General features: G+C 39.7%; 1 protein-coding gene, 1 long non-coding RNA gene and 1 pseudogene across 2 annotated transcripts; 1 reads left to right on the forward strand and 2 right to left on the reverse strand.

Annotated features, from left to right (window-relative positions):
- The first annotated feature begins 4,453 nt into the window (after nt 1–4,453).
- LOC134204193 (tubulin polymerization-promoting protein homolog) lies at nt 4,454–36,975 on the forward strand. Its single transcript, XM_062679024.1, has 4 exons — nt 4,454–4,762; nt 18,820–19,117; nt 36,080–36,265; nt 36,335–36,975. Exons 2-4 carry the CDS (start codon nt 18,830–18,832, stop codon nt 36,515–36,517), a joined length of 657 nt encoding a protein of 218 aa, XP_062535008.1. The 5' UTR covers nt 4,454–4,762; nt 18,820–18,829; the 3' UTR covers nt 36,518–36,975.
- A 9,204-nt stretch (nt 36,976–46,179) lies between these two features.
- LOC134204196 (protein cueball-like) lies at nt 46,180–52,676 on the reverse strand (annotated as a pseudogene).
- Nucleotides 52,677–53,553: 877 nt separating this feature from the next.
- Nucleotides 53,554–54,626, reverse strand: LOC134204197 (uncharacterized). The gene is made up of 3 exons (XR_009977804.1): nt 53,863–54,626; nt 53,667–53,797; nt 53,554–53,581 (listed from the first exon to the last, which is right to left on the reverse strand). It is a non-coding gene; the product is annotated as an uncharacterized LOC134204197 (long non-coding RNA).
- Nucleotides 54,627–70,591: the final 15,965 nt, after the last annotated feature.

Genomic DNA, 70,591 nt, shown 5'->3' on the forward strand with positions numbered 1-70,591 from the left:
TTATGCGACTGTAAATGGCGTGTGGAGGAAAACAGCGCCATCTCCCGTCATGTGCAACGACCAGGAAAGGAATATGCTTACAGATTAAACTGAAGTGGCTGCCAGGTGGAAGCAACACTGCGAGATTTGTTGAATAGTGGAAGTGACGGTGCATCGGTGAACAGAATAAATATTAGTAACGATGGACAAGCTGTGGAGTCGCCAACACTAGATATGGTTAGAAAAACTCTTAAAGAGCTGACAAACAATAAGGCAGCGGGAAGGACCAGATCCCGGCTGAACTTCTCAAACATGGGAGTGAGCAGCTTTATGAAGTTCTGCACCATATTATGTCGAGAATATGGGAAGACGAGGAATTAATTATCTGCTAGCTGATTAGACGGCCTCATTTACTCTCTCTTTAAGAAAGGGCACAGACTGGAGTGCGCCAATTACCGAGGAACAACCCTCATTAATTCAGCGTACCGTATTCTGTTCAACAGATTGAGACCGCTTGAAGAGTTCGTCGGTGAATACCAAGCAGATTTTCGTGAGGGCCGATCAACGACGGATCAAATGTTTACCCTGGAGACAAATCCTTGGTAACTCCTGGGAGTACAACTTGCAGACACATCATCTATTTATTGATTTCAAGGCGGCATACGATTTAGTGAAACGGAATGAATTATGGCAAATTATACTTGAACATTGTTTTTCGGCGAAACTGATACGTCGAAATCAAGTGTAAGGGTTGCGGATGAAATATCGACATCATTTGTTACCTTAGGTGTATTAAAGCAGGTGATGCTCTCTCGAATCTATTGTTCAATTTAACGCTTGAGTGAGCGATTAGGAGAGCTGGTATGCAGAGAAGCGGTACCATTATCACAAGATCGCATATGCTCCTGGGATTTACGGACGATATCGATTATCGGGATTGATCGCCGTGCCGTGGAAGAGGCTTTTGTACCTTTTAAGAGGGAGACAGCGAAAATTGGACTCACGACTAAAACCAGCAAAACGAAGTACATGGTCGTTAGCAATCAACGTGGGTTAATTAGTGGTGGTGGTAGGGAAATGGTGCTGGATAGTGAAAATTTTGAAGTGTTAGAAGAATTTGTGTATCTTAGAACATTAGCGACGTGCGATAATGATGTTACCCGCGAGGTGAAAAGGCGTATTGCAGCTGCAAATAGGACTTATTACGGACTTCGCGGGCTGGACACATTGCTCGTATGCCGGAAGAACGTTAAGATAATATTTAGTAGAGAACTCGGAAAAGGCCGCAGGCTTTGTGGAAGGCCGCGTACACGATGGCTTTTTGCAGTTGAAGAGGACCTGAGGGCGCTCCATGTTCAGGGCGACTGGAAGCGATTGGCCCAGGATCGAGTCCAGTGGAGAAGGATACTCCATTCGGCGTAGGTTCATCGAAGAGCTGTAGCTCATCAAGTATCAAGTAAGTAAGCATCATCAACGTGCACTGCCCACACGAAGGGAGGCCCGACGACGAGAAAGAAGCGTTCGGCTTCGCCGCATGTTGCATACCGTCGAGAGTTTTGAGCGCATGCATATCGCAAGGAGGTAGTGGTCGGATTCAATATTTACACTGCGGTAAGCAAGGCGGTGAGTGCGGACGTTCGTGATGTCGGAGAAGAATTTGCCGTCGATTAGAACGTGGCCGATTTGGTTTTCCGTTTCTTAGTTAAATGATCTCCATGTAGCCTTGTGGATATTCTTGCGGCGAAGAGTGCTTCGGGCTACCATTCCACGGAAGGCTGCAAAGTTTATGCATCGTTGGCCATTGTCGTTCGATACGGCATGCAGACTATCCGATCCGATGACCGGTCTATACATTTTATCCCTGCCTACCTGAGCATTAGTGACGCCGATGACGATTTTGACGTCTCGCAGTGGGCATCCATCCGCCCCCGGAGCAGATAAAAGACTGATATTACGGAATGTGAGCAGTTAGTGGAGGAGACGAATGCAGCATGGGCAAGATTTCTGCAATACCGCACGAGGGCCAACGAGGTACGATACAAACGGGTGCGCCAGCAGGAAGATTATTACCGTGAAGAGACGGAGCAACGAGCAACTGTAGCACTGCGATAATAACACACGAAAGTTCTATGAAAAACTGAACTGTTCACGAAAGGGTCACGTGCCACAGCCTGATATGTGTAAGGACATAAACGGGAACCTTCTTACGAACGAGCGTGAGGCGATCCAAAGGTGGCGGCAGTACTACGAAGAGAACCTGAATGGTGATGTCGCAGGAAACAAAGGCGATATGGCGACGAGCTTGGAAGCACGCACGCAGGATATCCAGTAGTTTGCGCTCGATAATGGCGGCGTGAGTTCCCTTCAATTTGACATCCAAGAGGTAGAAAACATTGGAACTCATCTAGTCTGCCTTGATTAAATGATTTCTTTCAAGTAAATAAACAAACGTCAACATCATGGACACTGAATCGTAGCCAGAATAATAAAAGAAGTCCCTTTTAAATTATATTATCATAAATAATTCTTCTGGTGAAAGCAATGATTTAACATGGAGGAAATATAACAAAAAAGGACAACTTGTTTTCTAATCTTGGAATTTCAACTATACTTGAATAGCCAAATGTGTTTGGGAAGCATCCTCGTTCCCCATTACTCCCTCAGTAAAGTTTCTACCAAATACATCATTTGAAATTTATGTGTATGAAATAATGTGTACTGGAAACAAGTAATTCTGTTGAAATGAAGCTGAGTAATAAACTTTGGAAAACAAGAAAGGCTTTAATATCCCATCTCAGGAGCGTCCACTGGAATAACCAATTCATTATCCCCCGTTCTTTTGATATGAATCTTCATACGAAACGTCATATATTTTCCAGTACAAAACTAAAAAACGAACTTTGGTATCATGATACTTATTTAAAATAGCTCATAGTCTGACCTAGCAGCCAGCTGTTAATAAACACCTGCAGCTGTTGAGTGTTCTCCACTGATACACACCATGTTTCGCTAGCGTATAACAGCACAGATTTCACGTTAGAGTTGAAAATTCGTATTTTGGTGCGTTCACTTATCTGCCTGTTTTTTCCAGATATTTCACCGTGTTTACATCCAACGATTTGGTTTTGTTGACGTTGATGACTAAACCTGCCGAGGAGGAGCGCTCGGCAAGTCAGTTGAGCTTACTCTGCATATCAGAGCGCCGTTCCGCGAGGAGTGCAACGTCATCAGCCAATTCGAAGTCGTTTAGGTGCTCCATGGTTATAGGCTGCCATAACAGCCCGCGGTTTGGTTCACGGTCAATCATTAAATGATTAAAGTGCCACGAAAGTTAATTTGTTCATCTCATTTCTTTCATCTTTTTCGTGCCATCACCAATTGCAGAAAGAGTAATCTATACGGAACAAATCATCTAACTCCTATATGCTATAGTAACCGAACCCCATCGCCATTTTTGTTGATGTTCTAGGTTCGAATCCCGTTGCGGTCATATATATTTTTTTGTATTTGCTTACCGAAAATTTTCACGAAAAGTGAGTAAGGCGTACAAAATTTAATGGTGAAACAAAAAAATCATCTAGTAGGCTAGATTTTCGTTTATCTTCTAGTTCCAGGTTTGCTGTAGAGAAAAAAGGAGTGAGTGAAAGATGTTTTCACCACAAACTGCGAAAAAAGGTTCCCCTTTCACACGAAAATCGCCTTATCGAAACGAAAAGAACGAATCCTGAGAAGAAGCTTTATTTTATCAAGCACCAAGAAAGTAACGAATAATGTCGATATCAGAGAGTTTTGGGCGCAATTTTACTATCATGAGATAGTGATAAGAACAGTTGTTAGAGTCACAATAAGTGATGAATTCATCCAAAGCTAGTATTAATTTCGAATAATATTTTAAAAATATAGGTAGTTAATAAGAAGTAATGGAAATTAGATCCAAATTCCGTATATCATGTTTGATGATGATATGAGGGTGTGTAAAAATATATCTATCATTGTATTTTTGACACAGTTTTTCCTCTGTTCTTAGAATAGGGGAAAATGATTAGCAGAACGATTAAAACGGATGCAAACTCCGGAAGTGTTAAGCCGTACAGAGATGGATACACTTTAACACACCCATTGGTCGTCATTATCGATAATGGAAATTAATTCATTATGTTAACAATAGTTTTAAACATATGACAAAATTGAATCGATTTAAAATATGTTTTGCGGATTTACTCAACTTGATATAGTATTGTAAGCATATAAGTTTTTTCGCTAATACATACGTCTGTAACATTCACTAAAATACAATTTGGATTTGCTAGCTTCGCTACCTATGACCTAATAGAAGATTTAAAGCTTTAAAAAAACGATTATTTTCTCCCCTGATGCTTGAGTTTTCATTGCGTCTATATCTGTAGTGTGACTAATATCTAGCTATACCAGTAACACAGTCCCCACAGTAAACCTAGGTACGGCAAACATTTGCTTCTACATCCCCATTCAGTACGATTTGAGGCGAGTTCCAGTGCGCGCGCGACATTTTCCAAGCACCCTTCCGTTGTGTATAGCTATTCAAATATAGCTTGCCGCCCAGTGGGGACCATAGTGTGGTGCTGATCTCATCCCGCGAGTTTACTATCAGAATTGACGAGTATCGAGTTGAACGATATCGTCGAATCTAGGAACACATTTCCCCCACAGCCGAGCCCGAAAGGTTAACTTGTACGCGGAAAGACAGTAATCATATTAAAACGGATTGGTTCTTCATATAATTGACCACCAAAGTGCAACTGAGGTAATGTTCTATTTATGGCTAACGAAAAGCTATACCAAGGAAAAAAATCTTTTCGGATTGTGTATAACGATATCAGTACCAAACCAGTGAAAATAAATTACTCATAAATCATTTGATAACATTCTGAAACACAGTTTATCTTATGAGATGAAATCTTAGAAAAACAGCGTCATCCATGGAAATGAAGATGACAAAGATGAATATTATTCTCCAATGTGTGAAGATCAATAATAGTTCATGCGCATTCCGACCATTCCGGAGGGGAAATTTATTATGCTGTCTCCCCCATTCCAAAACATAACACGTTCCATGATATATGTTGACTACACAGACCACAGGTCAGCAAAAATGCCATAACAGCCCGAGCGTGGTTCTGTTCTATACATAACGAAGGTATGCTCAGGGAAAGTGATTTGTGTAATTTTCACGACTCTTTGTCACGCAGTATGCAATCGTGTGCCACACTAATAGCGCACTTAATTTGGTTAGCTAAGGCTCACCACCAGCCAAATGTGCATTTGGTTCTTACCCCCCTACAAAAAGGGTGTGTTACTCCTTCGCAAAGTCTCGACCTCATTTTTGCGCCTTGCTTTGTTTACCAACGGGCTCCATGCTCAATCATATTTCCTTTGCTGTTGATATCCTTCCTGCAGATAAAGCATGAGCATCATTAAACGGTGAACCAAATCAAGGGCGTTAAATGTTGATTAGTTTTGGTCAATTTACAAAGAGTTATTGACATTTTCCATGATAACTAATATTTTAATAATTAAATAACCCAAAATATTTTTTTATTTTACTATTTGCTTTCCTTATAACACGAAAAAAACGGAAACATACATCCCTAATCGTTTGTTTGCGAGTACGACTAATATAGCAAGGTTCCTACTAATAAAGGAAGCATATACTGTTGATGGTCATATATGTTTTCTTAATAGCAAATCATAGACCATCCTACTATCAAAAACTATGTGGCAAGTGGACGTAAAGTTTTGCTGATGGAATTTATTGTACCGCTCATTGAAAAAACTACTTCTCCACTTATTTTTAATCGCAAAAAACATACCTCCAGAAAAAAAACCCCGTTGATATTTTTGAAAATTCACGTGGTACGTGGTAGATTGTGGCGATGAATGCTTTGATAGCACGTACTATAATTGTACTGTGGATAAATTTTTCTCATCTATGATCACGAAAATTGCCATTTTGTTGCAAGGCACAATACAAATTTCATAGTAGAGGCTCGCGGGTAAAATTATTCTTTGTTCGATGCAGAAAGTTGATAGCATTGTCGCTTATCAAAATGCCCCAATTAGCGAATGAGCTTGGACAAAAGATATTTTAGTTACTAGATAAAGATTGTCGCTGTCGTCGCTGTCCGGAACATCTTTTGCTGGCGAGGATAGGGGAGCTAAATGTCAAAGAAGGAAAATCCATACGATTTGGGGGTATGTACCACACATGTTTCGGACAGCAGAACAAAGGGAACCGAAGCGACAATCTTTATCTAGTAACTAAAATATCTTTTGCTTGGACTGACTGAACATGTTAATATCCTCAGATTGCTATACCGTGATTAACCAGAACTGGTGTATCATATTTCAATTCAAGTGGGATAGAGATTGACCAAAGTTGGTATAGAACCTTTTCTCCTTACAACTATGTGTAACACGTTTGTAACATCGTTTGAATCTTTGTTTACAAAAGCAGATAAGTCGTTTTGAAAATTTTGTCTTGTGTTCATGTTGACTAAAATTAAGGTGATTATACAACAAAGCCACAAATTAGCCCAAGATGGCTTACCAGATCAGGTGCTTTATTCAGCCAACCAGACCATGTGCTGTTTTACAGTTATTTTCTAAAAGCACGAGCTGAGACAACCATAACGCACATAAGTGTGAATCATATGTTGATCATTTGCTCACTTATGCTGAGCAATCGACTATAATTTCAGCACCTCACAGAATCATTACACTATTTATTCCTCGGTTTCGACTATTGATGTCGAAGGGAAGAGCACCGGAATAAATTATTTGCTCATCGGTTTCGACTTGTGATGTCGAAGACGCTCTGGGAAAGCATCGGAATGAATGAGTTGCTGGAAGAGCATCGGATTGAATGATTTGTCCATAGGTTATTTACTTCTGACTTACCTGATTTACCACCAGGGTGTCAAAAAGCTTTGTTTGCAACCTTCTAGCAGACATATTGTCACTATGAATGGGGTTCCAATTAATTGGTCTAGCGAAGCTAAATATTTAGGACTTCTGCTAGATTAAAAATTAACATTTAAAAATCACATTGAAGGCCTAAGAAAATTATTTTGAACTTTTTAGTGGAATGTCTTCACTTGTTATAAGACGAGTTTGTACAATCCCATTTAATTCCACCACTTAATTGTACCTTGACAGATACGTATACGACTTAGTCAAATCGAGTCGAGTCAAGTGCGAGACACTGAAGACGACCTTACTGTTGAGGTCGGAATACGTATCTGTCAAGGTACAATTAAGTGGTGGAATTAAATGGGATTGTACAAATTTGTGTAACGAACATATTAAGTGTCTATATCCACTTATAAAAAGAAAATCAAAACTTTGTCTTAAGAACAAACTTTTGATTTACAAACAAATTTTTAAACCAGCCATGTTGCATGCTGTGCCAATATGGAATAGTTTCTGCAATGCCAGAAAGATGGTACTTCAGAGGATTCAAAATAAAGTTTTGAAAATGATTCTGTAGCTGCCTCCGTGGTAAATAGTACCTGAACTTCATAGAATTTCTAATATTGAGACATTACAATACATGTCCAACAAAATAATTTCCAATTTTAGACAATCGTTACAATCCTTAGTATAAATTAGGTCAAGTTTTGTTTAAGTTTAAGTTTAAGTTTAAGTTTCAACATGGTTCAATTCAACCAGAGAAAAAATTCTAACTGCCAGAGGCAATATATTAATATGTAATAACTAAAAATGTGACATAGCAAATAAGGATGATAGGGTTAAGAAACACGGAACACCTACTTAATCTAATAAATGAATGCATGTATTAGATAATTAGCAAAAAAAAAATAGTAAAAAAAATTATTTAGTCATCGGTTTTGACGCTCTGGAAGACTCATCGGTTTTGGTTTGTGACGTCGAAGACGCTCTTGATGAGCGCCGAAATAAGTTATTTGTTTTCTCATCGGTTTGAATTAAACGAGTTAGAATATCGAAAGAACTCGGACAAATTGACTTAAGCTTGAAGGAACAATATGGAGTATGTTTGGAGAGCCACCGATATTGCTTTGGCTATCCCGTTGGAAGGCCATCAAATTGTATTCGATATGGTCTGCCGGATCGAGTTCTATTGATTTTGGATTGCAATGCTGGATATATTGGCAAAAAAATAAGAAGGAATACAGCTGGAGGATCATGAGCATGAAATAGTTGACAGTACAGAAGGCTCAGAAAAAAGGCTGGATTAATTTGTTTAGTAAATATGCATTTACGTATTTGTATGTGGATTTGTATGTATGATGAACTAATAGAACCGGCAGACGTTGTCCTGCATAGTAGGCGAAAATCCACTTTGAGATCTGCCTATGCGAAATTTCCATACGAATCTTAATTTTAGTTTTTCACAATTTATTCAACCCTACTCGTAATTTTTGCATGAGAAAATATCATATAAACCCGTCGGAAATGATAACGAACATATCTGCTGAAGAAATGGAGAAAATTCATCCAGCCGTTTTCGAGTTATGCGGAAACGAACACAGACCATTTCATTTTTATTATATAGAAGATTAGAAAAAAATTGAAATTAATATTAGATTAGAATCAGCTTTTGGTTATAAGCTAAAGATTATATTTGAAAGATGGACTTGGATTAGAATATTAGTATAAAATTATATATGAACATAAAAGAAAAAATACTGATACAAGATACATAATAATACAAAGGCAGGCACAAATAAAACTTTCAATTAATTACTGTGGAAATACTATAGAACACGTAAATAGTAGATCAAGAACCAGTTGCAATGCAGAGCCATTGAAGATGAAGAGATTGAAGAAAAAACTTGAATATTTTAAATGAATGTTTGGTTTTGGTATTCCATTACGAAAACGTTCCAATGTTGGTTTGTGATAGAAGCTTTGTTCATAAAATAGGAATATTGGCTTTGCATTTCGGGTTCATACACTGGAATTGAATATCGGACTGGAAAATCGTATTAAACGCAGGATTGAAATATTTGGATTAAAATTTGAATTAGGATGATTTTGAATATAGAAACTAAGTACGGATGTTGGAAACTGGAATGGATGGAGACTTCACAGTAATTAAAAAAAAAGCGATGTAAATAGTTGTTCATGAAAATCCCAAGCCCCAATCCCAAATCACAATGGTTTTTTTTTTCTTTTTAGTGAGAGAAGAAGGGGAATGTGAGGGTGAGGTATATTAGAAAATAAGCAATCCACTTCCAGCGTGCATTGTTGACGTATATGCAAATATCATCCGTATAACGGTTCGGTTGCCAACATTGACTAGTGAATAGCAGGCCATGACTTTGCCTCTTTCTTCGTTGGACAATGAGCGGAGCTAGGCATTTTAGAAAGGCGCGGCAATACTTCTAGATCTGTACAGCTCCGAATCCGAGTTTCTGTTGCTTCGGCCTCTATTGACAAAGACGATGGAGCTCGTTGGTTGAAATCCAGTTGTAAGGCTACGATGATGAATAATAACGGCGATAGAATACATCCTTGTCTCACACCAGCGGATAGGGTTGGACAAGATCCCATTGTGCAGCACTCTACACGAGAAACTCTGTCCTGTGCCTCGATGAGGCCGATGATTTTCTCAGGAACCACGTTGCGTGTCAGGGCGCCCCACATATTCTCGTGATTGAGGCAGTCGAAAATTTTTTTTCGTAGTCAGTGAATACCTAATAAAGGGCTCTTGGAATTCCTTGACCTTCTCCAGAATGATGCGGAGCGTGACAATATGGTCAACACAGGATCTTCCGGCACGGAGTCCAGCTTTCTGCCACCGGAGAGTCGCATCGATCTTCTCCTGAATCCGGGCAAGGATAACTTTGCATAGAACTTTGAGAACGGTGCACAACAACATAATGCCTTGCCAGTTATCGCATACAGTCAGGTCGCCGTTTTTGGGTACCTTCACTAAGATACCTTGCATCCAGCCAACCGGGAAAGTTGCGGTATTCCAGATATTACGAAACAAACGATGGAGTAGTTGAGCGGATGTCATGGGGTCAGCTTTGATTATCTCGCCTGATATGCGATCGACCAGCTCAAGGTTCGATTTCATGCTTTTGATGACTGTTTGAATCTCTAGCAGTGATGAAGCTTCGGTATTGACGCGTGTTATGCATCGGATCCTAGGCTGATTATGCTGAGGTGGTGGTGGCCTGGCTGGCCCTTGAAAAGGTTGATCGAAGTGCTCGAACCAGCGTTTCAGCTGGTCGGTTGGGTCGGTCAATAACTGACCATTCGCGTCTTTCACAGGCATCGTTGCGGTAAGACGCGCGGCTACAAAGCCAGACCATGCTGAGGGTGGCTGGGTTCGATTCCCGGTGCCGGTCTACTCAATTTTCGGATTGGAAATTGTCTCGCTTCCCTGGGCATAAAAGTATCATCGTGCTAGCCTCATGATATAGGGGAAGGTGGGGAGACTTGATCCCCGGGGAGACCTGATCACCCCCTGTTTTATCGAGAACTAAAGTTGTTTTGTTCTAGCGTATTTTTTAGTATATATCTTCTAGACAAATGAACTTTATGTGGTGAGTTATTTTTTGGATTGACAACCTTATTTATTCTGCAGGGCGGTTTGTATGTTTTGACCTTCCTAAAGATTATTTTATTGGCCACGCCAAATTTGAACAACTTTTCATAACAATGACCAAATGCTTTCGTTTTTTCACAGCACAAATCCATAAATATGCTTAATGATCTGTACTGATGAAAACGTAAACATTCCATCAAAGTGTTAGGGTATTTGGATTTGAAGTTATTGCCTCAGTATGGGGACAATTGATCCCCCATTAGTCACCCATTCAAAAATTTGCTGAAAAAATAAAAAAAATAATATAAATCTTCTCTGAGGCTTATATTTTTTTTGTAGATTTGACAGATTTCATGAAGGGTTGCCAGGAAAAAAATATTTATTGCGTAGATATCATAGAAAGGGGATCAAGTCTCCCCAAATTTTAAAATTGCATTTGCTGTCGAATTCAATAACAAAAATCGTTCATGTATACGCAGAGCGATTCGAAAATTCCGCGTATTTTAAAGAAATTTTTTTTAAATAAATCTGAGGGCACCTTTCTAATTTTATCAAAGCAAGTTCTTCGACAGGGATCAATTTCCCCCGAATATTTTAAAAGTCGATTTTTGACAGCACTCCAAAAATTCGATTGTGTATCAATAAGAACAAGAATTTTAGGACTCTCATACATCAGTGAAGTTAAATACTGCATTTCTTAGGCTGTGAATCATTCCACCGATTCGTTTAACTTTTAGTTAAAATTTGACAGTTCGATGGTTATTTCGCCGTGGTTAAAAATAACCCCGCTCCGGAGCATAGTTAGATTTGACAGTTCGATAGTTAAACTTTGTTCGCGAGAAAAGTGGCGCCAAATCTATTTCGTTCCGAATAACTATCAAACTGTCAAAAATCAAATGGGTCGACTTCGGAGTAAAATTTTAAGGGGATGTAATGCCAATAAGAAGAAAAACAGGCATCGTTGCATTCATCTTTGCCCCGTTTAAGCGTCGTGAGAGGTGGCGAATGTCCCTGGTTGCTGCGGCTCTTTCTCCTTCGTCGGCAAGAGTCTGCCCACGCTCGCTTGTCCCGTCGACATGACCGTTTCACTTCCTTTTCCAGAACCGAGCATCGTTGACGGGCTTAGGCTGTGGCTCCTCTGGTTTTTGTTCGCTCTATAGCGGCTTTGGCTTCTCTTCGCTATATCTTCCTCCACGTATCATCGGTGAACCATTGTTTTCACTGTTTTCACTGCGCAGTTTGCCCAGACTACTGTCGCTGGTAGCGATGAAGGCATTCCTGATGGCGATCCATTTGGGTCTTTCACACTGCCACCTTCCGGAATATCTGCAACACGTGTCTCCAGTTTTTCAACGATGGACCGTTTCATCGTCCGAATCTCTCCTTCTGCCGACGAATCCGCGCAATGCGCAGGCGTATTTAGTCGATGAGTTGGTGATGATCAGACGCGATATCGGCACTAAGTTTATTCTGTACATCAAGAAGGCTCTGTTTCCATTTTCGGCTGATGCAGATGTGGTCGATTTGATTTTCTGTAAATCCGACACAGGAGACCTACGTGACCTTGAAAACCGGTCGATTTTTCTCGGCAGCAAAATTATATTTCATGAATAGTTAGAATTTTTTTTTAAATATAGGAAAATGTCAATTAAGAAATAGGGTATGAGCATTGATATAAAAAACTTGCACAAACAATACAAAATTTCCACAATATAATCAATAAAAGCAATAAAAAATAAAAATAAATTCCTAAAAAATACAAAAAAACAATAAAAATTGATAAAATTTTCCATGAACTTTCAACTTTTAATAAAGAAAAAATGCTCAGATTTATTGCTTTTTTATATTTCTTTATGGAAATTTTGATATTTTTAATTGCTCTTTATCGTGAAAAGTTTTTAATTTTTCGAGGAAAAAAATATTTATTTTGTGGAAAATTTTTTATTTTTGCTAAGATTGATTTATTTATAGATTTTTTTTATTTTTGCATACACTGCCAAACATATCTATATAAGATATATGTGTCGCCGTTATAAATTTTTGCAATAGCTCCACCCTAATATAATCGATATAGAACCACACATAAATTAAATAATTGCTAATTCGAGACCACACATAAAGTTTATTTGGATATATATTTTATTAGTAGTTCGCGTGGAGAATGGTTATGTGTGCGCTGATATACATCATAAGTTAAATCTATGGATTTTTTGCCAATAAATATGTGTGGATTTTTAGTAGTGTAGAACATTTTGATTTCTTTATGGAAAATTCTTTTTTTATAGTAACAATTTTGGTGCTATATAAATTTTTGTTTTGTGGAAAATTCTCAAATGTTTATTATGGAAATTTTGCATTATTTGCGGAAATTGTATGTTTATTTATTGCTCATACCATGATTTTTTTATTGGCAATTTCTATTTTTTAGGGGAGTTTTATTTCATTCATTATTTTCTACTTCTGTATATTCCACTTCCACTGCGCCATCAATTTCTACTAGAATATGGCTCATACTACTGAAGCTGCGGACCTGGTGGACGCGCTGAGAGATCAGGAATTCGAGATTCGGTTACGTATCAGCTTTGCTGGCATGCAGGTTGCCACATTCCAAGTGCCTCTGGTTGATGCCAAGAAGGTACTAGATAAGGCTAAGCTGAAGGTGGGCTGGTCGGTATGCTCGTTGGGCACAATCCAGCCACCTCAGTCCTGCTATAGGTGCCTCGGCTACGGTCATAAATCTTTTGACTGTTGGGGTCCCGATCGTAGTAACCCAAGTAACACGGTTTGTCGTATGAAAGTAAAAAATACACGTTTCAAACATATAGGTTGATTCATGTTGGTATATAAACTTGTTTTATTACCTTTACACGACCGAAACAGCACAAAAATTGTTCACATTTTCAAAATCTTTCAGTCACAAGAAAGTAATCGTAATACACTCACAAGACTAAAATTAAGTTTGAATTAACTATGCCAAGGAAGTGTAAGCCATATGGAAACCGCAAACCAGCGTACTGGTGGACTGACGCGATAGCTGAACTTCGTAGATCTTGTCTAGAAGCCAAAAGAAGACTACGACGTGCAAGAAACGAGGTTGATCGACTTGATAGACGCCGGACATTCCAGACAGCAAGCAGAGCTCTAAACTACGAAATAAAGTGTAGTAAAAGAGCATGCTTTGAAAGGCTGTGCAGTATGGCAAACAACACTCCATGGGGGGATGCTTACAGGATAGTGATGGCTAAAACAAATATCACACCTCCTGAGAGATCTCCGGAGATGTTAGCTAGGATCGTTGAAGGGCTGTTCTCGAAGCATGATTCACCAGACTGGCTTGATACACCGTATGGGTCGGTTGACGTGGTCCCGTTAGTGACTATCGAAGAGCTTATCGAAACCGCAAGAGGTTTTAAGCTCAATAAGGTGCAGATTATGTCGAAACTGCGGTGGTGGCGTCTTGAACAAAACCAACGAATGCAGTAAGGTCACCTGTGATGCAGTGAACACTTTGCTCACCCCGACAACCAACATGTCGCGGTTAGACTGCGGGGACCTTCGTATGTAGATATAGAGGTCATTGCGGTTCATGCGCGGTGGTTGTTGTCGGGGTGCTCGTCTCCAACGTGAGATTATGATACGGACCGCTAGGTTACTATCATAGCTTGCGATCGACGGGTGGTGAGGTTACCACCCTTGAAGTCGATGTGTATTAACGTCAAGTGCATTAGCATAGGCGTAAGCATTCTCAATCAGGGGGGATGTATTGCTTAATTGCGGGCCGGGTGTACGGACTGGCGAAACTGGTTTTGGTTTTAGTGGGTCGGGTAACATACCCATCCCCACACTACCTGGACACCTCCTCAGGTGTCTGGATGCAGATTTCCGTTAACCCTTGCTAAAAAAAGGATTAGTGGATATATTGACGAGCCATCCCATTCAATATCAAATATCTATCAATAGCGCTTTTGCTTCGCGATGTTTATTCAAAGCGGAACATTCGTCATGAAACACTTTGATGGAGCAGAAATGCGCGCGCTTTACTCTTCTCTTTCGATTTTGTTCCGATTGCGCTCTTTTCACACAGAAAAATAAAGAACCTAAAAAAAGTTTATAGAACTCAACTTTGAATACGAAGTTCAAATTTTAACCTCAATATTAGGTAGTTTTCTCACTCCCTCTCATGAATGATATTATAAACAAAGAGAGCTGCATCGACCCAACGTGTGCTCTTCCGTGGAAGAAGCCAAATTTGAGTTGTTTTCACCATAGTCTCGGGTGAGTGAAAATAACATAAATTTGAGTTGGTGAAACTTCATAGTGGGTGAAAATTCAACACGGGAGTAAAGGCAAAGTACTCACCGGATTTTCTCGCATTTTACTTATTTTTGGCTTCTTCCACGCAAGGGTGGATTTGAGTGAAAGGAACCGTAAAGTGAGTTGTTTCGCGGTTCCGTGCACCGAGTCGCGCGTGCGCTGTTTGAACCGGTTCTCGATAGCCACCAAACCGTGCACTGCTAGCGGAGAACGCTTTGACTACCTATACATCGCCGATTGCGGTTAGAGCAGATGATTCACACATATAAGGGAAGATCCATAAAGTACGTCACGTAAAAAATGGCGATTTTCAACCCCCCCTCCCTCCTTCGTCACACTTTTTGTATTAAAACTCTAAAATTTTTGTATGAGTCGCCACGCTGCTCGGAACCCTCCTCCCCCTAAGAGCGTAACGTACTTTGTGGATGGCTCCTAAAATAATACGTGTATTATGCATGGCAAAGCGTTTTCGGCTGAAAGTTCCGTGTTGAAACAACATGTGGTGTCGATGGGTAAATTCGGTCAAGATTTTTTTATGTACAGGTTACTTAAAAAAATCTTGGGTTCGGTATTGTAGAGAAAAATATAACGCGCCCCCATCGCAGAATTTGGTTGCCTTTGCCTCACATCACATGCATGCCGCCTATAAAAATCCATGCATATTTTCCGTTTATGTATCTAATTGTCGAATTTGCATAAAGCATCCACCAAAGGCACATAATTCAAATATATGTTTGGATTATAAAGACAAGAAATCTTCTTCTTCTTCTTATTGGCATTACATCCCCACACTGGGACAGAGCCGCCTCGCAGCTTAGTGTTCATTAAGCACTTCCACAGTTATTAACTGCGAGGTTTCTAAGCCAGGTTACCATTTTTGCATTCGTATATCATGAGGCTAGCACGATGATACTTTTATGCCCAGGAAAGTCGAGACAATTTCCAATCCGAAAATTGCCTAGACCGGCACTGGGAATCGAACCCAGCCACCCTCAGCATGGTGTTGCTTTGTAGCCGCGCGTCTTACCACATGGCTAAGGAGGGACACATGCGGACGCGACGCCTCTGAGTATTAATGGAAACCAAAACAATAATATTGACATTCAAGGTTCCGATCAAACTCTTTATGCAAAACCTGGGTTACTATGTTTCAATCGGGTTGGTCTGAATAGCTTTATCGGATAACAGCCATCTAAAGTTATAATAATACGCCTTTTTTACTGCATAGACTAGCATAGACTGTAAATGGAAACAATTTCATTATTTTAAAATCTACCATAATCTGTTATGAGAAATGACGTTGCTAGTATTCGAACCAGCTGCGTGAATTTTAGATCTTCTATAGATTTAAGGAACGTTTTCAAAATCCTCGTGTATCACAAGCCTCCGTCAAGGCAGATGAATAAAATTAGTGGACTCAGTGCTCTCGATATTCAAGCAATTACAAATATTAATTCATATTAAGATAGTTTTATTCTGAAAAAACTCTCTTTCATCATTAAATGTTACAATGAGTTAGTGTAACTGTGAATTTTATAAATATGTAGGAAATTCATTTTTCTTCTTTGGAACTTACTAAGCAGGAGAACTGCTCCGTTTTCCATCTTACTGAACATATATTCATCTCATCGCAAAACAAAGAAATACAGCACCAATCTCGTCGCTTCTTTTTGCTAACTTGCCTACCCAATGCTGAAAAAAATCATAAAAATGAAAAACAAATCAAATTACTTTTCATTTATTTTTCATTCCATAAATGGGAGAATATGTTTTCACTATACTCAATGATTACTCATTAACACGTACCCCGTTGCTTCTATTCATAACTGAAGTAATCTTGACTTTATCCGACGCCGTTCAGACTGAGTGATAGCAAATATGATATATTAATACTATATTAATATAATATATTTGGTGATAGCCACACATCATTGACTTGCGTAATATCTAAATTTGTTAGTCATAAGCTTCATGAATAAACCATATAATGATGCAGTCATCAGATTAGTCTGTGGTAAATGTAGGTAGACATATACCTCAGAGGAGATTAAGGCGTTCCCGAAATCAATAGGTTTTTTTCTGGTGCTTTCAATAATCGTTTAGTTATCTTTAATTTGTTCAATCATGACACTTCATTTTTCAATGGAAATAAAACCTCGATTCGTTTCGATGAAGTGATGTTATGTAAAATGTGTAATTTATTTAGACACATTTTATCGTAGTTTGTAGTAAATAATTTACAAGATTATTTTATTAGATTTTATCCAATCGATTGGATATAATATTCCGTTGCAAAGATAGAATTGAAAGTTCCAAATGAACAGCACGAATGCATAGCATGGTAGTTATGGCCGAAAAATACATTTATTCCAATGGCTGTAATATTTTTTACATTTCTTAACACGAAAAGAAACACAAAGCCCATAGGGTTGGTCAGCTACCAGAAGAATAATTAAAATATGGTACATACATAGTGAGGCACTGACTTCTTTCTGAAGTTCTGTTGGAATAATAGTTAAAAGTCGTGTCATACACTATTTACTATAAGCAGGGTTTATCTGTTTAACTAAAGAGTTGAGTCCCCCGAAGCATGCCCATAAGCCATAAGTAATGAATTCTATTAACCGGAGTAAATTTCGTGAATCAATATGAAGGAAGGCCTTTAAAAAAATCCCCACACTGGGACAGAGTAGCCTCGCAGCTCATTAAGCACTTCTACAGTTATTAACTGTGAGGTTCCTAAGCCAAGTTACCATTTTTGCATTCGTATATCATGAGGCTAACACGATGATTCTTTTATGCCCAGAGAAGTCGAGAGAATTTCCAAACCGAAAATTGTCTAGACCGGCGCCGAGAATCGAACCCAGCATGGCGCGCCTTACCGCACGGCTAAGGAGGGCGCCTACATATCTTCCTACACTATTGCAACTATTTTTGTGGCGTTTTTTTGAGGAAATTCGCTTAAAATATGCTCGGTCACATAAATTTCTTTGACTTTTGCTGGTTTTAACACAAAGAAGAGTCCGCTCTGATTATTATTGGCGGTCGGTGGGACTGTCGATTCCTAGCATCTGAGTACATAACACAGGAACAAACATCCACAAAACCTTTCTGGGAAAATGCAGTCACCGTCGTTCGTTATGTTGTATTAATTACGAACATATTTGCTCTCCTTCCGTGATAAATTGGTCCCAAAGGGTATACAGATTGCATGATAAACGAAAACACAATATGTCGATGCGGTTCAGTTACGCGCATCAATAGTTACATACCTATAAGATATATCTCATTAGCTTTAAAACATGGAATGAAACTCAATATCTTAACGTGAGACATTTTACTCTACTCAGTTTCTCCCATCATCATAGAAATAGCTGTTATTATTGCGTTAGTGTTTGCCGACTGCCCCCCTATAATGCTTAATTACGGAACCCCATATATGTTTATGACGCTGCAACATTGGTGATAAAGGTTTGTTTTTCGTTAGGCGAAATTTCTTCCTAACTGAATATTTCGTTATCAGTTTGCGTTCTGTGTCGCTTGCGTCTACTCAGGCATCTCCATTGAACTTAGTCTACTGCTGTGGCATTTTCCAAAAGTCCGCCAATCGACTTCAAATTAGCACCCGCGGAGAAATAAGCCAAATCAAACAGAATATATTTATGTATGATCTCATGTTTGAGTGATGACGATCTTATTGACAATAGAAACTAAGCGCTAAGATTTCAAGTTCGTCTCACGTACTTGTCGTAAAACATCTTTTCGAACGTCGATATAGACTATCGCACCACGGGGCGTTATTTGAGCTCTGAATTTTGTGTTGATTGCTGAGCAAGCGAAATATGTACTCTCATGTCGCAGTGCATCGGTTAGTGATGATTTGAAAAACATTTTATAATTTTACTCGTGATTATTGAACAAGACTAAAACTGTGTTTCATTTAATTCAAGGTCCATCATCATGTCCGACGATAAACAGAATGGTTCTGATCAGGTTGACAAAGTTGCTGTGGAAGTAGCACAAATGGCACTGGAATCGAATGAAGACGCTGCAAAACCGGCGACATCCGATGGAGCTGCCTGTACAGGAGCTACAAAGAAAGAGGAGAATGGTACGCCCAAGGTGGCACCTGTTTCAACGGCCGCCTTCAAAGAGCAATTCAAAGCATTTTCAAAGTTTGGAGACACCAAATCCGACGGGAAGCACTTGACCCTTTCGCAGAGTGATAAGTGGATGAAACAGGCCAAGGTGAGTGCAATGTTAGCTAGTGCATCATTCTGTAATAATTGTTTTGCTATCTTATCGTTCTTTATCACGCATATATTTACCTTCTTTTGTTATTGAGAGCTATAATTCTAGCAGTACTGAATGGTGTTGATATTAACCCCCACAAGGCCAAACTCTTCCGGAAGGCAAATTTTGAAAATGCAAATATCATAACGCTGTTTGCTTTCAACCGAACGGTGTGAAATTTTGAAACAAGGTTCAGTTTGTATTCTAGTTTCGATTCCACTTAGAGTGATGTCCAGATTCTGTACATGGCCATGTGCATCTCGACTCGAAACGAGCAAATCATATAAGCTGCCGTAGGAAAGTACTGTCGAATCAAAATGCGCAATGAGGCCCCTGGTTAGATCAGGAACTATTCCAGTTTTTTGGAAATCCTACGATTTAACGTTTGGGGTATTTCGATGAAAACTTTCTTTTATTTGGAACTCTTTTCACAAACATTGCATAATTACAAACCTGCTTTAAATACGGTTGTATTATTTATTTATTTATTTAGTTAACATCCAAACAGATAACACTGAATCAACAATTTGACGCCACAATACACGTTTCGAAGCCGCATCTCTCCATCCTCGAATGCGCCTCACGAATACGGTTGTACCTTTTAGTAATTTTTCAAAATATTTGAAGTACTTGTGAGCGTCTCTAGGTTGTCTCCAGATGTCCCGGGGAGGCTGTACCAGAGGACGTTTTAGTTTCTAGGCCAAAACAAGTCATGCGACAGCTTTTTCTTCATGATTTCTCACGAATAAACTTCTGGTGAATCTGTGAAATCCAAAAAAAAAACTTCATTCGCCACACCCGAAACCTACTCTACCCCACCCTATTCTAGTATGTTGGAGGCCGCTTCTCCTCTAAAACGTCAAGTTTTTTGTTTTTGAAGCTACATACCTACTTCTGGTGGCATCTGTTAAAATAACACAAGAACACCTGCGCTGTCCATAACAGCGTAGCCGTCCCATATGGATTTTTGTCAGCTATGGGTGTTGCGTCATGTTGCTGCTGGGTGCTCCGGGGTGGAGCGCGAATCCAAAGCTGCCTTCATGTAGGAAGCAACGGAGTAATTTTCGAAATTTTCCTAGATACTTTGAATTTCCAATGGAATTCCTGGATTTATCTGCGAAGTAATTTCCGGGGGATTTTCTGGGAAAATCAAAGAGGAAAATTTTGTCCAAAAATTGTGGAAGGAATTCTTGCTGGGAATTTCGGAGGAATGAATTATTGGCAGTGGCTGATTTTCTACCCGCCGCTTCTACACCCAGGCGTTATAGTATATGCGCAAAATAGCAAGGAAGAGTTAACCGCCAGAAATTTGTATGGCGAAAGACATCTAACGCAGGTTTTCTCAACAGCAGGAACTTTTCACGCAAAACTATTTGGTACCGGTTATGAAGGATGGTGTCCGTTTCTACGGCTACCAAATATTTTTTCGATTAGGATGCTTAATTTTGAGAAATCAAACCTTAGATGCCTTTTGCCTTTCTGATTTCGGAAAGTTAACTCCTAGTGTGCCGCTGTAAGCACGCTCAAAGCAGGCGATTCGTTACTTGAGAATTTCCAAGAGAATGGAATTTCAGATAGTATTCGAAGAAATACCTGGAATAATTTTCGAAAGAGTTTCTATAGGAATTTCTGGAAGTATTCTTCAATATTTTCTGAGAAAATCCTAGAGGTTTTTCCTGAAGAAATATTTAAGTTATTTACGACAAAATGTCAGAAGTTAATTTCCCAGTAATTCTTGAGAACATCCAAAGAATTCAGGTCAGCAGTACGACTCGGTTTTGATACTGGAATTGCTTGCTAGAAAATTGTCGCAATTACAGTCCATCCAGTATTTTGCACGTGGTAATGGCGGCATAAGTTCCTCCAAGTTTGCCATTCAAAAGGTAGAATACAGAAGAACTCCTCAGGTCACCCGTGATGAGTGTGCATGAAAAACTATTTGTAAATAAACTGATGTCAAAGAACACAAGGCATTGAATATTTTCTAAATTAATTTAAATTGTGATAATCACCTGTTTTATTTTTTTAGGTAACCTGGTTTCATCATAGATATCTATCCAAAAAATTGCGTGACATTTTATGTTTGCAATTTGAACTCACACATGTTTGAACAATTTTCAATAAAAGAATGAGAAAGTTTTCCAAGCTTAGTTCATTTCAACTGAAAGTGTAACTTATTACACCACTGAACTATTCAATTGAAGCTACCTAATTACGAATTGTAGTTGGAACCACCTCTATTGCTAAGATAAGATTGAGAATTGAATTATAACGTACAATAAGAAAGTGAGAAAGCTAGTGTGTGGCGTTGGGCAGGCCTATAAACATGAACAAGTCTAATATACTGTTCTTCAGTCACATGACAGATCGTAGCAGCCATCGCATGCAAGAGACACATTCGCGGTCAGTCAATTCTTCCTTCATCACGAGGTCAGTCGCGAGTGCAAGCAATGTAAACATGATGGGTGATTCGTATGTGCGATGTTGAATTGCACATTTGGCGATCCTGCCAGGAGTGTGTGCTGGCGTTGCTTGTGGAATCACCCATCATGTTGTGTAAAAATGTGTGCTTAGCAGTTTTGAACGAACTTCACGGGAAGCCGAAAAAAGCGGCGAAGCTTTTTTTTTTGCAAAGGTAAGGAGTAATGGTTTCGATAAATTTGAATGGATGCCGCTCTCGGGCTGGGAGCGGCGGACTCGAGAGATTCTAATTTTCAAAATGTTTTGCTACAGACCCGCAACTCTCCTCTCAGTGCACACATTGCGATTTTTTCACGTGGAATTGTCATTGTGTTGTTTTTAATTAGTTACAACTATTTCTTCGATTTGCCGCATTGCAGAAGTGATTGCGCCGAATGTAAACTTAATTCATACCGTTCACTTATTGAGTTTTGTTGGTAGTTGGCTATAAAATATTTTATGAGACGTATAGCGGCAGCCCGATTATTTACATTTAAGGTTTTGTCTTGATATGATTCCGCTTGAACATTCCGGTAGAACCGAACACAAAATGATGTTTGTAACGTTTTACTTTTTGTTAATGTTTTCTTCAGCATTGTATGCCTAGAATGTAATGACATGAATAATCTAGCAGCAAACAGGCAAGACTGACATTTCTAACAGAAAACAAAGAAATGTTTTGTAAACAATGATAATGATAAAAACCTCAATAGTATGAGTTTATTTTCACGTGTACTGTCTCAACTGCGCTCAGAATGCACACATCTATGCGAAAAATACATTTTTACAGCTTATTATGGAGATTTTCTGACAATGATTTTTGATGTTTTGATTTTATCCACCGACCCAGCCGTTGGGTGCTGTTCTTGGACATTTGGAAAACATCGGATGTTTGGGACGTTTATGTGCTGGCATTTTATGGTTCATACTCTTTGATTGGTATGTAAAACAGAGTAACTTTCGTAAGGTTTTCTTCAGATTAGTTAAATAGAGTAGTAGAAGAGTAGAGTAGGATTTGTTTGTTGATGGATTATTCCAAGTGTGCGATGGGTGAAAGATGATTAACTTCGGAGCAAGGCGATATGAACCGGTTTTAGTAAGGCTTTTTAAATTAAAGTATGATTATCAATACACAGACAATAAAATTATTGATAAAATTGAAAGTACCGTTGAAAAAGTATAGGAGTGATTTTCAGTAAGACGAATGAAAATTTGAAATTTACTTATGAGAAAGAGTTGTTCCATAAATTACTATTTACAAGTTCCATTTTCAAAACTATGTGTTATGTTCAATGTTGTTGTTTTCAGAATTTTCTTCTTGAAAATACGCAATCGCAATCCTTGTATTTGAGTGTAGTGAAATCGAATGATACTGTGATATAAAATATCTGCAATGCCGCGTGGATTAGATGTATTGTGCTTAGAAAGCAATATTTCGATTAGGTGAATTTTGTTGGTGGCCTGTGTTGCCAAAAATTCGTTAAAATATTTTTTTGAATTTTGTTGATCTTTCTGTTGAAAAATTTAAGGATGTTAGTTCAGCGAGGAGTTCAATAAAGAGAGTTTTATTGTTTTAGTTAAGCGTGAAAAGACACCCGCGTTCAAGTGTTTTTTTCTTCTGCGTTGGTGGGACGCCCGCAAGAAGAATGGTGTTATTGTGGATTGGAATGATCACAATTCAGCGTGGTGGAACGCCCGCATTCAGTAGATTCTTCCTCTGCGTTGGTGGGACGCCCGCAAGAAGAATGGTGTTATTGTGGATCGGAATGATCACAATTCAGCGTGGTGGGACGCCCGCATTCAGTAGATTCTTCCTCTGCGTTGGTGGGACGCCCGCAAGAAAAATGGTGTTATTGTGGATCGAAATGATCACAATTCAGCGTGGTGGGACGCCCGCATTCAGTAGATTCTTCCTCTGCGTTGGTGGGACGCCCGCAAGAAGAATGGTGTTATTGTGGATCGAAATGATCACAATTCAGCGTGGTGGGACGCCCGCATTCAGTAGATTCTTCCTCTGCGTTGGTGGGACGCCCGCAAGAAGAATGGTGTTATTGTGGATCGGAATGATCACAATTCAGCGTGGTGGGACGCCCGCAATCAGTAGATTCTTCCTCTGCGTTGGTGGGACGCCCGCAAGAAGAATGGTGTTATTGTGGATCGGAATGATCACAATTCAGCGTGGTGGGACGCCCGCATTCAGTAGATTCTTCCTCTGCGTTGGTGGGACGCCCGCAAGAAGAATGGTGTTATTGTGGATCGGAATGATCACAATTCAGCGTGGTGGGACGCCCGCATTCAGTAGATTCTTCCTCTGCGTTGGTGGGACGCCCGCAAGAAGAATGGTGTTATTGTGGATCGGAATGATCACAATTCAGCGTGGTGGGACGCCCGCATTCAGTAGATTCTTCCTCTGCGTTGGTGGGACGCCCGCAAGAAGAATAGTATTACTACAGACCGAAATGGTGAGAGCTTTGTAGTAGAACGTCCGCAGGCAAGATTTTAATTTCTCCACAATGGTAGAATTAGAATTTATGAAAGTTGAATCCACAAGAATTCAGATTTTATCGTGGATTCGTAAGGTGCTCGTGGAGATTGATTGCATTGAGAAAAGATATCCGCCTATAGTTAAGAACAGTTTATCGATTTTTTCCCGATATGCAAAGAATGTTTAGGCCAAATTTAAGCCTAGTCAGTCATAAAAAACCCCCTGCCAATAATAGAACAAAACCTGCCAAAGCCGTCATTCCCCCTAATTGAAAACTCTTGTAACTTGAACTTCATCATTTAGAATTATTTGGTTTTTCTTGTAAAAGCATGTGGTGAATGTTAATAAGCATACCGATAGAAATGTTTTTATAAAAGCATGGTTGTATTCGGTAAACTCTTTTCCGACATCACAAACGTACGCACTTACCGCAATACGAATATTGAATCCGACCACTACCTTGTTGCAGTATTGCAGATATTCGATCCGCCATTGGAAGCACCGCAGCCGCTGCACTAGGCACGGTGCCCCCGGATCAGAGACACGACTGGTATGACGGCGAAAGTGAGCAGTTAGTTGAGGAGAAGAATGCAGCATGGGCGAGATTGCTCCAACACCGCATGAGGGCGAACGAGGCACGATACAAACGGGCTCGGAACAGACAAAACTAGATTTTCGGAAGAAAAAGCGCCAGCAGGAAGATCGAGACCGTGAAGAGACGGAGCAACTGTACCGCGCTAATAACGTACGAAAGTTCTATGAGGTTAAACCGTTCACGTAAGGAAACCTTCTTACGAACGAGCGTGAGGTGATCCAAAGGTGGCGGCAGTACTACGAAGAGCACCTGAATGGCGATGTGGCAGACAACGGTGGCGGTATGGTATTCAACCTAGAAGCTCGCGCGCAGGGCATGCGACTTCCGGCTTCGAATCTCCAGCAAATCCAAAAGGAGATAGGCCGGCTGAAAAATAACAAAGCCCCTGGAGGAAACGAACTACCAGGTGAACTACTTTAACATGGTTATGAGGCACTTGATAGAGCGCTGCACTGGGTAATTACCAAGTTTTGGGAGGATGAGGTTCTGCCGCAGGAGTGGATGGAAGGTGTCGTGTGTCCCATCCAGGGTTGTAAATTTTCGGCAGCACTGGATGAAGGTGATGTTTTTCTATATCATGTTTTTATTTTCTTCCTGCTTTGAAATCAACCTCACATTCCCGGAGAGGCAGAAAAGTAAACAACAGAACTCACATCACCCATTCACCCAGCAAATTGAAAAAATTCACCACGCGTTTAAATGGGCCACTCACAGTCATACGGTACGGCGCGAACTGGACAGCCTGTCAGAGCGACTTGTGAGTGGCTGAATGCGAAATTGAACTGTCGGTATTGGAAGTGATTTTTCGGCTGCACCCAGTCGTACTCACCACGGTGGCGATGAAGGCGACTGCAGATTATACTGAGATCCATGTTTTCACTGCATTGACTGTGAAATATTTCTACCCTGGTCCCATCTACAAAAAGGGCGATAAATAAGCTGGATTGTAGCAACTACCGCTCAATCACATTGCTGAACGCCGCTTACAAGGTACTCTACCAAATTTTATGCCGCCAACTAGCACCAATTGCAAGAGAGTTCGTTGGGCAGTACCAGGCTGGATTTACGGGTGAACGCTCTACCACAGACCAGGTGTTCGCCGTACGTAGCCCAACCCAACTAACAATTTTGGTGCTAAAAGCTTCAACTTCTAGCCTTTGGCTGTATAACATTCGAATAAAAGCAGCCAATGCTGAATAAAAGAAAAGCCTCTGCAAATAATCCCTTAAACTTCAACTCGACTATTACCCAAATATCTATCAGCTAGTCAGTGTACCGAATATATTTAATCTTTTATCGTTTATGCAGCTTTCATATAGTCATAAAACAGCTCTGTCTGAATTAGCAACAAAGCTTATCGGCTAAGAGCTCATGTATGTAACTGAGTTGCTTGTTAGCAACTTCCCATATTACGGTGAGTAGCATTCACAATGAAAACGTTTTCGCTGTTGTTATAGCACTAACAATATAGCGTAATGGCGCTATAAATGAACTAACGAAGCTTTTAGGCAACTTTTGTATCTTTGAAGATTACACAACGTTTAAGTAAACATTATACTGCTTCTTTCAATAGCTTATCAGTATGGAACGGTATGGAACGTCCAAACCGCAATGTTCACATTTGATTTTTGTTGCCGGAGCTGTGTATGAGCTATTGATTTCTGTAATGCAGCTACAAAGGTATTCACCTGCTCTTATAGCAACTGACAAAGCGCTGTTATTAATGCTATCAGTAGCGTAAGAAAACAAGCCATTTAGAAGCGATATTTCTGTTGACGACTACTGTTAAACGATTAGCAGCAGAGTAGCATCTATACAGATCGAGAAAATGTTGCCTAAAACAATTTCAGCAATTGATGATGCATAAAAGTTAGCCAACAGAACATGCTGATAGATGTTTGAATAATGGTTGAAATAATGCTGAAAGCATAATTTTTAAGCTTATGTGCTGAAAGCAGCATGTAAGCCTCTTTCTAACGTTTATACAGCATGAATCTGAAAATAGCGTTAGTAAAACAACCTATAGGGTATGCGAAGAAGCACATCCATAATTTTCTTTTTTATTTACATATGTCAAAGTGACGGTGATGACAGAGCAGCGGCCATTGAATCAGGAGATCAGGAGTTCGAATCTAGGTAGCAACAAAATTGATATTTGAGTTTTCACAAACAAAAACATTGAATAAACTCAGAAATTTACTCTCATCTCAAATAATTTTTAATCAAATTGCATTCAGTGGCTATATAAAACTTACTAGCTTTATGTACCCGGCCTTGCTCGGAATTGCCAGTTTGGTTTTCACTTTTTTTACAATCAGAAAAAGATAAAACCAATTGGTCAACAGAGTAATTGTGTTAACTTATTGATACTTCATCATTTGATTAAAAGAAGACTTTAGGAAACATGACTGATCTTGAAAAAGGGGTCGTTGGTTTGAATAGGCTTATTTGGGGCAAACGTCAATTGCTAAAGAAGGAAAAACATCCACCGATGCTTTATCCCGGGCAAACGCCCATTTTTAAAGAAGGGATCACACTCAGCATAGCCTTATTCCGGGCGAATGCCTACTTTTGAAGAAGCAATCACATCCACCATTCAGAAGGAAACACATTAATCATTGCTTTTCACTGGGCAAGCCATGATCCCGATGAACAATTATCATTGCTATATACCCAGCAAATGCATGCTTTCTGTGAGAGATTTTTCTGATGCTGTTCATAATTATTCCAAATGCCCTTCATGTCGAATGACCTTAAGCCACCTTATGTTAATGGCCTGCTTCATTCAGGGATATGTCATTTTCAGGGAAATGTCAAAGTCTGGAATATGTGTATCGGTAAGAATCATTTTTGGGAAATATTATTTTCGTTGAAGTCATTTTTGGGGAAATGTTATTATTGTTCGAGGATTTGCTATTTTTGAGGAATTCGGGAAATTTGTTTTTGGAGCATTGTACAATGTCAAAGAACTTCGAATGAACTAAATAATAGAGATTTTAAATTAAGTCGTTTTCTAAACAATACCCAACCCTAATAACCTCCCGCATTCCAAAAGTTTCTCCCAGCCTCTCTACAATAGTTTTGGTCAGAAAATAAATGTTTAAAAATTTGGTTTGAATTGACCCATGCGGTAAAAAGGTATACTAAACTGTTCGTTTAATAAATAAACCCTCTCTCTCTCATTCAGCTATTCCTACCCACCCTGATATAGTCTTCCTTAAACAGAGCATATGGGTGCCAAATTTGGTGGACGTCGGGACATGGGTTCAAATGTTATGCTGAATTGATCGATAACTAAACAATACCCCTCTCTCACACCCTCCCCCTTTTAAAATGACCTACCCACATCCACTAAAATTGTTTCCTTAGGACATACAATATTTGATACAAATTTGGTTGAAAACGGCCAAGGGGTTCAAAAGGTACACGGAGTTGATCAATAACTTAGCGATACTCCTCCCCACATCCTCCCTCTTTCCCAAAGAGCATCCCTAACCCCCCTATCGTCATCTCCTAAAGGTAAAGAATGTGTGTTCCAAATTTGGTAGAAATCGGCCAAGGGGTTAAAAAGGTACACTGAGTTGATTAAAACTTAGCGATACACCTCCCCCCACACCCTCCCTTTTTTCCAAAAAGCATCCCTAACCCCCCTATCGTCATCTCCTAAAGATAAAGAATGTGTGTTCCAAATTTGGTAGAAATCGGCCAAGGGGTTCAAAAGGTACACTGAGTTGATCAATAACTTAGCGATACACCTCCCCCCACCCGCCTCTCTTTCCAAATAGCATCCCTCTATCGTCGTCTCCTTAAGATAAATAATGTGTGTTCCAAATTTGGTTGAAATCGGTCAATGGGTTCAGAAGTTATGCTGGAACATACATACAAACATACATACAAACATACAAACATTGAGTTTTATATATATAGATTTAACAGATTCAAAAAAATCTGAATAAGCGCCATTGAAGCGAATTATATTACTAAATGGTTTAGTGAAGATTGAGAAAAAAATGTGTAACAGGCTGTAAAGTAGTTGTGCAGACACGTCAAAAACAGCTGAATAGATTCGCCAGATTTGCTGGTAAAAGCATTGAATAGAAGTTCTTGATCATATGAAGCCGTATAGACGAGTTGAAATAACATTTACATTGACATTAAATGTTAGTTGGGAAGTACACGAATTCTTCAACCACCTCGATTTCGCCACCACCGCTACAAACTCGTGGTGGGTGGCTAGCATTGTCCTCTCTTGAGCCTCTTCCTATCATGTACTTCTTCTTCGACGTGTTGATGACTAGTCCAATCAGTTTAGCTTCGCTTTCTAGTCTGATGTAGGCTTCCTCCATCCTCTCAAAGTTACGTGCCATGATGTCGTCGGCGAAACCAAATGACTGGACGGACTTCGTGAACAGCAGTCCTCCACCGGCTGTTCGGCCACATTGAGAGTTGACGTAAAGTCAATGTCAACTTCTCTCCCCGAACAGCCAAGATAGCTGTGTGGTGTCGGCAGCCAGTTATCTGGCTAAGAATAACGCTACGGATTGCCTGTTCCGGTGGTAAAAGCCTACCATACAGGTGACTCCTAATTCTTGGTGTAATGCGGCTTTATGCTTACCGTACCTACGGATGAATGGTTGGGGGGTACCAGGGCACTCTTCACAGTATTGAGCCCTCGCTGCGCTAACCGGAGTTATGGCAACTATGCCATACTTTTTGCTTCTCCGAAATAATCGGCTACTATTATTCAATCTTAACTTGAGGTTAAATAAGGGTGGGATTATGAGTATGTTTTTATTTAGTTTTCAACAAATTGTCACCTATATGGATTCGCTTTATGCGTTATACACATTGTACTCTGTGTTTCGTCTTTGACTTTCTTGATAAGATACCAATTTGGTTTCATCGTTGCTGTTCATATTAATGCTGAAGTTGTGGAGTGCATTATCTTAATTTGCAATGGCTTCAGTTAAGATAGCTCAAATCAATCTTCAGCATAAAAGAACAGCAACGATTAATCTTTGTAGACTTATGCAAAATGGCAAATCCCAAGTGGCTTTGGTGCAGGAACCCTATTTTCGCAAGGGTAGCTTCTACCTAGGTAACCTAGTGAACCCGGTTTTTGCTGCTTTCAGTAAAGAAATGGCAAACTCTCGATCAATGCCGCGTGCATGTGTGCTTGTTAACAATGCTATTGTTGCTACACTTATCTCTGAACTAACAACCAGAGATGTATGTGCTGTCACAATTGATGCAACTGGCGGAACCCCCGTCAGGAAATACGTCTATTGTTCGGTTTATTTACTACATGATGAACCATCCCCTAAGGATGCTTTCAAACGAGTTGTCATAATATATTGCACTTCAAAAGGCCTTCCGCTAATTGTCAGCAGTGATGCTAATGCTCATCACATCATCTGGGTAGCTCGAAAATCAATCTGAAAGGCTCCAGCTTGATGGAATACTTAAGTAGTGCCGAACTTGGTTTAGTAAAAATAGGCAATCGCCCCACCTTTATGGTATCTAATAGAGCAGAGGTAATAAGAATAATCCTTTGCTTCTACAGAGTCAGTCACGAGTTGACGAATTGGCATGTGTCAGATGAGGAATCTATATCTGATCACTGCTACATCTACTTTGATCATTTAAATGTTACTTCACAGACCTTGCGTTTTAGAAATCCTCGTTCAACCAACTGGGATCTTTATACAGAGTTGCTCTCTACCAAATTTCATGGATATCTACCTTCCATAGAAACTCCTACCGACTTGGATGATGCAGTTGATACTACAACGTTGCACATCGTGGAAGCTTTCGAAGAAGCTTGCACTTTACGTTCTGTAAAAACCTCAAGAGGAACCCCTTGGTGGAATTCCGATTTGGCTAAGCTAAGGAAGCAGTGCAGAAGGAGTTGGAACAGACGCCATTTCAGCAGGGACGGATTCTTTCAAGTTGGCTCGCAAAGCTTACAAGAATGCTCTACGATCTGCTGAACGATCCGGCTGGAAAAACCTTTGTGCAAATGTTTCCAATTTGAGTGAAGCCAGTCGATTGAATAAAATTCTTGCGAGATCCAAGGATTTCCAAGTTGGCGAAATTCGCAAGCCAAATGGCGACTACACTTCTTCTGATGAAGAATCGTTAGAGCACTTATTTGATACGCACTTCCCTGGATGTGTCGATATAACATCTTCGGATGTTCCTGATGTCTTTTCATGTAGCTTTGAGTCTTGGACTCAAGCACGTAGAATCATAACTACTGAATCGATTCAATGGGCACTTATCAGTTTTGCTTCCTACAAATCTCCAGGGGAGGAAGGGATTTATCCCGTTCTACTTTAAAGAGGTTTTGAGCATATCAAACATGTTTTGAAAAAACTTTTAGTATGCAGTTTTGCTACTGGGTATATTCCCATATCCTGGCGGGACGCCACTGTAAAGTTTATCCCAAAAGGAGGACGTGCTTCGTATGAAGAAGCAAAGAGTTTTAGACCCATCAGTCTGACCTCATTTCTTCTGAAATGCTTAGAACGTATTATCGATCATCACATTCGTGATGACTGTTTGGCAAACATGCCTCTTCATGTTAATCAACATGCTTACCAATCTGGAAAGTCCACCGTGACTCTTCTACACAAGGTTGTGTACGATATCGAGAAAGCATTCGCTCAAAAGCAATCGTGCTTGGGTGCTTTCTTAGATATTGAAGGTGCTTTCGACAACGTGTCTTTCGATGCAATATTGGAAGCCGCACGTTGTCATGGGCTACCTAATATTATTACCAAATGGATTCACCAGATGCTTAAGAACCGACATCTCTACTCGACATTACGTCAAGCAGCGATTAGGAAATTAAGTGTCTGCGGATGCCCTCAAGGGGGAGTATTATCTTCACTTTTGTGGAATCTCGTTGCAGATACGCTATTGAGGTTACTCAATAATGGCGGTTTTCCTACCTATGGATTTGCCGACGACTATCTTACATTGATAGTGGGTTTGTGCATTACTACCTTATTCGACCTGATGCAAAATGCTCTTCAGGTAGTTGAAAGTTGGTGTCGCCAATATGGCCTTTCGGTCAATCCGAATAAAACATCTATTGTTCTTTTCACGGAAAAACGTAATCGTAATGGTATTCGTCCATTACATATTTTTGGTTCTGAAATCAATGTAACTGATCAAGTAAAGTACGTGGGTCTAATTTTGGATTCAAAGCTTTCCTGGACTCCTAACATTGAGTTCAGAATCAAAAAGGCGTGTATGGCTTTCGGCCAATGCCGACGAACCTTTGGTAAAACTTGGGGTCTTAAACCCAAATATATCAAATGGATTTACAAAACAGTTGTACGACCAATTTTGGCTTATGGATGTTTTGTGTGGTGGCAAAAGGGGGAAGTGAGGACAATTCAGTCTAAATTAGGCCATCTTCAAAGGATGTGCCTAATGGCAATGACTGGTGCGTTCTCTTCAACTCCCACGGCTGCTCTCGAAGTTCTCTTCGACGTGGCCCCACTACACATACATCTCAAACAAGAAGCATTTTCTTGTACTTACCGACTATGGGTACTCGGTTTTATGGAAGAGAATCCTGTAAACCGCAGTTCTACACACTTCGTTGTTACAGCTCATGGTTGATTGGGACAGAACTGTCCTCGCTCCAAGTGATCTCACACACGTTAGTAGTTTTCCTTATAGGACATTTTCAACACAATTCCCCTCGCGGGATGAGTGGACATCTGGCTATTTGGAGAGAAGTATGTCGGACAGCATTGTTTGTTACACTGACGGCTCCCTCCTCGAAGGTAGAGCAGGTGCAGGCGTCTATTCGCGTGAGCTGAGATTGGAACAGTCACACTCACTGGGTACACACTGCACTGTCTTTCAAGCGGAAATATTTGCCATCATGTGTGGAGTGCAATCTGCACTGCAGCAACGCATTATGGGCAAAGTAATATACTTCTGTTCAGATAGCCATGCAGCTATTAAAGCTCTCGCCTCGGCCAACTCAAGGTCGAAGTTAGTAATCGCATGTCGAACTCAAATTGAAGAACTGAATTCAGTTAATACTTTACACCTTATATGGGTACCTGGCCATTCTTCCATAGCTGGAAACGAATTGGCTGATGAGTTAGCTCGTAATGGAGCATCGCATGACTTTATTGGTCCTGAGCCAGCTATTCCAATATCCAAGTGTTGGGTGAAGCTTTTGATCAACTCTTGGGCTGTCACTCAGCACAAATGGCATTGGAGTAGTCTGGATTCATGTCATCAAACCAAATTGTTTAATTATGTTTAATGCTATTTAGCTAATCTGTCTAAACAGAATTGCAGTGTCTTAGTCAAGGCCTTGACAAGTCACTGCCGACTGAACTATCACATGGCAAATATTCAACGCGTTGATTCGTCTGTTTGTGATAGCTGTGAATCTGATTATGGAACTTCTTATCATCTGATATGTAACTGCCCAGTCTATGCGGAATTGCGCTTCCAAATATGTGGTAAACACTTACTTAGTGAAATTGACTTCAGAAGCCTGAACCTTCAGAGTATTTTGTTGTTCATAACCCGTTGTGGTAAGGAGTTATAAGCTCTTGTACGCTTATGCGTTGTATGCCCTCTTCAAGGGCCCTTTTCCAAACATTCCCTTTGTTCTCCCATCCACATTCCTTTCCTTTTTGTTCACTTCCTTTTCCGTCAGGTGTGTGATGAAAAAGGCTGTGAAGGCGATGGCACAAATCTCCCAAATTGAGGTGAACGTGCCCCTGGAGCCGATGTTCTGATACCTGATACCTGATGTAAGCCACCCACCACGAGTTTGTATCGGTGGTCACGAAATCGAGGTGGCTGAAGAATTCGTGTACTTGGGCTCACTGATGACCGCCGATAACGATACCAGCAGAGAAATTCGGAGACGCATCATGGCAGGAAATCGTACGTACTTTGAACTCCGCAAAACGCTCCGATCGAATAGAGTTCGCCGCCGTACCAAACTGACTATCTACAAAATGCTTATTAGACAGGTAGTTCTCTACGGACACGAGACCTGAACGATGCTGGTGGAGGACCAACGCGCACTGGGAGTTTACGAAAGGAAAGTGCTGCGTACCATCTATGGTGGGGTGCAGATGGCGGACGGTACATGGAGGAGGCGAATGAACCACGAGTTGCATCAGCTGTTGGGAGAACCATCCATCGTTCAAGCCGCGAAAATCGGACGACTGCGGTGGGCCGGGCACGTAGCCAGAATGCCGGACAGTAATCCGGTGAAAATGGTTTTCGACAACGATCGGACGGGAACAAGAAGGCGAGGTGCACAGCGGGCAAGGTGGATAGATCAGGTGGAGGACGATTAGCGGACCCTCCGCAGACTTTGTGGTTGGCGAAGGGCAGCCTTGGACCGAGATGAATGAAGAAGACTTTTTATTTATTGCACAGGCTACTCCGGCCTTAGTCTTGTAATAAATAAAATAACATGGTTGTATTTGACCTATTCGACGCTAGTCTCTTAAATTGATCCCTCCATCTTAATTTATTCTTACATTTCTGGAAAAAAAAATTAATTAGAGAACAATGAAACCCGCAAAATTAGAATTTGTAAGAAAAATGTTTGACGTTTGTTTGTTTTTAACAATCCCGATGATTTAATATATTTTTATATTTATGTTTTTCAATATTTTTAAAAAAATTAATGCCTACTTTGATTATAATATGTAAATATTTTCTACCTCTTGAATGTCAAAATGGAACTCTTTGGAACTCTGAAAGTTTTTGGAAAAATATTCAAAAAAAAAATTCGAGTGACCTTTTCGATTATAGACGACAAAATGCAATAAAATTTCGTTTATTTGAAACTTCCTAACATTTTTTAAAATGAATATATCCCTTGACTGATTAACGTCTCCAATTATAATTCTTACTACTGACGCCAATGGATCAATTACGCCAAACATGCCAAAAGTGCCCCACCTTTACCAGAACTATGGCGCCGCCAGTAGTGGTTCTGTTTTCTGCAATCGATCACATAATTTAAATAGTTTTTAGTAACGAGCCTGAATTAATAATAATTTAAATAGTTTTTAATCCAGCCTCGTTAATTTTTGGGACATTCGTCAGTGTTTTGAAAATGATCATTGTTCCGAAGATATTGACAAGACTATGGGGTATACTTCGGTCTCGGATAAATGGTTGGGTTGGGTCACGTTGGGGGTCAGGCACGTAAGTATTTATCTGTTTTTATTTCTGATCAAAACCTCAGAATTTTTTTCGGAACTGTCTGTACCTTTATTGTGTGATTTAGCGTATTGGTGTCTTCGAGACATTTTATCAATAAGTCGACGCGCTTCCTTGGAGGTATTCAGCCTTATGATCAATCCCCCTAAAAGTGAGATGAAAATTTTATTTTTTACACTTTAAAACATGGAAGGTATACGTCTTCGCGACAGCTGTAGCAAAAGTTCTGAAAAACTTTGTCGAACACCAGGTTCATAATTTCAATAGATTTATTTATTTTTATGCCAACAAGTTTTGAACATGTACGATGTATAAGTATATGGAGACGCATGGTGCATTGGTTCATCAACTCCTTGTGATAGGTGATTGATTTCTACCTTGCATAGTAGGAAATGGTTTTTGATGAAACATTCCTTACATTCGCTTACAACTCTACAGTTCAGGTATTAATTTAAAGTTCATTACTTGTACTTTGCTATGCGTATAAGATTGACTGCCACAATTTGCCCGTTGTCAAGTAGCAATTAAATCAAATATGACTTATGAATCCAATAAAACTGTTATAACTTTTTTATTTTTTAAGTTTATGATATATAATGAATTACGAACTTGGTGCCGTCGACAATGTTTTTCAGGAGAACTTTTGCTACAACTTTCATGTCTTCATGTTATGAAGTGAAAAAATATTTTTTTCATCTCACTTTTAGGAGGATTGATCAGTAACCTGAATACCTCCAAAGAAGCACATTAACTTACTGATAAAATATCTCGAAGACACCATTACGCTAAACTGAATTATAAAGGTACTATTAAATAAACGCACTCAAAAAACGATTTTAGCCACTGTGCAATGGGGAAAAATTTATTATCACACAAGTTACTATTTTAGTAATTTTCATACTTACTTCAAATATAGCATGTGCTCAGGTAATTTACAATCAATTTAGCTTTTGGGAGGATTCCAAACTTGCAAATGTGATCGTGTAAATTAAACCATTGGGGCTGTCATTAATTCGAGGAGCATTATTCCTACGCTACGAATTCTTCTTTTAATTTTAATAGTGTTAAGCTGTGTTAAGTATTGACCAAACCCTAATCATAGGAAGAATGAATTTGAGCATGATTTTCTCTATCTAATATTGTATTGCAGGTGATCGATAAGAAAATTACTACTACAGACACTGGTATTCACTTTAAAAAGCTAAAATCAATGAAGCTAACATTCGAGGACTACAATAAATTCCTTGATGATCTGGCCAAAACCAAAAAAGTTGATTTGGATGAAATCAAAGGCAAAATGGCCAATTGTGGCGCTCCTGGTATACACAACGCTACTGTGAGTATAGTTTATATGTTTTGCAATATTCTCATCTTATTTTCCATAAAATGTTCATAATCATTCAAGCCTGGAAAAGCGGCTGACACCGTGGCCAGACTGACAGATACATCGAAATATACTGGTTCGCACAAGCAACGGTTCGATGATACCGGAAAGGGTAAAGGAATTGCCGGTAGAAAAGATCTTCCCGACGGCTCCGGTTATGTAACCGGATACACACATAAAAACACATATGACAAAACGCACTAAACAATGTACCTTTTGGAATACTCTTCCATTCTCTAAATATAATCATTGCCCATGATAATGTTTCACCAATCAAAATAATGTAAAACATTGAAGTTATCTACAGTCTTCGAGAATTTTAAGTTGTAATGAGAGGTTTTAGTTATGGAAATGACAAAATGTATCGGGTAATATGTTCAAAATTGATTCGTTAATGTTTATTTCTAAACCATAATTTTTCTTTGAAATTTTATCTACGATAGTTTGTTCTAGTCTTGTTACGTTTGCTAAGCGACAAAATAGATAACAAAATAACTTATAGCATTATGAGAACTGTAAAATTTCCCTCACATAGTCATTATTTTTTGTACCTAAAGCAGGTCATTGGATAAGATCCTAGCGATATAAAAAACAGATTAAATTTAACATATTTGTATTTTTCCACTGATGATATTGGCGAATAATAATATGAACGCTAGTAATATATAGTTTTTATTTAAGACGATGACATTCAATGACAATGTATGTCCCAATAATCTTCAGAAAAAGAATAAATTTTCTAGCTTGTTGATTTAGACGACGCCTTTTGCAGTTCGTGGCATATTTCTGAATTGAAAACAGCGTAAAAATGGGGACCTCCTTAGCCTAGCGGTAAGATGCGCGGATGTAAAGCAAACCCATGCTGGGTTCGATTCGTGGTGCCGGTCTAGGCAATTTTCGGTACGGAAATTGTCTCGACTTCCCTGAGCATAAATATATCATCGTGTTAGCCTCATGATATACACATGCAAAAATGGTAACTGGGCTTAGAAACTTCGCGGTTAATTAATGTGGAAGTGCTGAATGAACACTAAGCAGCGATGCGGCAATGTCGCACTGGGGGATGTAATGCTAATAAGAAGAAGAAGATTAAAATGGATTGAATTTTTAAAGCCATGTAATGCAATTATAGTTTATTGTAGCATTTCGCACCTGATTTCGCAAGGGGGAATAAATAGTTGATTTTTTTGTAGGAATGTGTTCCTGTATTTTAAATATAGGAAGGAATAATATTTCGGATTTCGTAACTTTCTTAGAATATCGTGAATGGCTACCCAAAGCAATAGAACTTCCGAAGCGTTTCCAGATGAAAACAAACCCCATTCTTTTTTTTTGCGCGTGCAAGAGAAAGATGACTAAACGTCAGCAAGCTCTATAGTACATGAAATCATAGTACAGACTTATTAGACATCGGCGGTTTTCTTAATTAATTAATTTAATTAATTTTAATCTATCTTCTATCTTCTATCTTCTTCTTCTTCTATTCTTATTTATTCTTCTTTCTTATATTCTTATTCTTATCTTTATCTTATATATATATATATATATATATATATATATATATATATATATTATATATATATATATATAAATCAATCTATGTATGTATGTTCGCTAACTACTTCTGAACCACTTGGCCGATTTCAACCAAATTTGGTACACACATTCTCTATCCTCAGGGGAAGTTAACAAAGGAGTGGGATGATGATTTGGAAAAGGGGGAGGGGTGGTGGGAGGGCTTTTGTTCAGGAAAAGAACAATGCTGTGGAACTATCAACTCCCAGGACCGAGTTCAACCAAATTTTGTACACATATTCACTACGAGGAGGCGATCATATAGGGGAGGATTTGGAAACGGGGAGGGGACTGAAGGGAGGGAGGGAGGCAGGTAACGGGCAATTTAAAGTAAATTATGAACCCCTGTACCGATTTCAACCAAATTTGATACACACTTTCTATATCATAAGGAAAAGATAACAAAGGGGGTGGAATGGTCATTGGGAAAAGGGGAGGGTACAGGGGGAGGTGTTGTCTTTGGAAAACGAGTAACTCAGTTTTCTCAGTTTCCTCCAGGACCGATTTCAATCAAATTTTGTACACATATTCAATATGAGGAGCCGATCGTTCTTCTTCTTCTTATTGGCATTACATCCCCACACTGGGACAGAGCCGCCTCGCAGCTTAGTGTTTATTAAGCACTTCCACAGTTATTCACTGCGAGGTTTCTAAGCCAGGTTACCATTTTTGCATTCGTATATCATGAGGCTAGCACGATGATACTTTTATGCCCAGGGAAGTCGAGACAATTTCCAATCCGAAAATTGCCTAGACCGGGACCGGGATTCGAACCCAGCCACCCTCAGCATGGTCTTGCTTTGTAGCCGCGCGTCTTACCGCACGGCTAAGGAGGGCCCTGATCGGAGCCGATCATATGGGAAGGTAATTTGCACAAGGGGGAAGGGGTCTGGAGGGAGGGGTATTGTTCAGAAAACGGGCAATTTAGTGTATCTTCTGAACCCGTGTACCGATTTCAACCAAATTTGGCACACACATTCTCTATCCCAAGGAGAAGATAAAAAAGGGGGTGAAATGGTCATTGAGAAAAAAGGGAAGGTAAAAGGGAAGGGATTGTCTTTAGAAAACGAGCAATTCAGTATAGCTCCCAACCCCAGCACCAATTTCAACTAGATGAAATGATTAAATCATTCAACTCTATGGTTAAAGATTACTATTAATGATTTATTCATTTTTGACAATGATGACTGATAATGATTAATTATTAAATTCATTTGTGAAGATGATTAACGATTATGAATAATAAAAAAAACCGTTGGAGTATGATTAACGATTACCGATCGTGATCAAATGTTGACACACTATGTGTAGGATTAATAATTAACGATCGATATGATTAATGATTAATGATTATGAATGATCAAATTGAATGATTTGCATAGTGATCAAAAATCGAGTAACCTTCATTCCAAATTTTAAAAGGTATAAAAAATATATGATTATGATTTAATATTAATGAATAAAAGCAAGGTATGCAATGATCCAATGTTCCAGCGTTACTTCTTTACCCCTTGTCCGATTTCAACCAAATTTGGAACAAACATTATTTTTCTTAAGAAGGCGAAAATGATAAGGATTATATTTAAAAAAGGAAGGTTGTAGAGGGACTGGCATTGTTCAGCTCTCAATCACTTCAGTGTAACTTCTGATTTCCCCTTAGCCGATTTCAGTCAAATTTCGAACACACATTCTTCATATATTAAGGAGACGACGATAGTGGGTTAAGGTGATTATAGAATGCAGCCAGAAATCGGCCATTTTGTAAACCACGTGCTTTCCCAATATTTTGTTCAAGAGCACGAGGTGAAAGAACAATAACGCGTATGGGGCTGATATAATAGTAGATCGTTTGCTTAGTTATGCTGAACAATCATAATTTGAGTTTCGGCACTGTACGATAACTATAACACCAGATTTGGGCTTTTGAAATGTATATAGATAAAAGTGTGGTGAATTTAAAATTCACCACGGGCTTGATTCTATAATCACCTTAAGGATGGAAAATGGGGAGAGTTGTATTGTTTAGTTATCGATCAATTCAACACTTCATCGAAATCATTGTTTGCTCAGTGAAAAGCAATGATTAATGTGTTTCCTTCTGGATGGTGAATGTGATCCTTTGTTTAAAAATAGAAATAGACCTTTTTAGCGGAATAAGGCATCGGTGGATGTTTTCCTTCTTTAGAAATAGGCGTTTGCCCGGAATAAGGCGATTTTGGGTTTGATCCCTTTTTAAAAATCAGTCAATGTTTTCAAATGAAATCTGCCTTCTTTTAATCAAATGATGAAGTATCAATAAGAAAACACAATTTTCCTGTTGACTAATTGATTAATTCATTTTCCGATTGTGAAAAAACTGCGAATCAAATTGGCAACTCCGACCAAGGTCGGGTACATACAGCTAGTAATTTATAAGAACAAGACTATTCTAAGATATCCAGAAAAAAGTCAGGAAAAAAATGCGGGAATTGAAAATTAAGATCTTAATTACTTTGGATCCTGTACACCCCGGGTAGTGCAAAAGGCCGACATTAAAGATCTCCATCGTGGGCGATGTCCAGCTATCGCCTTAAGTTGTTGCAAAGTTACATTTCGGTCGACTTCTTTAATTTTATTATGTTGGCTACGCCACCTCTGGGTCTGCCTACTGCCTATGCTGCGATGTCCAGCTGGTTTCCAGTCTAATGCTTGTTTGCAGATTTCATTTCCGCCCAAACATAAGGTGTGGCCGACCCAGAACCACTTCCGTTCCCAAATTTCAATTGCTATCGGCCTCTGGTGACAACGACGATGAAGTTCGTTGTTTGAAATACAGTTGTGAGGTCACCAGGCACGAATTATGTATCACAGGCATCTGTTTATAAGTCGGGGAGGCAATAAATACCGTGTTATTTCTCCTACCTCTCGTCTCTTTCTAGCATTATCACCTCGCAACTTTGGAGCGGCGTATTTCGGTTTTCAGTTGTTTAATGTAACTGTCAGTGGCGCCGGGAGTGGGTGGGACAAGTAGGACATGTCCTACGCATGAAAATACCTGGGTAGGACAGTCGAAGCATTGTCCTACCCATGATTTTGGTAAGAACATACCATCTGGATAACTACAAATTCTAATACTATCAATTCCTAGATCTACAAAATATGTTTCCAGGGATTGTAAAGGAAAAAACTAGTCCGAAGGCTTCTCAAAGTCTAAGAGGAATTCTTTTCATTCCAAAAAGTGCTCAATGATGTATTGAAATTTTCCAAGAAGTCTTGAAGTTTCTATTAGTATTTCTATAAATTTTGTTGAAAACTTTTGGGAAGTACGTAATTATTTCTGCTAGTTCAGGGAGCCTCAGAGAATTTCTGAAATTTTATAAGAATTGACAGGCTGACTGTGAATTATTCATAAGTTGAATATCTAAACAAGGATATAGCCTAACTAAAGCTAAGACTGACTGTACTTGTCAATAGTTGCTTCTCCGATATTGGTTAGAACTGGTGTAAGTTGCGCTACGATCCAAGTGAATAACGGTTGGTATTTACTGCCTACGGCTCCAGTCAGTTAGGAAAGGAGAGGAATGTTCGTGTGTAGTTATTTTTGCTAATAGAGACCGAGAAAACCTCTGCATCCCCACAATACCATGGAAAGGAGATTTCGTTAATTCGGTAGATGAACAGAAATATAGACCAAGGATTCACTTAGAAAAGTGATGTAATCCACCACCTGTCTACAAGGCAGAAGGTCACTAGACTGCTGAGCTCATCTCCAAAAGTTGAGAAACTAGACAAGGATATGAGAGAACAATTGCAGAAATTCGCGAATATGAAGCAATTCATGATGATTGTAGCACATCCGGATGTCTGGTAGCAGGGCTATGAGAAGAAGGGTTCTGAAAGCTTCTAAGAGTTTATTGGAATCTATAGGAATCACAAATTTACCTACGTTTGCAAGAAATTTTAGAAGTTAGAAAGAAAAAAATCTGAAATTCGGAGTAACATTGTTCTTGAGATTTCTGAAAACCCGTAAATAGAACAAAACACCCTTAAAGATTTTTGGACGATCATAAGCTTTACTGGTAGATTGTTGTGAAATTTCTGAAGATTTCTAAAGGTTCGAATTCCCAGTAGTGGTAATTGCTTGAAATCACCCAATATTTTTTAAAATTAACAGGAATCCATAATCACTTCTGGAAATTTGTAAAAATGTTTGAAGACACGCTTTTTAGAAATATTCGATAAACACTAGAAATGTAATTATTGTCCTAATAGTCATAGGGAGTTTAATAACTTATCTGAGAATGTTCGGAAAATTCCCTTGAAATCCAGGAGGATCTCAGAAAAGGTTTGAAATTCCATAAAATATAATATAGATTTGATAATCCAGTTTTGTCCTACCCACGGCTCGGAACGTGGCCGCGCCTCTGGTAACTGTAAATGTATCAGCATGTAGATTGCGAGTAAGCACGCGCCGGTGATACATTTTCAAAATCATATTTGTTGTAGACAAATAGTTAAGCATTCAATGATGAAAATGGTGACGATCTGATGATTGTTAGTGCTTCCCGTGTCACCTTAAGTGTTCTCCACTTATACACACCATGTTTCACTAGCGTATATAGCAACACAGATTTCACGTTAGAATTAAAAATTAGGATATTGATACGTTCACTTATCTGCCTGCTTTTCCAGATATTTATTAAACTCGCAAAGACAGTCCTTGCTTTCTTGATCCGTGCGCCTATGTCGATCTTGGTACCGTCGTCTGACTCCATTTGGCTACCAAGATATTGGAAGCTTTCAACATTCTCCACTGATTTCCCGGCTACTGTGAAGCTGGAAGTGATTGCCGTGTTCAAATCCAACGATTTGGTTTTGTTGACGTTGATGACTAGACCTGCTGAAGTTGACCACTCGGAATGGTCGTTGTGCTTACTCTACATAGCGCTGTTGAGCTAGGAGTGCAACGTCATCCGTCAATTCGAAGTCGTTTGGGTACCCCATGGTTTGGTACACGGTCAATCGCCTCTACCAGAATCTCGATGATTACGATGAGGAGCAGTATCGATGATATGAAAGAAAACATCCTTGCCTCAAACCAGCTATGATCCGGATGGAGTCGCCCCACATATGTTGTGATTGAGACAGTCGAAGGTTTTTAAAAACTTTATTATAGATAGCGATTTTCCGTGAGATGAAGTTCATCTCTTAAACGGTCGAAAGCGTTTTCGTAGTCAATTTATTATAATAAATAGGTACAACTTATATTTATATTTAATCAATATGACCATAAACAAATAATCGAGCTCTTGAAATTCGTTGAACTGCTCCAGAATGATACAGAGCGTGACAATAATGCTGTCCAATGAGCAGCTTGAAGTAGCTCGAAGTTTCTCCCGTCCTGCTCGTTCTTATTTGCCTACAAATGGACATGAGCGGGATGAGAATAACTTCGAGCTACTTCAAGCTGTGCATTGGACAGCACTTACACCTGTGTTCAGAATAATAGCAGCGGAAGCCGTTTTTCATACAAAATGGTCAACTTTGACAAGCTGTAACTTTGCACCCCGATGACCGATTGTGCTGAAATTTTGGCAGTGAACTACAAATATGATGGATTTTACACATACTCAGTATCAATTTTTTTGAATGTCGCGTTCAAAAATTACGCACTAGGTCAAATTGTTCAAAATAATAGCAGTGATTTCTCGTGGAAGTGCAGATGACTCGTCGGCTTCTATCAAAGCGAGTATCACATCAACAATTTTCTACCAACTCCTCAATTGACCTGCATTTGGACACGACCGGCGCTGGTAATGGATATTTTTGGGTCACCAGTTCTTACACATTGAAGATGATGTTAGTCCCAAACTTCATCTGTTGGTTCTCTGTGTAATTACAGCTGACCTAGCAATAACGGAGTAGCAACAGTGGGGGGTCAATCATGCTCATGCTCATTCTCAATTTAAATAGAATTTTAGAATTTTGATAATCTATATAATATATAAAACAAAGTGGGCATTTGTCTGCGCATCAGTTAAAAATAGACAGTCCAATTATCGCTAATTTATATTCGAAGGATTTTTCTTTATACGATAAAACTGTAAAAAATTGAAAAATGTTTTGATAGAACTGTAAAAAAAACATTCTAAAGAATCGATATGTTTTCTAGATAAATTGTGTACGCAAAAAATTGTATTAAAAAATGATCAATTCTTGGCGAGACTAAGTTCGCCGGGTCAGCTAATTGTTTATATTTGTACCCCACTGATCAATCAGTGAACCAATTTGCTTGATGTATTTCCGATTTATTTTACCGTAGGTATTTTAGAAACGTAACGGGCTATGATCTTGTGATTACACTGATACCTAATATTATCAACCGATCAGCATATAGAACGGAAGAAAATTCAACACCAACCATTTTATCTTCTAGAGATGAGCCAGCCTAGGGCTGCAAGTCTCGTTTATATTAAAGACATAAAAAAACTATTCTATTTTAATACCAAGCACACGCATGTCCCCTTCCCCTACTTAATTTCTAAATTAAAAAACACATAAATGAAGATTTGAAAAACAAGCAAACACATGTTTTCTATACGACGAGCTCATGGATTTCGGATACAAAATTAAAAGGTTAAATTTACTAAGTCGACACTTACACAATGTACGCATCATTTATAAATATATTTCATCATTCTCTTTTTTTCCTAACTGGTTAGCGTATTTTTTTCATTTGATGAATGGCTCATAGTAAAATTTATATTAATATCACATTTCTTATGTGGATATTAAATATAAAGTCTCAACAGTTTCCTTAAGTTAACCTTTTAAAAATAATTACAAGTACCGTGAGCCTAATTATGCATACTTTTCGATAGTCACCATGTATATCAATCATACGGGATCATACCTTTGCGCTATGTCAGTAGTGTGGATAATAATTGCAGGCTTCTGACATAACATTTTCGAATTTTGTTAGGAATTACTGACGGTCACGGTACTTTATCTGCTTCAGCCTTTCCGATTTTGTTGCCTTTTTTTAATTTCATTCGCTGAGTTTAAGTTTTGCGTTTTCTGTGTTGTTGAACAAAAAAAATATTTAAAAAAACATAAGCTAAATTAATTTGTTTGAATAACGAAACACTCATTTTTTTTTGTTATGTTTTTTTTTTAACGTAGGGGTATTTCCGAGGCTCATTGTCAATACCTAAACGGATAAATATTTTCCCATTCAACTTTTTTACGCCTACGCCTCAAAATGTCACGAAACCCGAATACCTACAAGTATTCGATAAATAGAAAATGAAGGATTGGTAATGTTTACTTGGATAAAATTAAAACGCATTAAGTAGCAATGAAACTTAGATGGAGCCACTTTTGAAACTGTTAATCCTAATTGTTTGAAATTTGATGACCAGTTTGTAAACTTAAGTATGTAGTGATGGGAAAACTATAAATATTAAGTATTCTTGTATTACAAAATCAAACATTTTGAGCTACTGATGAGTTAAGTGCCCAATCCGAATGACCACCCCATAATGTTGGTGGTCATTCAAATTGTTCATTGAACTTGATCAATTTGATATTTATTTGACATTTGATGCGGCTTTCAATGAGAACCTATACTCTAAAAATAATTAACAAAGCACTAACAAACTAAAGGAACTGTTAAGCCGAAACTAACACCTGCACCTTAGCGCAACTCGAAGCAAGTAAACCGCATAGTGAAGTGATACTTTTCAAGTCCAGATTTAATTATTGTAACATATACAATTTGCTGACTTATTCTTTGAAAAGGTACATTTGTTTGGTCTCTGTAAAGCAAAAATGGGTAACCTTTGCGCGTTGTTTAATTTCTGTTCTATGTCTTCTCTATGGCGAGCGGTTCTAACTATTGCCTCAGACATGTGTAATTGTGTAGCTGCTTCCACTTATCTCTCATTCAGTTCCATTTTTCAAGGAACATTTTTCATCTAATCATATGTGCCTTTGTTGAAATAATTAGACCAATCTCAAAATATTTTTTTTCTAACACTTTAAAAAAGCTGCATAATGTTCAAAATGAACAGAAAAAGGACAAAAAACTAATTTAAAAGATACGTTACTAGATTGACACGCCTTTAAAATGAAAAAGAGATTAGCTAATATTTCAACTCTAACAACTGCACCTACTTCTCAAGCAAACTATTTACCTAACCTAGCATACAACTAATCACATAATTTAGTTCACAACTAACTATTGCTATTGGAGAGATTTCAGTTGTGGCAATGGTCAGTGCCATTGTACCTTCGATTTGTTATTGCAGTACGTGTACTACATTTAATCGCACTTTTACAGCTGCCGCTCTGTAGAGAGGAGTATTGACCACGTGCTGGTGGCAGTTTTCAGTCTCATGCGATCAACAAGGCTAGTTCTTGTCGGCAACGCAACTCGGAAGCTTACGATATGAACCGGCTATGCTTTCAATATCGTCCAGTAGAAATTGTTTGTCCTCTGTCTTTGCGGACGATTTCTGTAGCATTTTTGTGTCAAAGCATGGCTACAATGAATACAAATGAAATTATTACATATTAAATTAAATAGGGTTTTTGAAGGATGGTTGTCTCTTACGTGATAAAAAAGATTCTGATGATTTTGAGATTTGTTGAATGAATTACGTGATAGATCGATCTAAAACTATGAACTTATTGTTGGACTTAAGGCCACCTGACTTACCGTTTCACACGTTCATGTTGCAGCAATTCTCAATAGTGATCTCGCACTGTGTTGCCGGCCGGGAGGTCATTTGTGTGTTGTTGGTGACCTTGAATCTTTTGGTAATGCGTGGTCGGTTGCGTTCGTAGATTCGACGCATCGTGTACAAAATAATCACCAGGATAACTAACGATGCCGTGAAGGCAGGTGAGACATACACGACAGTACGATTGAAGGAACTTTTACAGTACGTGACCTGTGGTTCGACGAGATGCGTTGCAACTGCAACCCTACAAGAAAAAAAAGAATTTGTTAAAATTCATCCATAGTGATCACATGAGCCAAAAACAGTTATATTGTTGAACTGAACAATATGTCCATGACCAAGTTTGAGGAAGCCAAGAGTGTTTTTCAGGATTTGTAATGGTCACTTAATTTCAGGAGCATAGAATGCTCACGAAAATTTACGGCAGAACCATTAACCATTTTAACCAGATAACCATTTTACGCTTAGTTTGATTGCCGCGAAAAGTTGGTTTGCTCATTTTCTTTTATATCCTAGTCCTCTCGTGCCATATCAATACCTTTGTAGAACAAATAACCAAGTGCCAAATGGTCGTCGAACCCCCAATGCCTTAAAACCAAAACATTTTAATTCAACTTTCCAACATGGATCTATAAAAATGGCCCATAATCTGTAGGTCAAGGGTGTGAACTAATGGAAGTTCCACTTTTTATTCCATTTTGAGTTATTAAAGTGAAACTACAAATCTGCAAATCGAAAAATGGCGGGGTAAGATGGGTCAAATAGCAGGGCAGAATTGGTCGGGGTTCAGCCAAACCGCACTAAGCGGCTTTTTGACTGACTTGTGATATTTTGTTCGTAAAAGTAAAACGAAAATTAATTCATATCTACTTATGCATACATTTGTTGTATGATATCCTCAGTTATGGGGCTAATCGATATCGATTTGTGATCATTTGAATCTTCTACACGAAAACTTGACCATAAAAATGTTTAATTTTTCAATGGCGCTTGGTGCGATTTGGCAGAACCCCAGCCAATTGGTCTCCTTTAAATTTTACAAATCATATTGTTTCATTTTACAATATTAAATTACGCACAGATAGAGAGGTTTATTTTCATAAATTTTATTGAATTATTGGGGATTTTTGAGTTTTTGCCCTAGATTTAAAAACAAAATGTCTGCAATTTGTTACAAAAACAAGCCGTCCGTTGCTTATATGCTCGAAGATTACCTCAAACGGATTAAATCTATATACATAAAAATGAATTTCTGTCTGTCTGACCCTTATAGACTCGGAAACTACTGAATCGATCGGCGTGAAATTTTGTACACAAGGGTTTTTTGGGCCGGGGAAGGTTCTTTACATGGTTCAAGACCCACTCTGGAAAGGGGGGCTCCCATATATATACATAAAAATGAATTTCTGTCTGTCTGACTCTTATAGACTCGGAAACTACTGAACCGATCGGCGTGAAATTTTGTACACAAGGGTTTTTTGGGCCGGGGAAAGGGGCCCCACTCTGGAAAGGGGGGCTCCCATACACAAATTTCTGCAAAACTCGAAAACTAATCAGAGGTTAAATCAATTTTGGGCGAAACGAAGTTCGTCGGGTTTGCTAGTCAGGAATAAAAATTATGTTTTGAATAATGTATGCCGTTTAGTATGTGCTGACCATCTTGCCCTATTTGTGAGTTGTAATGTCTAATTTTTGATCAATTTGTTTATTTTTTTCAAAGCAGTCAGTACAACATCACCTACATTACATATGATGCTTTCACTATATTACTAAAAATGTTTAGTAATGTTATGTTATTGCAACTCAAAGCAACGGTGGATGGTGTGCAAAACTGTGTGAAGATTTCGGGCGAACACTCCAGTTCGTTCGAATCGCGCCGGGGACTTAGACAAGTTGATGGACTTTTGTCCCTGTTGTTCAATATTGCGCTAGAAGGTGTCATGCGGAGAGCCAGGTGTAACAGCCGAGGTACGATTTTCAACAGATCCAGTCAATTTATTCGTTTCGCAAATGACATGGACGTAGTCTGCCGAATATTTGCAAAGATGGCAGAACGGTACACCAGCCTGAAACTTGAGGCAACAAAAGTGGGACTGGTACAGGCTTGTGAGCGGAACCAAAGACAAAGTACAGGCTTGTGGGCGGAACCAAACGCGACAGGGCCCGCCTGGGAAGCAGTGCTTCGATAGACGGGGATACCTTCGAGGTGGTCGAGGTGGTTCATCTGCCTTGGATCCTTGATAATGGCTGATAATAATGTTAGTCGTGAAATACGAAGGCGTATCTTCTGTGGAAGGCCTACTACGGACTCCAGAAGAAACTGCGGTCAAAAAAGATTCACCACCGCACCAAATGTGTAATGTACAAAACGCTCATAAGATCGGTGGTCCTCTACTGACATGAAACTTGGACCATGCTCGAAGAGGACTTGCAAGCACTCGGAGTATTTAGAGGTGGGCGTTTAGGACTATCTTTGGTGGTGTGCAAGAAGACGGTGTGTGGCTGCGAAGGATGAACCACAAGCTTGCCCTGCTCTACGGCGAACCCAGTATCCAGAAGGTATCTAAAGCCGGAAGGAAGGTTTTTTGAAATTTGTTTCCAAGGGGGGCCCTTGAGAAACAATGATTTTTCAATAATTCCACACAATGGGACGGCATTCCCCGTCGAATGCAACTTGTTGGGAGTAAATCGAGTAATGCTAAGTTCCAAATAGTGTGCAAAATTTGTACACATTCCTACACGTCGAACTGAGTCGATGGGTATATAACACTATGGGGCTCCGGGCCTTCTATTAAAAATGTTCTTTTTTTGAAGTTATCATATACTGCCGCGATTCGCATAAGAGTCCCATGTCGATTATTGACGATTTTGATTTTCTTTAAGAAATAAAGGTTAAAATGTACTCATCTTTAAGAAAAACTGATAAAATAATAGGCTTTGTTCTAGAAATTTGAAAATCAAAACCCACTTGTGTTGTCTCATCTTGCTATTTATTCGCATAACAGTCACATTCCAGATTTTAATACACTCTCACACAAAACATCAATGTAATTATGGTCCATTTAATAGTTCCATAGCAATGTATACAGATAAAGAATATTATGCCAAATTTTCATAAAGATTGCTGGTTGTATCGATTTATTAGTATTTTTTTAATTTCTCCATGTAAAACGAGTTTGCAAAATTCAATGGCATTTTTCTCAAGTTGAAGAAAACTGACATGGGACGCTTATGCGAATAGGGGCAGTATAGCCTTTCGGTACAACTTTGTCTAATAAATTCCGCATGAGCTCGTGGCAAGTGCAGAGGTATATTCGGCTTGCAGTTTGCAAGTGATTGGCATAATCTTTTCGTTCCCCTTTCTTATATTAACGTGGCAGGCGTCAAACATTGTGACCGAACAAATGAGACCTCCAGTACTTGTACATTGAAGATGAACGCTAGTTCCAAGCAAACATCGATTTATTCTCTGTGCAATAGCAGCTGCTCTGGTCATAATGGAGTAGCAACTACTAGTGGTCAATCAAGCTCAAGCTTGAAAAACAGTTCAGCATTGTATTATTCTTCTATTTTTCGCCTTTAAAAGCCATTGTAAATAAGTAAGTGGGTATAACCGTCTTAGCGTCTTTTCGATTTACTCAGCACTAGCAAAGTCTTTGCTAAGGAAGACCTTGACCGTTTAGGAATACCTTTATCTTGTTCATGAAACACAGACAAACTTGATCTTGATGACTTTGAATTTAATACTTATTGTCGGTTTATTAAAAGCATTCCAATGGACAAATATTTGAAACATAAATATCTAATGGATATATGCAAATGTGGGACGTCTCTGGTCATTTTAGTTTAAACCAAAACAAAACTCACCCCTCACAATATTGCTGCATGTCTGGATTGCCGTTGTCCAGCGAACAGAACCGCTTCGGAATCTCACATCGCTTTCCGGTGAATTCCGGACTGCAACGACACTCGACCAGCATGGTGTCATTGTTCAAAATGCATTTACCGTCATGCAGACAGTAGTTGTTGCACGTATACTCCTCACATCGATCCCCCCGATAGCCGACACTGCATTTGCACTTTGGAACTTCATTCTCCACAAAACACTCTCCATTATAGCAGTAGTCCGACGTACAGATTGCGGTCTCGCATCGAGCACCACTAAAATTTTTCGAACAAGTACAAGACTTTTCACCGGCACCGCTGAGCGTGCACCGTCCGTTGTTCAGACAGAATCTATCACATTTGTTGCGATCACATCTCTCGCCCTCGAATTCCGTATGGCACTTGCACATTGGTCGACTGTCAGAACCCACAACACATTCCCCATGAACGCAAAAATTGTTACAGATAGGAATCTCACAAAATGTACCCTGGTATTCGGGTAGACAAATACAACTATTGGTGTTGTGGTTCAGGATGCCTTTATTTAGACAAGTTATCAGTTCCGGTTTGGGCGTTACAACCTGCGTTGTATCTATAATTCCACTCGACTCCTTTCTCACGTTGTCTATGATTTTAGACACAACAGATTTACAGCTTGGATTATTTTTCTGATATTCTATCAATAAACTTGAGCGGATTATGAGTGCCGATGGACGATTGCCTCTATGGACGACCCGCGTCACTTTGGAATCAGATTTCCACGTTTCATGTACTTCACCATCCTCTTGGTCAATCCAGTACAAATATTGACTGTCCAATGACACGTGCGTTGGTATCTTATCCTCACCCCTGAGAAATGTTTGCTTGTCTTGTATTTCTAGATTGGCGCTCTCAACGGTGAATGCTCGACCGTACTTCTTCTCCACCCAGTAGATGCGATTGTTGTAATGATCGACGGAAATACCCTTTGGCTCATAGACGTCCTCCTTGTGAGTCCAGTACCGTGCCGTTCATTTGCGGCCCGGACGATATTGGAGGTCTGCAGGTAGCTGTTAGTCCAGTACAGGTGTCTACGGCATTCGTCGATAGTCAAAGATGCCAAGTCGTGATTTTCTTCAACTGGGGTGATTAAGTTGATAGGAGCTACGGTGCCGTTTGTCGCGGTCCCCAGTTTATCAACTTCGACTGAGTAAACTGAATGTGTCCCTTCTCAGCCCAGTAGAGCTTACGCTCGAGGTGATCAAATGCCAACCCTGTAATGTAACCGGTTTGGTCTGACTTTGGCAGTAGTTTTGCTACCTTATGATACTCCTCCTCCAGGATTCGTATCTAACGAAAATATTCGAAAACTTGGATCCTTGAGATCACTGAAGTATATTTTCGCTTCACCTCATCGTAAGCGAACGCCGAAATGTGATGGAATTGATGTCCTCCGGAGGATATTTGTGTCAATTTTTGTCAAAGAACAAAAATTCCGCTGTCAGTCGTGACCACAGCATCTGGAAAAGAGACGAATGATTTACAAATTAAATTAGATTGCAACATAATAAGGGAAACAATTATAGGAAAAATAATAGATGCAAATAGATATGACTACAACAAAATCAGCGCTTGGGGATTACAAGAAGGATTAAAAATAACTGCCACAACGGCCGTCCTAGCTAGGGATCCTATAATGAGAGATATGCGAAAGCGGCCATTGTAAGCCAATCGAGCATTGAGAAGTGTCAAAACGTGAGCCAAATGAACGTTGTTATTGTTGCAGATTGAGACGAGGTTGAGAGGTATTGAGATAGATTTTATGAAAAGTTTCATCGAATAAACAATTTGTTTTACTTTCGCGAATAGAAGTAATATAGTTTTTGTATCGTGTTTCGCCTGTTTGTGTTGCACTTTTATTTTAGAGATAAAGCTTATTTAAACACTGTTAGTGGACAGACAAACATAATCCAAATTGTTATCACATGCAAAGTCATATACAAGCTTCAACACTTTGCGCTGCGGATCCCTAGTCCTAGCCCAGCACCACAAACCTTCATGTTCGTTGTTCAGTAAAGTTTACCTCCCACCGGTAGGTTCGCTACACTATAAAAAAAATACACGAGAGGACCGTGTGTTTAACACATACATTTGCACAAATTGTCAAAGCAAATCAATGTCATGTGTAAAACTTACGACATCGATCATTCGAAACTCATCATCCGTTCGTATACCATCCACACGATGTTAACGTGTAAATCAAATCGAATTCAATTGAATCATTTGGCATATTCGCTTGCTTTATGCATGACTTTAAAGTATAATCGAGATGAACTTCATTTGTTAACAAATGAATTTCGTGTTTTCTTTCATGTTTATATAATGATGAAGTATGGCAAATTCCATCCGGAATCCGATTTCCGTTATCGAATCGAAACACAATTGAAGAAACATTTGTTTTGCTATAACTTCACCGAATCAACAATGCAGTTATAGAAAAAAAAAACTTTCTTCGGTTTTCGTCCTTCTTACGGAAATCGCATTCCGGGCGGAACTAATAAAATGAAAACGAATGTAAAAAATATATATGATTAATAAATTGCTCCGTTTAATCAATAAAAATGAATTGGTTGGGTACCAGCGGGTGCCGCTTCACGTATCTTTGCCGTCTTCCTCTTCAATAGAACGAAAGTTATGACTTAGCATTATTTGCATCAATCAGCCGGTTATAAAAGTTCCTATGGGTAGGTGATGCTTCTGGTTGAAATTCCGTGAGTGTCGTAGTCCGATCTTTATTTATTCCCCATCCCCGCCGTCTCCATCGGGAAGTAAACCTCCACTACTGTCCTGCGACAGCTTCCAAATTCCATGTTGGTTTGGTGTATAGATAGTAGAATCTATAGATGAGCGAAAGCATGGCTGAGTCGATTTTTTTGCCCGTGCTCACGCGCAAATGATGTCACAGCCCTTAACGTTTCCATTGAAATCGTGACGTCATGCTCGTTTGGAGACACGTTTGACAGTTCGTTTGGAGACAGAGGATTTATCTTCGCTCATCTATATATTCCACTATCTATAGTTTGGTGGATGTACTTGTATGGATTTACTGTTAATGAAAAAGGACATATGTTTTATTAAGGGAGTTATGAGGCACGGACCATTTTTCTTGTGTGTATTAAATAAATGCTTACCTGTTTGTAAGATGGTAGTAAGTGTTACGGTGAGCTTCTAAGCATTCCATGATTTGATGTTTCACGAGCTCAGGAAAGACTCAGGAAAGCTCAGGAGGGAATTGGAATACTCAAATACATCCGGCTGTTTACTAAAAGACGAATATAGTTATAGAACTAGCCTCTTATAGAAGCACTTATCATAATCAAATATTACCTGTTGATGGGAAGACGGTTGCTAATTCTGCTGCTATGTAAGATTATTGGGTACTTATGAGGAGATGAAAAAATACATGATGATTATAATATGTTCCACTATAGTGGAACTATATTAACCTACCGATTTTACTCCTGATTTCGTCCATGTTCATCGGAGAAATTATTTATAGTTTACAGCGTTTTTTTTCGAACCATGTGCTTTCTCGTTGAAAAAGTAATACAATTAAGTTTGTTTGAATGCATCTCTTATTAGTTTGAGTAAGTTTATAACATTTCATAGACAAACATAGGAAATCGTGGTGTATCAAGTATGAAAATTGCTATAAATAATGACATTTGAACTGAGTTTGTGAAGAACATCTTAGTGATGTGAAATGCATTAGACTCCATGGTGTAAATTGAAATGAAATATTCACATTTTGGAACATATACGTCCAATGTGTATTTGTTATCGGTATCCATTGATATGCACATCATATTATGGTGGAACAAGTATGGAATACGACATAAACATTGACATATGAAATGAGTTTGTGAAGAACATGTCATCGATGTGAAGTACACCAGACTTGATGGTGTAAGCCGATTGAAAATATCCATATTCCGAAAAACATGAATCGAACGTGTATTTTTTTATCAGTGTAGTGTTGCAAAATCAAGCATGAACCACATTCCACGGTAAAGATGACCGTCTGTTTAGTGAAGAAAACATAAGAATAAGCTGAAATCGATCAATGCTGTTACGCCAGTATGATCCTAAATGCGAGAATTGTTTCTAAAAAATATCGTAAAGTGCAACTTTTTAACACAGTTTAAAGTCTTTTCAGTACACGCACACTCCAGATTAGTTTGATTCGTCGAGCTGAGTGGTTTGGTTTATAATGTTATGAATCTCCGGGCCATTTATAATTTTTTTTTTCACATGTTCAACTGTTATGAGCAAATGCTAACTTATTTTAAACAAATATTAATTTCATGATTTTGAATTGTTCAAAATCCGAAACAAATCTGATTTTCACTATAACTGAAAGAGCTTTATTACCGGTATAGCAACATTAAATGAATCGCAAATCGACAATGTTTTTATCACCGATCAACAAATGTTTATATTATTTTGTATAATCAACCCCTATTCATAATATAAACTTTAGAAGTATGAAACTCCGAATATGATATTCCTGACCAGCATATGTTGCAGATTACCACATACAAATATATCACAAACATCGATTCTAATACTAGCATATGGTTCCAGGAGGAAATCAAATCTCCAAGAAATTTGCAACCATTGCAAAACAAACATGTAGGGGACAACAGTCTAATATGCATCCCTGTAGCTTTTATGAAGTTTTTAATCAATATAAACCAGAATACCTAACTGTAGTAATTAAGATAGAATAAGCTAGAATAAATAAAAAAACATAAAAAAACAACATAAATAATAGTTTACTCACCGATTGCTACGATTTTGTAAGTGATCTGAACACTACGGAGAATATAAAAATTCACAGAGCAAAACAAATACGAAAGAGACTGACAGATACTGGAAAAAGCTGCGCGTTCACAAATGACTCTACAAAATAATAGTAATGGGCGATCATGAGTATTTATATCGAGCTATTCAAAGTATTTTAAAAGCTTGAAAATGAATTTGAAAGCTTTGTGGTGAAAGTCGAAATGAAGACGTCAGAAAAAAGTTTGTTTGAATTAAGTTTCTGATTGATGGGTAATGAGAAGACTATATAAGACGGAATGCTCGATTGCGTTCAAACAAAAATGGGTTGTTTGTGTGGATATGCGTACGACTGTTAAAAGGAGTGTGTGTGTGAGCCGAGAGAAATCGAGGGTTAGTAAAATTTGATTGGACGAGATGCGGCCATTCTGAAAACTAGTTTCGGAGAATAAAGTTGTAATTTGACTGTATCAGCGTTTTTGCGGATATAAAAATGGAAGGCGAATCCGAACAAAATCACCACACTAACTACATTAAAAAAAAACATATGCTTCTGCAAAAACCCCATTGAATCATAAAAAGTCATGAAAACAAGTTTATCAAACTTGTATATAAATGCAACAAAAAAAACGAACAGTGGGTAATGTCTGTGACATAACCGCGAAGTGGACGTAGGACTTGACTTGACCGTGCCTTTGAAGATGTATACACACTTTAATCATTTCACAGATTTCGGTGAATTTATCTTCAATTCGATTTGTTCGGTAATTATTTCAAAGATTTTCTGCGGTATTTTCCTTTGTTCAACTGTCAAAACTACAAAAAATCTGTGAAATTTTACCGAACAGTTCTACTATTGAGATTTCGGTGAAATTTCACAGAAATCTGCGATTTATTTTAAGTGTGAATATCCCGCATAATCATGGACCATAATTAGATCGCATCTGTTATAATTGAAGAGAATAAGTGTTACTGTAGCGATAGTCTCACTAATAGTAGTTAACCATAAATGGACAGTCTCATATACTGTTTCAACAGTAGCTCAGATTGTAAACGGCCAAATGACCATATGAGTAATAGGCGGTTAAGTATAATTAACATTTAAATCCGGTCGTTTTTCCGAACAAAATTTTCGATGTACCATACATCAGTTGGTAGATGTACAATTGAAGAACTATATAAATACACATCGACAACATGGTATGTATTAACAGTAAGTGTTGATGTAGGGTTGGTATGGTAAATCAAGCTTAAAATTGTATGCTAACAATGAAGCGAATAGTGACAATATATCTTATAACGCATATGTAATTTTGACTGCATGGTATGTCGTTTTCATTATGCAGGATATCCAAATCTCTCGCGTCACCTAATTTGTAAAAAAAATCAGCGATAACAGCCCAAACATTATTTTAACAATTTTCATGAGCAATATAGGAAAAATATCTCAAAAAGAAAAGCTCTCAATCGATTTTTTATCTAATAGTGGAATCTTTTGTGATTTATTTATTTATTTATTTATTATATGTCACAGTTCTTGTTATGTAACGGTTATGAAAAAATCTTGAAAATCTGCTATTCGCGTATAACATTTTATCTCTAGAGTATTTTAGAATTTTTAAGAACTCTTTAGTAAGTCTATCATGGCTCTCAGAAGAACCGTATGGTTTGAAAATAAACATTTTCTATGTCCATCTGTTGCGTCATGTTGCAGTGGATTGTAAAACTAATGTTGGGTGCTCCGGGTGGAGCGCGAAACCAAAAGTGTCTTCGTGCAGCGGATCTGGTTGACGTGTGCTGTTTCTTCAATGGAACCAGCGGGATGCGAATTGCCTTAATGCAGCATGCGACGAACCAGTGACGAATTCTACCCAATTGCGAAAATTATTATTAACTCTCTTGGCCCTGATAAGGGCCGAAAATTAGCTCCTTTCGGGGAACTGGTTGACCGAGGGAGTTTCTTTACTCGAAACCAAAACACACACACGCGATTTCTTCAAGAACATTGCAGTTCTTTCTCTTGATTTTCTTCAACTTGTTTCGGCCCGATACCAATGCCGACCGGTCTCGGCTCTTCATTGATGCCGGCTAGTTTCGGCTCGACTCTGCTGCTGCTGCTGCGGCCGGTATCTCCTCGGCATTGCTGCGGTGTCGGGTCTGTAGAATGGGCTGCTTCTGGAACATTTTCTGCGGCTCTACTGGCATGCTTTAGCTGATGGTGGCCTCGGCGCTGCCGGGACAAAAAGCAGACGATGCTTGATGAACACAATGATGTTCTGAACAGAATGAGAAGGAAAAATTGCGTCACCCTCTTTTATGGCTTATTATGGTGCGCAGTTGCAGCTTATCCGCTAGCATCTGCACCCATCAGAATCAAGCGAACAAATGACACGAGGAACAAGCGGCACCCATATTTATAGGTTTCAGTGCAGTCAATGTTTAGCTTCGAAAACAGTTTTAGGCCTATTGAAACAAGTTTTTCGGGTCATATCAAGTATGAATATGAAAGGCATACTTAAGATCTGTCGATTAAGGGGTTTTCCTAAGAGATCCGTTCACTGGGACAAACGCTATTATCATTCAATATCTTTCAACACAGCGTAACGCGGTCGATTTAGAAATATTGAAATGACACCCGGTATAGTGAAGAGAGACGTAAGTCCTACGTCAAAAAGACGTTCACAAAATTGTTGTAATATTCAGCGTAATATTCACCATTGATATTTAACGTGTATTTGCTTAGAATTTAGTTTTGGGTCGCGCGGATTTGGCACAGAATGGATTTTTATGTCGCGCGGAAATGGCGTGGATTTGATTTTAGTCGGCGCGGATTTGGCGCGGAAAATATTTCAGGATCTCCGTAACAACCCTGCATTTTCTATCCCGAAGGGAATTGAAAGCTTTGATATTGATCTCTATCATTGGCTCTCTGAAGAACCGTTTGTTTTTTGGACATACATGCCGCATCATGTGGCTTTTCTTCAGGCTGTCTCGGCTCATCACCGATGCCGGCCGCGGCCGGTCTCAGCTCGACTCTGCTGCTGCTGCCGGTATCTGCTCAGCATTGCTGCTTTGTCGGGTCTGTTGGGTGGACTGCTGCTGTACTGGCTAGGTTTCGGCTGATGACGGTGGCTTCGATGACTTCATTCCCTGCTAAAAGGTGTGAGTTCTGTTCAATCGATGATGCGGTTGCTTCGCTTGTCCCGGTCAGAATGAAAGGAAAAAATCGCGTTGCGCTATTTTATGGCTTCTCGGCAGACCCAACGGCTGCTCATTCGCTGGTGTCTGCACCAATCAGAACGTGGTAATGGAATGATGCAAGAATTATGCGGTACCAATATTTATAGGTTCCCTTGATCTCAATGATATTAATTCAAAACAATTTCACCCCTATTGAAACAAGTTTTTCAGGTCTTATCAAGCATGGACATGAAAGGCATACTTGAAATCTATCGATTGAGGGGCTTACCGCAGAAATTCGTCCACTGAGACGAGCGCTATTAACGTTTAAAATCTTTCAACACAGCGTAACGCGGTCGATTTGAATATTTTGAAATGACACCCGGTATAGTAAAGAGAGACGTAAGTCCTACGTCAAAAACAGAATCGGATAGCGAACCCCCACGCCTCGCTAAGTAAAACAAGTTAAAATGCATCCTCAGAACCTTTGATCCCCACAATTTATGCTTTTCAAAGGAATTTATCATAAAGTATACTGCCGTCATACGCATATCTGTCCCATGTCCCATGTCCCATGATTTCCTATATCCCATGATACGCATATCTGTCCCATGTCCCATGTCCCATGATTTCCTATATACATGGGACAGTTATGCGTATAACGGCAGTATACTGCCGCTAACCGCAAGTCGAGCACATCTGTATATGGGCGTCCATATAAAGATGTGCTCGACTTGCGGTTAGCGGCAGTATAGTCCACGAATCAGAGAAATTCGGAGAATCATAGTGGCTGGAAATCGTACGTACTTTGGACTCCGCAAGACGCTCCGATCGAATAGAGTTCGCCGCCGTACCAAACTGACAATCTACAAAACGCTCATTAGACCGGTAGTCCTCTACGGACACGAGACCTGGACGATGCTCGTGGAGGACCAACGCGCACTTGGAGTTTTCTAAAGGAAAGTGCTGCGTACCATCTATGGTGGGGTGCAGATGGCGGACGGTACGTGGAGGAGGCGAATGAACCACGAGTTGCATGAGCTGCTGGGAGAACCATCCATCGTTCACACCGCGAAAATCGGACGACTGCGGTGGGCCGTTCACGTAGCCAGAATATCGTAGAGTAACCCGGTTTAAATGGTTTTCTCCGAAGGGCACAAGAAGGCGAAGTGCGCAGCGGGCAAGATGGATCGATCAGGTGGTAGATGACTTGCGGACCCTCCGTAGACTACGTGGTTGGCGACGTGTAGTCATGGACCGAGCCGAATGGAGAAGACTCTTATATACCGCACAGGCCACTTCGGCCTTAGTCTGAATAAAAATAATAATAATAATAGTCCCCGAATCAGTAATTTATCACAAAACGTCTATCACAATGGGCTGCATATCGTGAGTGTATACAGAGAGGATAATTGTAAGATTTTTTTATGTTGCTTAAGATTCAATCCCTGCTCAATTGTACGCTTGGTCGTTTGTTTGTCTTAGCGGTTTTAGCAAAAATATCACGTGTGTTGTGAAAGAATAACCAATTGTTAAATTCAAGTGGAAATGAAGAGCTTTTGTTCAATCTTTTCATTGTAGCTAGATAATAGAGATAAAAACTAATATTGAATTGTGATAGTAATATTCGTTCAGAATTGTGCTACAAACAATTTATATGAGTGCTTTTATAAGTTAGGCCATATTGCCCCGTGGGTGCGTTTTGCACCGCTCTCCCCTATGTATCTTATATCTACACGGGACCCTTGCTGCTAGAAGTCACGTAGACACATTTCACATGGATTCGCCGCATAACATGATGACAATATGAACCACGCAATAATGCATGTTTACAAGTGTTAATCACTTGATGTTACTTGAATTCTAATAGCTATAGTAGTTTTAAAGAACAAATTTCCCAGCAAAGTTAATTGTCTAAATAATATCAAACAAAAAGCGAAACAAACGTACCTTGTTTTGAATCGTAAATGATATGTTTGTTAAATAGAATTTCCTTCCGATTAGATTTATTAACAAAATCACTATCTATCAGGCAGGCAACCATTCCCAGCATAATATTTGAATTAGTAAAATGCTTGAATCTTTGTACCTTTCAATAGTGAGTACATCTTAAAAGCCTTCGTGGTGTATTTTTAAAATATATTACAAAATACTGGAGCAGTCCAATAATATGACGGCTAATTGTCTTCGCATTATGAGGCGCTTTCTACATGTTTCGATCCTCGTACAAATCGATGAAACAGGGTAAAATCAATTCGACATTATCTAAGATAAAAATGTCTATCATTAGTCATTATAAACACCTTTCGTAAGTTAAGGAGAACTTCTAGTTTTCTTTTGCACATTCGGCGTCACGAATGCAAACGGGTGAATTAGCAAAACAACGTGAAAGGCTGCCACGGCAGCCACGTTTTCATGACAGGGTGTGAGGACGGCCGATCGTTGATAGACGCAAAAATAAAGTGGGGGATTTTAAATCAAGTGATTGGATTCGCGCCTCAGTTTGCAGCGCCTCTGCGTTACGTCAAAGGCTTGACCTTGCCTGATCGAGGGTAGCAAAAATTATGAACATTCGAAATCTGCACAGGGAGTAAACTATCCTTCCAGTACCCACTGCAGCAGTAGAACATTCCTCACCACAAATCCCGGTGTGTGATTTTCATACGCTAGATACATTTGTTCGTTAAGTTACTCAATCACAAATGAAAAATGTGACTTATCGAGTAAATAACCATAGCATAAATCGATAGCATACCCCCAAAAACCTAACGCCTTCTTATCTTCAGATTCAGTTAGACTAGATCAAAAATTCATTTTTTTTTTGCATTTCATCATTACCATATAAAATAATTGCAATGTATCTTATTATCAGCTCCATACCATAAGGGTCTTATCTTTGAAAGATAGGCAAAACAATTCAAGCCACACGCTCACCCGCTGAAGGTACCCAATTATCACAATTTTTCTGCTTATCTATAAGTAAGAGAGTGGATATTTATGTAATAAAATAAGTAGCAGAATAAGTAGACATACAAATATAGTTTAAAATATTTGTAATTAGACAAATGAAGATATTCGCATGTATTCATCATGACCATAATATCTTCGTTATGTTACTATGGCGAATTTAAATTGTCATATTTAATTTAAATTTGAATCGTAACACAGCTTTGCTATAGTTAGACGTCTGTTCTTCATATTTCAAGCATTTCACGATCAAGGCAACAGTGAAGTGACTGGCAAAAGTTTTTCATTTTTATTTACTTCAGATCCGGGCAATAGTGCCGGTGTGATCGACATTCGGAGCCTTCAAAGGTGTGAATGAAACAGGGGCAAAATATTTTATAATAATGTATGAGGGGATGGAATCAGATTAAAGAGATCTTATTAATCCACCTAGCCTTTTTTTTTCTCAAGTTCGTTTATTTGGTAGGCTCAGGCGTGTATAACACTTTACGGAGCCACTGTTCTTTGTGATATGTACAATCGATATCATCTTATTAATACGTTAGTAACAGAGGGATATAAGCCAACGTACTCGTGGTGACTCGAGGATAGGTTTACAATGTTTATGGATGGATGGGGCATAGGATTCGGAATCAATGTCAGCTTCATATTCCGGCATTTGACAACAGGGAAGATGTGGCGCGTCATCGCGATCCAGGAATGGTTCAACTGGAAGCGTCTTCCGGATGGAACCTAGCCTTCTTGGGGAATATTTATCCCAATAAACCGTTTTGACTCAAATCCCGAACATGAATCATATTCCGAACACTCGCTTTCAATGGCCATTTCAACTTTATTCGCATAATTCTTTCCATTTGCTGACCAAGATTTAACTTAAAGTACTCTGACTGCACGTCGCTAACCACGTAGTCTACGGAGGTTCCGTAAATCCTCTTCCACCAGATGAATCCACCTTTCTCGCTTCGCACATCTCATTCTTCTGCCCGGGTTATTATGCGGTGAGAATGGTTTTTGATGTGGGAAGGGAGAGATACCTCAGTGACGGACGACTGAGCCATTTAACGCAAAACTATTTGGGTTATGTTGATTGAATTCCAGTTATTTTAACAATACTGAGGCTGTAAGAAATGATTGCATGCACACAAGAAAAACGTCACTGTCACACGTTACTGAATTTCTGGAACAGCTGCTCTGATACTGAAACTGGTTTCAGACTATAGTTACAAAAGATATCCAATAAATCATGATTGTTGTCCAAAATATGATCAAAATTGTCAAAAAAAAAAATATAATCTTCTAAAGTAAGCTCAAACAGTAAAATTTTGGAAATATTTTTTCTATCTTCGATTTTGAATAAAGCTTAAAACAGGGGGAAGCGAAGCTCCATACAAGTAGAAAGTTTTCAAATAGCTTTCTTTTGTGCTACATACGATGCTGGAAAATCGTTTAAAAGTGTTGTTTTGAGAATTATTCGGCATTTGGAGGAGTCCGGTGCTGGGGGATCTCCCCCTACATGTTAAGAGTTTCAGGGATTAAAAAAACAGAAACACTTTCTTCGATCATAGGTCGCTCATACCGAACACAGACCAACACATCTACCATTAGACAACGGACAGGACATTTATACAACACCCCGTGGACCAGTGGAGAATTTTCCGTTTCAGGAAAACTTTCTCCTTGCTAGGGGGAGGGGTCATCGAACCCACACTCCATAGCACATGCGTGTGAACGACTACCATCGCTAACCGCACTGCTACGAATTTATTTATCATCAGACTAAGGCCAGAGTGGCCTGTGCTGCACATAAAAGACTTCTCCATTCAGCTCGGTTCAAGGCTGCACTTCGCCAACCACGCAGTCTGCGGAGGGTCCGCAAGTCGTCCTCCACCTGATCGATCCACCTTGCCCGCTGTGCACCTCGCCTTCTTGTTCCCGTCGGATCGTTGTCGAGAACCATTTTCACCGGATTACTGTCCGACATTCTGGCTACGTGCCCGGCCCACCGCAGTCTTCCGATTTTCGCGGTGTGAACGATGGATAGTTCTCCCAACAGCTGATGCAATTCGTGGTTCATTCGCCTCCTCCACGTACCGTCCGCCATCTGCACCCCACCATAGATGGTACGCAACACTTTCCTTTCGAAAACTCCCAGTGCGCGTTGGTCCTCCACGAGCATCGTCCAGGTCTCGTGTCCGTAGAGAACTACCGGTCTTATAAGCGTTTTGTAGATAGTCAGTTTGGTACGGCGGCGAACTCTATTCGATCGGAGCGTCTTGCGGAGTCCAAAGTACGTACGATTTCCAGCCACTATGCGTCTCCGAATTTCTCTGCTGGTATCGTTATCGGCGGTCACCAGTGAGCCCAAGTACACGAATTCTTCAACCACCTCGATTTCGTCACCACCGATAGAAACTCGTGGTGGGTGGCTCACATTGACCTCTCTTGAGCCTCTTCCTATCACGTACTTCGTTTTCGACGTGTTGATGACTAGTCCAATCCGTTTAGCTTTGCTTTTCAGTCTGGTGTAGGCTTCCTCCATCCTCTCAAAGTTACGTGCCATGCTATCAATGTCTTCGGCGAAACCAAATAACTGGACGGACTCCGTGAAAATCGTACCACTCGTGTCAATCCCTGCCCTTCGTATTACTCCCTCCAAAGCGATGTTGAATAGCAGACACGAAAGACCATCACCTTGCCGTAACCCTCTACCACGGGTTTTCGAAGGGACTCGATAATGCCCCTGAAACTCGTACTACGCACATCACCCGATCCATCGTCGCCTTGATCAACCGTATCAGTTTATCCGGAAATCCGTTTTCGTGCATTAGCTGCCATAGCTGGTCCCGAACGATTGTATCATATGCGGCTTTGAAGTCGATAAATAGATGATGTGTGGGCACGTTGTATTCGCAGAATTTCTGTAATACCTGACGTATGGCGAACACCTGGTCTGTGGTAGAGCGTTCACCCATAAATCCCGCCTGGTACTGCCCGACGAACTCTTTTGCAATTGGTGTTAGTCGGCGGCATAAAATTTGGGAAAGTACCTTGTAGGCGGCGTTCAGCAATGTGATTGCGCGGTAGTTGCTACAATCCTTTTTCTAGATGGGACACACGACACCTTCCATCCACTCCTGCGGCAGAACCTCATCCTCCCAAACCTTGGTAATCACCCAGTGCAGCGCTTTAGCCAGTGCTTCACCACCGTGTTTAAACAGCTCTCCTGGTAGTTTGTCAGCTCCAGGGGCTTTGTTGTTTTTCAGCCGGCCGATCTCCTCCTGGATTTCCTGGAGATTCGGAGCCGGAAGTCGCATGTCCTGCGCGCGTGCTCCTAGGTTCATTACCATACCGCCACCGTTGTCTGCCATATCGCCATTCAGGTGCTCTTCGTAGTGCTGCCGCCACCTTTGGATCACCTCACGCTCGTTCGTAAGAAGGTTCCCGTTTATGTCCTTACATATATCGGGCTGTGGCACGTGGCCTTTACGTGAACGGTTCAACTTCTCATAGAACTTTCGTGCGTTATTAGCGCGGTACAGTTCCTCCGTCTCTTCACGGTCTCGATCTTCCTGCTGGCGCTTTTTCCTCCGGAAAATCGAGTTTTGTCTGTTCCGCGCCCGTTTGTATCGTGCCTCGTTCGCCCTCGTGCGGTGTTGCAGCAATCTCGCCCATGCTGCATTCTTCTCCTCAACTAACTGCTCACATTCACCGTCATACCAGTCGTTTCTTCTGATCCGGAGCCACCGTGCCTAGTGCAGCGGTTGCGGTGCTTCCAATGGCGGATCGAATATCTCTCCAGCCATCTTCAAGAGATGCTGCGCCCCTAGCTGCTCTTCCGTTGGGAGTGCCACTTCCAGCTGCTGCGCGTAGTCTTGGGCTAGTCTACCGTCTTGTAGCCGCCCAATGTTAAGCCGCGGCGGACGACTCCGACTCGTGTTGATCACCGTCGAGAGTTTTGAGCGCAGACATACTGCGACGAGGTAGTGGTCGGATTCAATATTCGCACTGCGGTAAGTGCGTACGTTCGTGATGTCGGAGAAGAATTTACCGTCGATTAGAACGTGGTCGATTTGGTTTTCCGTTACTTGATTAGGTGATTTCCATGTGGCCTTGTGGATATTCTTACGGGGGAAGAAAGTGCTTCGGACTACCATTCCGCGGGAGGCTGCAAAGTTTATGCATCGTTGGCCGTTGTCGTTCGATACGGTATGCAGACTATCCGGTCCGATGACCGGTCTATACATTTCCTCCTTCCTACCTGAGCGTTCATGTCACCGATGACGATTTTGACGTCCCGCAGTGGGCATCCATCGTATGTCTGCTCCAGCTGCGCATAGAACGCTTCTTTCTCGTCGTCGGATCTCCCTTCGTGTGGGCAGTGCACGTTGATGATGCTATAGTTGAAGAAACGGCCTTTTATCCTCAGCTTGCACATCCTTGCGTTGATTGGCTGCCACCCAATCACGCGTTGGCGCATCTTTCCCAGCACTATGAAGCCGGTTCCCAGCTCGTTGGTGGTGCCACAGCTTTGGTAGAAGGTAGCCGCTCGATGCCCGCTTTTCCACACTTTCTGTCCTGTCCAGCAGATTTCCTGCAGCGCTACGACATCGAAGTTGCGGGGATGTAATTCATCGTAGATTATCCTGTCGCAACCTGCGAAGCCTAGCGACTTGCAGTTCCATGTTCCAAGCTTCCAATCGTGATCCTTTATTCGTCGCCTAGGTCGTTGCCGATTGTATTGAGTCGTATTATCTTCTATGTCGTTCGTAATGGTTGTTTTTAAAGGCAGCTTATTGGGCCTGCGCAAACCTCCTGTCTCGTCGGAGGGCCGTCGTGTCAAGTCTGTTTCGCTTCCTAACACCAGGACTTGGGCTTGTGCGCTTTGCTTTGAGCGGCGCACAGTCGCTTTGGCGGAGCCTATTTGCGGATACATGCAGCTTTTTATAGAAGTTTAACTGTTAAACTCCACCACTTCCTAGGCAGGCACCACAACTCGCAGATGGTCTAAGGAGGGATCGTCAAGCTCTTGGACATAGTCCCTGCTGCCCTGGCACTGCTACGAAGCCAACCACCTTTTACATGTCCGTTTCTTTTCCTATTCTCATCACATTTCGATTTCCTACGGCCTAGATTGTGAATAATCTTTCGGTTTGTTTAACAAAAAGATACCCCTGTTGCTATTGGTTTCCTTTAGCAAAAGGGATCGCGTTTTTAATCCATTTTTTGAGCGCGGTTGTTCACTTGCTTTCTGTATGAGGTCTTCCCTTTCGACAATGACCTGTTCGATTGTCCGAATCATTTTCAAGTTCTTTCAGATTTCAACCTTTTAATTTACTGACTGCTGAAAATACTTGTGGAAAGTCGATTTATCCGCCTCCGTAACGACCATACAATTGGGTGTGCACCCGATACAGTGTTTCAGCTTCAGTTTCAAATAATAACTGAAAACTTTGACATCGCCTGCACTGGAAGTAGTAGCTACGAGATCTCTAACACACGCCATCGCTTTCACTCGTGATTCATAAATGGGTTTCTTCTCCGGTTCATTTATGTCATCCACGTTGAACATCATCAGATGATCATCTTCTAGTCCGACCGCCATCGCCCGCCAGATAAGTACCGGAGATCCAGATTTGCACAGGCAAATCGGCTTGCTTGGGCATTTGGCTGTGTTTGGTTTCCAAATAAATGACCAAATGACATCTACCATCCGATCGTTCATTACGACGAAGCTGTCCCCACTAAGGCTCCATTTGAAAAAGAGACAGCACATGGTACATCGGATCATTACGCGTGTTGAAATGGCCCTCCCAATTACCAGATTCCAAGTCTGGTCGTTCATATCCGAACTCAAAATAAGCTCCAGTCTGGATGAATTCCGTTGGGATGAAGCATTTCATCCTTCAGCAGTCCTGTCCTCCTGTTCCTGAATCGAAGATTCAGATGCGATTGTTCGAACCGCCCCGGATGCAGGCAGTTCGCCGGGGTAAGTGAGGCGTATGATTGTATGTTGAGAATTATTTTTCATGTGCGAACGAGAGATTCGTTCTAATTGGTTCCACTTTAATATCCGCTGTAAATTGTTCATAGATGCCGATGATTTTCCGTTGCCACAATCATTTCGACAAAAGTTATTTTTTGTTGTCACAAGTTATACGTTCATTCAACGTTGGATAAGTACAACGAGTGCAATCAGTTGTTATACAGGGTCCGGCAATTGAACTGCTAAGTGGGTAAAAATGATATAATACGAAATACGTATTAGGAATTAGTTATACAAAACGTTGTCGAACCGTTGGCGCGTCGATATTTTGACATCAAGGGGTCTTATGACAGGTTTAGACTCTAATTAAAAAAATGAAGAAAACGCAACTAAGGATCTGTCTCAATTGGATAATTAAACTGAAATTAAACTTAGGGTCTGTCTCAATTGGATAATTAAACTGAAATTAAACTTAAAAGTGACATTTCAATAATTATCAAATAACCCTGCTCGCAGAGCAAGATTACTTTTGACAGATATCGAATCATTTTCCATCGATGTCTTATTGGAATTGCTGGGTAGCACCAGACATTCTTATAACGGGGTGTTTTTTTAATTTTCGAACTGTCACTTTTAAGTTTAATTCTCCAAATGAGACAGACCTTAAAAGTGACATTTCAATAATTATCAAATAACCCTGCTCGCAGAGCAAGATTACTTTTGACAGATATCGAATCATTTTCCATCGTTGTCCTATTGGAATTACTGGGGAGCACCAGACATTCTTATAACAGGAAGATTTTTAATTTTCGAACTGTCACTTTTATCCCTTAAGGCTTTGGTCCGTTTCGCGAATTAAAATCAAATTAAACTTAAAAGTGACAGTTCGGAAATTAAAAAAATTACCCAGTGATAAAAATGTCTGGGGCTAGCCAGCAATTCCAATAAGACATCGATGGAAAATGATTCAATATCTATCAAAAGTAATCTTGCTCCGCGGGCAGGGTTATTTGGAAATTATTGAACTGTCATTTTTAAGTTGAATTTGATTTTAATTCGCGAATCGGACCAAAGCCTAAATGCGCAATGTTGTTTTAAAACAACAAACCGAAAATACGTTTAATGTTAATAATTTCAATGGTTATTTCCGCTAAAAATATTTCCGACGAATTCTAAAAAATCGCCTTGCGCCTTTAAGGGTTAAGTTTAATTCTCCAAATGAGACAGACCCTAAGGGGTTTTCAGCGTTTATTTTGAGCTAAGAGCGGTAAACGAGTTTGCCGGACCTGACCTGTCTGGAGTATGTTGGAGGCCGCGTCTGCTCTAAAACATCATGTTTTTTTTTCAAGTCATGAAGCCACCACAAGGAGCACCTGCGGGCCCCGTATGATGTGTTCCTCGATCGTCTGCTACCAGTAGTAAAACTCAAGGACAAAAAAGACTTTCAAAAAGTGGTATGTTTTCTTGTGAAATTAAAAAGAAATATTTTTGTTTTGATCAATTCATTTGTTTATTCTAACGCAGAGATTCCCAAACTGTGGGTCGCGACCCCCAGGGGGGTCGTGGGCTGTTCAGTGGTGGGTCGCGAAAGGCTAATTTTAATTCATAATATTGTTACTATTTTGTCCCACAAATCTATACCATATTTTTAGAGAAAGAAGTCCTATACAACTCAAAGGTAAGCCCCGAGCCCAATCCAAAACCATCCTAATCCAATTCGAATCTGGTCTAAACCAAAGCCAAATCTATTTAAAATCAAATCCAAATCTAGTTCAAATCCAATCCAAATCCAATCGTAATCAAATCGAAATCCAATCTAAATAAATTTCAAATCCAATCCAAATACAACTCAAATTCAATTCGAATTCCATCCAAATCCAATCCACACGAATTTCTTACAAATACAATGATGGGATATAAAGCAATTTATTATAATTTGTCCAATCTAACGCGAACTCATTTTTATCTAATTTCACAAAATCTATGCATTTGGTACCTGGTGGGTCGCAAGCAATATGGGATTCTGCTAGGTGGGTCGCATATCCAAAAGTTTGGGAACCTCTGTTCTAACGTATAGCACTTCAATTGCCGGACCCTGTACTCTATTTAATTTGATTATTCTTATCTAACATGCTTCGGTTTCATTCGTTTCAGATGGGCGCTCTTGCAAAAAAAAACATTCGGTGCAGGGAACAATGTGATTATTATCTGTTCTCAAAATCCCATAAGCATTAAACACAGCTCAACGAAGTTGATAGTTAGCGGAACCAGCTTTAGGAGAATTTTCAACCCTAGTATCTCTAAATTTTCATGAATTTACGAGTCGCAAGAAACAAACTATTCCATAACAAGGCTAATTTAGCAGGGCTAAATTGTGGTTTTCAGTTACCTTCAATAGGGAAGGTGTGGATTATCAATCATACGTAAGCGATAAGTAAAACAGGTTGGTTTTGGTACACAAGGTTTTGATGTGCCCCGGGACTATGCAAGCAGTCAACATCTGTGCTGCCCTGTATTCTTTATTGTTTGAGTTCCCCATCCTTGCGAATGATGAGGAAAGGAAAGAATAATTAGGACACCTACCTCTCATCCCGAACATGACTCATATTCCAAACACTAGCGTTTTAGCACCCTAAAACTAAAAATTTCATCGGTTTTCCGTATGGAGGACCAAGTTTGCAAAACAATTCAAGATCCTATGGAGAAAACTACGCGAATAAGGTTCAAATGACATGTTCGGAATTTGAGTGAAAACGGTAGTTTGTTTTAGAATGATTTGTTGATTTTCAGAACCTGATTTGTCTATGAACCATAACTAAGCCATTAATTCTACCAAGACAAAGTACATGGTGACAGGTAGAGATAGAGGAAGATCTAGTGGTGTTGGTGCTGAGGTAGTGCTTGATGGGGATGTGTTTGAAGTTGTTGAAGAATTTGTTTACCTTGAAACGCTTGTGACATGTGACAATGACGTTTCCCGTGAAGTGAAAAGACGTATTGCTGCTGCGAATAGGGCCTTTTACGGATTACGTAACCAGCTAAACGAAATTTACTCTATACAAAACTCTGATTCTACCAGTGGCCCTTTGAGGACATGAAGCGCGGACGTTAAAAGAGGCGGACCGGATAGCTTTCGGGTTTTTC

The sequence above is a fragment of the Armigeres subalbatus genome, unplaced genomic scaffold (genome assembly GCF_024139115.2).
Source record: "Armigeres subalbatus isolate Guangzhou_Male unplaced genomic scaffold, GZ_Asu_2 Contig439, whole genome shotgun sequence".
Classification (NCBI taxonomy): Eukaryota; Metazoa; Arthropoda; class Insecta; order Diptera; family Culicidae; genus Armigeres; species Armigeres subalbatus.

Bases quoted from the DNA above. Each gene is read 5' to 3' on its own strand.
- LOC134204193 (XM_062679024.1), top strand. From the start codon at position 18,830: ATGTCCGACGATAAACAGAATGGTTCTGATCAGGTTGACAAAGTTGCT. The intron at 19,118-36,079 runs GTGAGTGCAATG...ATTGTATTGCAG, and splicing joins AGTGGATGAAACAGGCCAAG to GTGATCGATAAGAAAATTAC. The intron at 36,266-36,334 runs GTGAGTATAGTT...TAATCATTCAAG, and splicing joins CTGGTATACACAACGCTACT to CCTGGAAAAGCGGCTGACAC.